Consider the following 63,811-nt stretch of genomic DNA (forward strand, 5'->3'; position numbering starts at 1 on the left):
TGTTAGAAATCTATACTTGTCACACGGTTTGCAAGATGTAGCCCAAGTTACATGGAGGCACCCATGGAATTTGGTAGAAGGCTCAAACTCAAGTTTGAGCAAAGATGCATATTCAAGTGTTAGAAATCTACGAGCAAAAAGAGGTGTGAGAAAAAACCCAAGCTATGTTGAAGTAGCCTTGAATTTGGAAGGAGACTCAAATTGAAGTTTGAGCTACATTTTACATTTAAAGAGTTGTAAGGTGGAGCCAAGGTAATGATGAGATTTACATCAAACCTAAGTTTCCTTGAATGACCTATCAAAAGAGTCTGAGCTTACAAGAAGGTGAGGCTTCAAAGTAGTTGCATGAGTGGCTCAAACTTAAGTTCGAGCCTAGTTAGTCATATAGTTTTCTTTTAGGATAGGACATTAGTTCGAGTATAGGTGGCCTTGGAGATTATGCTATGACAATTGAGCCTTGATGGACATTCAAAATACAATGAGTTTTTTTCCTCAGTTGTTTATGTGTAAATCGATTCTTGGTGATTATTATAGTCCTGGTGTTTTACGTGTTGTAGCAGGACAATTTTACATGCAAAAAGGTGCAATGAAATCGGTTAAGCAAGAGGGTTGGTGGAGGCGGGTCCCTCACTCATTGATCCTAAGAGGTTTTAGCCAAGGGAAGTCAAAACTATGTCCAACTTGTGAGTATTATTTTCCCAAAACTCTCAAAAAACTAGTTCTAGACACCTTTAACTTCGTCGAATTTTTTGACCCCTTAAACGTCGTTTTTTTTTTTAAATTGTTCAGAAAACAAGTTTTCTCAACAGGGTTTGTTCAGAAAAGCGTAGAGCCGCTCTCAAGCTACAGGCTCATAAAAAAAGTTTTGCAATCGGACTCTGTATGTGAAAGTTATGCTGATTTTCGTGAAAAGTTTTTTTTCCGCTTCCTTTAACCATCATGAAAACCGTTAGTTTTGGTCCACGCATGTGAGTTTGTTAATCTAACCTTGGTAGGCTTGGTAGGAAAAGCTATTAAAGACTTTCTAATGCTTTTAAAACCTTCTATATTATAATAGGTATGGATTTTTCTATAGATTGTGACAAATTCGACGACGGCGCGACAGGTGAGATTCTTTACTCCCGCATCTCCTTGCCCTCTGCGAATCTGCTCGCGGCCCCACAAGGCTCTTTTTCACAACTCTATATTAATTCTCTATCTATCTCTCTCCCTCTCTCTCTCTCTTTTACATTAAAACAGGGTTTGGATTTTTGTGCAGACTGTGAAAAAACCGACGACGAAGTGACAGGTATGGTTCTTTACTTTCCCATCTCTCTCCTCTATGAATCTATTTGCAGTCCCAAAACGCTCTACATTAACTCTCTCTCTCTCTCTCTCTCTCTCTCTCTCTCTCTCTCTCTCTCTCTCTCTCTCTCTCTCTCTCTCTCTCTCTCTCTCTCTCTCTCTCTCTGTGTGTGTGTGTGTGTGTGTGTGTGTGTGCGCATGTCTTTCTCTTTTTGATTGCAAGTGAAGATCTGATGTAGCAGTGGAGTCTAGATTTGAAATTTGAATTTCAAATTCAAAAGGCTTATCCACGTGCACTTCTTTGTGTCTCTCTCTCTCTCTCTCTCGTGTGTGTGTGTGTGTGTGTGATATCTTCTTCTAATCTTTCTGTGTAATTACCCTCAGCTCCTCTTAATCACTCCCTAATCTCTCTATGTAATCTTCCTTGCCTCCTCTTAATCACTCCCTAATCTCTTCTAATCTCTCTGTGTAATCTCCCTTGCCTCCTCTTAATCACTCCCTCCCTTCCTCTTAATCTCTCCTAAACCTGCATCTCAGAATTCAGTCTCCAATATCATTCTATTAGTTTCTTATCTCTATTTAATCTACTTCTAATGACTACATATACTCATTATTGTTTGCTACCGTTTCCTTGATACACCTTTTAAATTCTATCATTAAGTTAATCAAACTACAACTACGTCTAAAATCACACTCTATAAATTGAAAGTAAGTGGCTATTCTCTAATTAGAGTACTTAATCAATAAGTACTTTAATTAATTTTAAAAAAAACTATAATTAAGTAATTAATCTACTTAAAGAAAAAGATAGATAACAACACTTATGTGGTTGCGTACTGAGTGTGACATTTCCACTTGACGTAGATTCTTTGCTTTTGACATTTAGCTCGATATTGGTGCCTTGTTTCCTTGTTGAGAAACTAGAACAATGAATTGATGTAGCTTAAACCTCACCTTCTAATGCTCTCAAAGCACTAGCATATTCCACTCTAGTGTGGCTTCATGAGCTTATTGTGGATATTTTAGCATGATAGCGTTGCCTCATGCAAGTGCTTGAGACTTAACCAGGGCCAAAGCATAATAGCTCTAGGGAAAGCGGCTCAAATTTAAGTTCGAACCTCACCTACATATGCTATTGTAGCAAGTCTGGCTTAATGGCATCCTTGTGGCTACTTAGGGAAAGAGGCTCGAGCTTAAGTTCGAACCTTGCCTACATATGCTAATATAGCAAGTCTGCCTTGAACTTAAGTTTGAGCCTCAACTGTATATGTTACTTTAGCACTAGGGTGTACGGTTAGCCTCATGACATCTGTGTGGCTACCAATGCCAGTAGTCTCAAACTTAAGTTTGATCCTCACTTGCATATAGTAGAGTAGCACCATCATGTAGGTCTTGTTGCTACCAAGGGCATAGAAGAACACCTTTAGGCTCGATCTTAAGTTCGAGCCTCAAGTGCATATTCTTTAGAACTAGGATGCAAGGCTTGCCTCCTAACATCCTTGTAGCTACCAATTGAAAGATCCTTGCTTGCAGTGTAGCCCTACTATGCAAGGGCACAGCCTCATAACATCCTTGTGGCTATCAAGGACATGGAAAAATATCTTTACACTCAAGCTAAAGTTTGAGTATTTCATACTGTAGCGCTAGGGGGAAAGGTTAGCCTTGTGAAATCCTTATAGCTACTAAGGTCATAGAATAGCATCCTTGTGGCAAACAATGGGAAAAATCTTGCACTTAAGTGTAGACCTTGCCTACAAATGTCAATGTAGCACTACGGTGCAAGTATAGCTTCATGACATCCATGTGGATACCAAAGGAAAAGAAAAACACTTTGAGGCTCGAGCTTAAGTTCGAACCTCACCTACATATGCTAGTATAGCAAGTCTAACCTAATGACATCCTTGTGGATACTTAGGAAAAGCGGCTCAAATTTAAGTTCGAACCTTGCCTACATATGCTATTGTAGGCTACCTTAATGACATCCTTGTGGCTACTTAGGGAAAGAGTCTCAAACTTAAGTTTCAACCTTGCCTACTTATGCTAGTATAGCAAGTCTAACTTAATGACATCCTTGTGTCTACTTAGGGAAAGCGGCTCAAATTTAAGTTCGAACCTTGCCTACATATGCTATTGTAGCAAGTCTGGCTTGATGACATCCTTGTGGCTACTTAGGGAAAGAGGCTCGAGCTTAAATTTGAACCTTGCCTACATATGCTAATATAGCAAGTCTGTCTTGAACTTAAGTTTGAGCATCAACTGTATATGTTACTTTAGCACTAGGATGTAAGGTTAGCCTCATGACATCTGTGTGGCTACCAATGCCAGTAGGCTCAAACTTAAGTTCGATCCTCACTTGCATATACTAGAGTAGCACCAGCATGTAGGGCTTGTTGCTACCAAGGGCATAGAAGAACACCTTTAGGCTCGATATTAAGTTCAAGCCTCAAGTGCATATTCTTTAGCACTAGGATGGAAGGCTTGCCTCATGACATCCTTGTGGCTAGCCTTATTTGCATATGCTATTGTAGCACTAGGGTGTAAGGCTAGCCGAGGGACATCCTTGTGGCTACCAGAGGCAAGAGGCTCGAGCTTAAGTTCGAGCCTCACCTAGATATGTTAGTATAGCACTATCATGAAAATCTAGATTCACTAAGTCCTTTTAGAATTCATGCAAGAATAGAAAAACACTTAGTATTGAACTTAAGTCTAGCCTCATGGCATCCTTCTGGTTACCAATGACAAGAGGCTCAAACCTAAGTTTGATCCCCACTTGCATATTCGAGTGTAGAACTAGCATGGAAGGCTAGCTTGATGACATATTTGTGGCTATCAAGGGCATAGAATAGCACCTTTATGCTCGTTCTTAAGTTCGAGCCTCAAGTGCATCAGGGAATAAAAAATCACTTTTAGGCTCAAACTTAAGTTTGAGCTTCCTCTCCATATGCTAATGTATCACTAGGGTGCATGCCTAGCCTCATGACATCCTTCTAGCTAGAAAAATCATAGAGCTTCACTTTTAGGCTCAAATTTAATGTAGCACTAACTTGCAAGACTACTCTCATGACATCCCTGTGGCTAGCAAGGGTACAAAACAACATCATTTGGCTAAAACTTAAGTTCGAGCCTCGCGTACACATGCTAGTGTTTTTTTTTAAATGTACTATCTAACTTAAACGTATGCTCCTTGTTTAGGTTCTAATATTGTTCTTTTTGGTTGTTTCAGGAATGGAGGCTTCCAATGTACCAAGTATACTAGAGCAAGTTGCACGAGTCTTCACACTCGATGTTCTTGGAATGTCCACTCACGCCAAAACTACTGCTCTAAGAATAAAGTTTGACAAGACCTTTGAGTTAACAAAAGAAGAAGGAGTGAAGTGGTTTGTGGATACCTACGATGCAGATGCAAACTACAAAGGTGACATCCATCTATATTTGTCACAAGGTGATATGAAATATGGAGACACAGGGATTGTTGTGGGTGTCAAAGATGATGTGGATGCAACAGCAATGCCATGCTTTGCATGTAATGTGCTACCTATTGGAGAGACCACAAAGGCAAACCAATTTTGCTTATCATTGGGTACTTTTCATGTAGCAGACATGAATGGTAGCAAATTAGGAAAAGAAAATTATATTGTAAAATTAGGATTGAAGATCTCCAGCTTTACTAATCAAGAAGACTCAAGTGTGGACTGTGTGGAAGACCTAGTGAAGGCAGTGAAACATGCAAAGCGAGTCTTGAGCTTACCAAAGAAGATTGTACCTGCAAAGAAACCAATAGGGGCACTATCTAAGAAAGTTCTGGAGAAGATAGAGAAAGCCATAGTTAGGAGTGCACTTGCAGCATCAAGAGGTGCCCGTGCAAGCGCTTCAACACATGTAGAGAAGATCACTGCCACCATTAATTTAGAGGAGCAAGAAGGTTTACAAGGGCAAGATGCACAAGGACTCAGAAGAAAAAGAAAGGCAAAGGATGATTCTACTCTTGAGGAGGATCGACAAAAACTAGCAAAGAGAAAGATGAAAAAGAGTGCAGAAGAAAAAGAGGTTTCTGAAGAGGAGTTGATGGATATGGAAAATCCATCCGAAGATAACAAGGCACTGACCTCTTTAGAAATCAAGAAGGGATTCTATCCTTTTGGGATTAATGAAGTCTTTAGCATTGACGTGACAAGGTGTTTTCCTGCTCCATTAAACTATGTGTACAGAAGATTAAATCTAGATTGGGTCAGGATTTTGACTTTAGACTTCATTCAAGAACCAAAGCAAGAGAAGATACTAGCAATTTCGATGCCTTGTGATCCTTCCAAAAAACATCCTCTTGACAAACTTGACAAAGAGGATGTTCACAATTTTGATTACTGGATCATCTTTGGACAACACTCCATTAGTGCTGCAAAACGTTTGCAGGGTGCAAACTTTGCAAAGGTTACCCCTCAATTGCGTCAACAATTCAAATATAGACAATCAAAGATTATTCTCAATTGCCCACCAAAGATCTCTCGTGAAATCTCCAAAGATGTGAATCTATCTATTGCAATGTCAATGCAAAAGGAGCCATTTCTTGACCAACTTATGCAAGCACGAGCACAATGGCATACAAATGGTTGTTCTTCTAAGCCACCATCTGGTGTCAACCAAACCAAGAAGGACTTTGAGGCTTGGAAGGTACTTGTTTGATTCTTTGAAAACATGGATGTGAGTCTTTTTAATCAATATCTATTTGTAAACTAGAGTCTATCATAGGCTCAAGCAAGACCTCCATGTGCTCATTTAGAACTTAAATTGAGGTTTTAACTTAAGATTTAGTGTCACTTGCATATGAGGCTATAGCACAAACAAGCGAGGCTCGAACTTAAGTTTGAGTCCCACTTACATATACCCATGTATTTTGGACTTTGCATAGATGTATGTGAGCATATAAAGAAACAATTCAATCTAGCTAGGCTTGAACTTATTAAGTATGCGTCTCAATCCCACAAGTTAGAGCCTTGTCAATATTGATGTTGGAATTTTCAATTTTGCAGACCTTTGTTGAGACAACAAAGCACACACTTCAAAAGGGATTTGTCAAGACCGACTTGCATTTGCTTCTATGTGATGAGAAGATATGGAAGAATTGGGTCAAGATCATGAGACAATATGATCGAGGCTTGCTACCAAATACAAAGGGAGAAACAATTGATGAAGGTTCCAACGAAAATTCTAAATTTCTAACTATGAAGGGTGGTCAGATTCGACAAGCACCTGGCACAGCAACACTGGCACCTACATTGTTTAGGTGCATTTTAGGCCTCTAGAATAAAGAAGTTCTTGAACTACAAAATGCAATCCTGGACAAGACCATCTTGCTAAAGAAGAGCAAGCATACCCCTCATAGAATGGACATGGATGAGATGGCTTGGAAGCTAAAAACAGATCGAGTGTTGAAAGAAGCAATAATATCATTCTTCTTTTATTTGACAAGGGAAAATTTAACTTGGGAGCAAGTTTGTGAGAAGTACAAGCTAGGAGAGCATGAGTACAATCAAATGAGGAGCTATAGCCAGTACTATGTCAAGGACTCCCTCAACAGAGCAAAGAAGACTCCACCCTCACTTTCCAAAAGTGTAATAACTCTCCTCGATCATCTTTATAGAGCTAATATGGGCATAATATCTCAAGAATAGTCTATTCCATGGAGAATCAAGGGGGTGGGCTTTGATATGGGGAAGATCAAAGACTTTTGCAATACAGAGCACGTACCATTTCAATTGGTCGTCTTGGATCTTCATGGTACTAAAGAAAAGCTCTCTATAGATTTTTTTGCAAATTTGGCACTCAATCTAAACACATTGAATGCACAATACGAATATGTGCTAGTGTGTCTCATTGATTTCATCAATATCGGAATGCTTGTTGAAGGGGTTTCTAGCCAGTCAACTAAGGTCCATATTGAATATGAAAATATCCAAGCAACAAGAGATGACTCATGGATAGATGGAATTGTGGACTCTGCAATGGTTGCTCTTTTTGTTAGCAAGGTTGATAGATTTGAGGCTATTGACAAAGCTCATACAAAAAGAGTCTTTTTCTCAGGCTCTTGTGGCAAGGATCATGAATTTATTGATAGAAAATTCATTGATGGCCTTATCACAAGGTTTTGTCCTAAGCAAAGCTATGTTTTGGATTTTTTTTGCGGTGGAGTTGTGTTGGAGCAAAGCTTGTCGAAGAAGAGAAGGGCAATTGCTCTATGTAAAGATGATTTTGAAGCAATGGAGTTAGAATCTCAATGCTCTAGTCTTTTGGAGAGCAATCTGTCCTTGCAGGAGTGGTGTGGTGCAAGTCAAGCATCACTTGCGAGACAAACAGTAGAGCTGGATGATAAAGAAAAAAAAGACCTTAACAATCTTGACATCGATGAGCAACAAAGCAGTGGAGAGGATGTTGATGGAAATGAAGACAACGATAACGTAGACAACACGGATGATAGTGAAGTTCAAGAATCTACGAATTCTGATCATCAAGGGGGGGGGAGACAATGTTGGAGAAATGAGTCCAGTTGTGGATGTTGAGTGTGCAAAAGAAAATGATGAAGATAATGAGGATGATGATGCAGGCAATGAGGATGCACAAGAGGATGATAAAGCCCCTCAAGACATTGTAGTAGCTGATGAAAAAGGTGTGAATGCTTCTTAGAGTATTTTTGATACTAGGTTTAATGATGCATGCCATTATCATGTACCAACCGACTCCTAAAGTATAAAAAGGCAAGATAGTGTATTGAATTGATCAATTGTGATACTTTAGGTCCTTCAAACACTGTTTTCTTAATACTATCTTGTGTCTTTATCTAAAAGTATGTCATTTTAATTAGATTTAATTGTTGTTCTTTTAAAAAATGATGGGGGGGATCAAACTTGAGTTTGAGCCACCACAAAGCACATGTCTTTATTTAAAGTGTCAATTCACAAAGCGTAGCTAACATACAGATGTGTATTAAGAGTAAGAAATTTTGGTTTTGGTGAGACAATAATGAAGCATTACCAAACACTAATGAGGCTCAAACTTAAGTTCAAGCCTGACAAGGAGAGGTAGTGAAGCACTTGTGTATGAACTTCAATCAAAAAAGTCATGGCTGAGTTGTTCTAAGTGAGACTTGAACTTCCATATCCTAGTGTAGCACTTGCATATGTTACGTAAAACTCATAATGTCTTTGTACCTAACAAGGCATTGAAATTTAGTTTGTAGGCTCGAACTTAAGTTTGAACCTTGCCTCCACATGTTAGTGTAGCACTACCATGTGAGGCCGAGCTCATGAGCACTACCATATTAGGCCAATCTCAAGAGCATTGTAGTAATATAATCTTCCAAATAGCAATACTTACTGATCATGAAGTAAAAAGGATCACTTGAAACATAAGCTTAAGGTTAAGACTTAAGCCTTAGGCATGAACTTAAGTTTGAGCCTCACCTCCAAATGTGAAATAGGTAGCATGTTAGGTGAGAATCACGTGATCATGTGTATGAGTTTCAACGACAAAAGTCCTTGTCATAGAATCCTACCTCAGTACTTCCAAGTGAAGCTCACAATTTCATATCCTATTGTAGCGATTACATATGTTAAGAAAGAGTCGTAATCTATAACAAGAAATTGAAATTTATTTTGTAGGATTGAACTTAAGTTCGAGCTTTGCCTTTGTATGTTAGTGTAGCACTACCATATGAGTCCAATCTCATGAGCATTGTAGCAAAAAAATGTTACAAATAACAAAATACTTATAGATTATGAAGAAAATTGAATGATACCTTGAAAAATTCATAGATAATGGGTTTTATAAATAGGTCTTCACTGCACATAGTATAAAAGGTTTTCACATAGTGAATGATGAAGACTAAAAAGGGCTTAGGACTTACATTTTAAACTTCAAACATAAGCATAAATTTTGAGACTTAAGTTTTAGGCTTGAAACAAAAGCCTAAACTTTGAGACTTAAGCCTTAGGCTCGAGCTTAAGATTAAGCCTCACTTTCAAATGTGCTTTGGGTATCATTCTAGGTTAGCATTTTTGTGTTAATGTGCTAAATGGAGCCTTTCTAGTATAAAACGTCTGAGTTAGATGATGGAAATGAAATGGATTCTATGGTTATTGAAAATCCACTAGACTATTTTCTAAATAGGTAAAAATTTGGCTTTTTTCATCTTTCAGATGAAGACAACAAAATAGAAAACAGAGATAACATATCTCAAGCAGCACAAGTGCTACCCACCATTGTTGGAGAGACCCAGTTTCGTAAAGGTGATCTTGTAGAGCACAAAAGTGATCTTGTAGAACAAACCTCTCAAAAAACTTCAAATGACATGACTAAAGAGAGCGAGAACATGCTACCTACAATTGGAGAGACCCAAATTCATGAAAGTGACATTAGGAATAGTGAAGAGGAGATAGTGGTGGTAGAGCATCAAAGTGATTTTGTTGTGGAAAATTCTCCAAAACCTTCACACGATACTAACAACATGCCTCAAAGAGATGAGGATGCAGAGGGTAGTGAGAATAAGGGTGAAGCAAATGAAGAGCTCCAAGCGACTCTTGCAACCAAGGACATACAAGAAAAAACTGACAAAGGGACAGGAAAAGCGACACCAAATACAAACAAAGTCCAAAGCATTCAAGAAAGGGAGCAAGGGATTGAAGTTAGTGAGAAAAACAAAGGTACTTATTTGTCCAATGTGATTAGTATAGATATAGCCCTTTTTGGAAGATAATACAAAATTCTATTATGTTGTCTTTGCAGGTGAAATTGACATTCAAAATCAAGGATCCAGTATGCCACAAGTAGACATCAACGTTGAGGAGCTACGTTCTGATGCACTAAAACGTAGGCTACTTGGAAGCTTATATTCTTTTGAGAGAGATGGAGATAAACTAATCTTTCAATCTTCCCACATCAATAGAGAAATGCAATCACTTTTAGGAGACATCATTATAGATGAGTATGGGAGTATGAGACATAAATAAATGTGTGCAATTTACAATTGTGTGTTGCAAATATATGGTCCCTTGTTTTGAGATTTATAAGTGCAAAAACATAAATTGTTATCATTCTTTTGTATCATATGCAGAAAATATTGCTCATGCAATCAGCATGAAGAAACATGCACTCATTCTTGATCTTAATGGAGTTTTACTAAGCAAAGAAGACAAAGCATACATATCAAAGCTACAAAAAGCCTACTTAAGCTTATGGGTGGGACTCACTTTAGATTTATCAAAAAATATTTTTAAAAAAATCAGATTTTTATCTAATCTAGCATATTTGTTATTGCAGGTGGGAGAAAACAACCAGTAAGGGCTTGGCGTGTGCGTTGACTCAATCACCTGGAATGTTCACATACATCTAGAGTGGTGGAAATGTGTTAAGAAGATTTTGACCAAAACAATGTGTTGGGCTCTAGTATTTCGGCCAAAACAATGTGTTGGGTCCAATTATTTGAACATGAACCAAATATGTACAACTAGATGTTATTCAACCTTGGAAAAGAAGTCTCTCTTTTATCTTTGTGGTTGGAGCTCTTTGTACAAGATTTCTTCTGTGTAATGAAGAAAAATATTTTCTTTTGTTGTCTTCTCAAGGTTTAAGTCTATATATATCATGGATAAAATAAATAATGTTGGTGCATAGTGTGTTAATTGAAAATAATATCTCTTCCATTGACCATTATGCCCGGAGATTCTGAAGCATATAAATTTGATTTCAATGTACAAAGCATTTACAATTGAGGTGGCAAATGTCATTGAGGACTCATAGGCCTAGAAGGAAATTGATTCCACCACCCTCAGATACTATACAGAAACAAAGAAGAGTATTGATCCTTGAACTCAATGGTGTTTTACTTAAAACCATTGAAATGCAACATGGTGATGTATGCCCAAATTGGGGAAAGCATATGCATCTCGTTGAAGAGAGTACAAATGTGTGGCATTTTATTCGCAAAGATGCATTCACTTTCCTTGATTTTTGCATGCAATGGTTTGAGGTGTGGATTTGGAGCACTAATAGATTGCAAAGGACTCGCCGTATTTTTGAGTTATGCTTTCCACAACACCATCAAAAATTTAATGTCATAGCAGGACAGGCAGCATGCCAAAAGATAGATCTTCTAATTGGGTATCGAATTGTATACCACAAGAACTTGGATGTAGCATGGAGAATTTTTCATGATTTGGATGGAAATAATACCTTAATTTTTTACGAGGCCCTTTACAGTGTAACGTGGAAGATGCCCGGAACCTAGTTGATTTTTCCAGAAATGTGGAATCAATCAAAAGAAGAGCTTGAAAGTTTTTTGGAGAGAACAATCACTACATGGTTACTTGGTTGGATCTATGCAAGGGACAAACGAGAGTATACTTGCAATATGTTGGTAAATGAAGCAGCTTGTGATAGAGAAACCTTGTACGTATTAGAGCAATACATGAGAAAATGCACAAAGGGGCCTTATAAGGAGTTTGACTTCCTCTCTCATGTCAAAAACGAGCGTGCGGTAAATTTTTGCAAATCAACTCTAAATTTGGCGGAGATTTGACAAATAAAATCTACTCTTCAAGCTCTTTCTATTGATATATGTCACGCCATGAGATTCCTCATATTTTGAAAGATTTTATTTTTGATTCTCTTGTGATGTGACAACTCCATTTAAAATCTAGAGAATAGAAAATAGAATCTTTCAAATTATGAGGAATCTTGTGACGTACTATATATCAGTAGAAAGAGCTTGAAAAGTAGATTCTAACTGTCACATCTCCGTCAAGTTTAGAGTATATTTGCAAAAAAAAAAATTACCGCATGACCGTTTTGGACGTGAGAGAGGAAGTCAAACTCCTTATAAGGCCCCTTTGTGAGTCCAATTTTTCCCTAATGTCTCTCTCTCTCTCTCTCTCTCTCTCTCAAACACAATGTGTGTGTGTGTGAGAGAGAGAGAGGGAGAGAGAAAGAGGGGAAGGGAACATGAGAGTGAGGAGAGGGAAGGAGCATACCTGGCTCTCCTTCCTCTCCTCGTGTGTGTGTGTGTGTGTGTGTGTGTGTGTGTGTGGAGAAGAAAGAGAGAGAGAGAGGGAGAGCGCGCGTTACCTTTGCTTGCTCAAGCGCGTGCCGAAAACTCAGATCTGAGATCTGACTTTTCGGACGCTCTCGGTTATTTTTTTACCCCGGACGGCGTCGCTATGAGCGTCGCTAAGTTACTTATAACTTAGCGACGTGCATAGCAACGCCGTGGGTTTTCACATTTGAGCATCGCATTGCGAGTGTCGCTAATATTAAGTACCTCTTGTAGTGAAAAACTTTGTTCATTTTAACATTTGTACATTTGCTTACTCTAGGGAAGCATTGTAAGCATTGACAAGGTTTAGGTTATCCTTTAATTGTATACCTTGTATCCATAGCATCTTCAAAAGCATAATTCTTAAACTTAATAAGATATCATCGGATAGTCTTACCGCCTCTTAGTACTATGTCTTCATGTCGGAGAAGGGACTCGGGCTGCAGCACTTCTTCTTGGTCCTCAATCTCCGGTGGGTCTTCAATAGTAGGTTCTTGAGGTGGCTCTCCTTTGTAAGCCTTTAATAGGCTCACATCAAAAGCATTGTGTATGAGCCAATAGCTGGGAAACTTGAGTTGATAGGCCATTTAATTGATTGGCCTAAGAATCTGGAAGGGACCATAGTACCTTTTTGCTAACTTAGCATAGTACTTTTGGTGTCCCGTAGGATTCTTGCCCGTCGTGTGCCTTAATCAAGCCTTGGTAAATTTGAGTAAGACCCAATCATTTTCTTTAAAGGCTTGGACTCTTTTGTGCTTGTCAGCAGCAACCTTTTGCCTTTGCTGTGAGATAGAGATAGCATCCTTAATCTTTTGGAAATATTCTTGTAGGTCTCAACTATATTCATGCAGCGAAGATCTTCCCATGTACCTTAAGTAGTAGGGGGCTTTTTTATCTTCCCTCAATTACCTCAAAAGGTGCTTTTCCCGTGGAAGTATGTACAGTGTTATTGTAGGCATACTCCACTGAGCGTAAGTACTTCTCCCATTGAGATCTTTGATCTACTTCCGTTACATAAGAATTGTTAAGTTAGCTATTTCACTTTGGCCATCCGTTTGCGGGTGATAGGCCGAAGAGAAATTTAGTCTTGTTACTAAATTCTCAAAGAGACCCTTCCAGAAAGTACTGGTCATTCTAGGATCTCTATCCGACACTATGGACATTGGCAAGCCATGGTACTTGAAGATTTGTGAAATGAAGAGGGTTGCCATTTGATGGGCTTTGATAGTCTTTTTGATAGGTATAAAATGAGCTTGTTTACTAAACCTGTTCACTATCGTCCATATTCCCGTATTCCCATGGATAGACTTAGGCAATCCAAAGATAAAATCCATGGATATGCTCTCCCATGGTGAATTAGGGATTGGCAAAGGTTGAAGCAATCCAGGTTGCTTCCCTCTATCAAACCATACTCTTGTATGTTTGCTTTCATGGTAGGCCAATAGAAATATGTTTCAATCCCCTAAAAAGTAGATGAATCCCTCTATGCCCCGCATAAGGAGGAGCATGAGATTCATACATTACTTTCTCACGGAGTGAGTTAGTAACGCATAGTCTATTGCCATAGAGAAGATAACCATCTTGTAAAGTAAATGGTTCCTCTTTCTTACCTAGTGCAAGGGCTGAAATCACATCTCTAAAATAGGGATCAATAAAATACTCATCTATCATAGAAGATAGCTCATCGTGAGTTGCTATGGAAACCGCATTCACTCTCGGCCGTCTTGAGAGTGCAGCGGCTACTTGACTATGCTTGCCAGCAATGTGAGAAATATGAAAATGAAATTGAGAAAGGAAATTTTCCCACCTCATTTGTTTGTCGGAGAGCTTGGTCTGCGTAATGAAGTACTTAAGACTTTGGTGATCTGTTTGCAGAATGAAAGGAGTCCCCAATAAATAGTGCTTCCATGAGTCTAAGGCATGTAGAACTGAGAGGAGTTACTTTTCATATATGCCTAGAGCTTGCTCAACATGGTCGAGCCTTCGACTTTCATAGCCTATGGCATGTCCTTCTTGGAGCAAAACAGTTCCAAGGCAATCACCACAAGCATCACATTGGACCTCAAATGGCTTTGAGAGATCCGGTAGTGTAAGCACAGGTTGAGAGATAAGCTTTTCTTTAAGCTTTTTGAAAGCATTGTTCTCCTTGGGAGACCATGTATACCTAACGTTTTTCTTTGTTAGGTCATGTAATGGTCCTGCTATTAGTAAGAACTTTTCTATGAAGCGTCTATAGTATGCACACATACCTCTAAAGCTTCTTAGTTCATGAAGATTCCTTGGTTTAGGCCATCCTTTTATTACCTCTAATTTTGATGGATCCATTTGCATGCCATCTTGAGAGATAATGTGACCTAAATACTGAATCTCTTGTAAGAAAATTTCACTTTTCTTTTGATTAACATAAAGTTTATTCTCTCTTAGAACTTGAAATATTACCGGGAGGTGTTTCTTGTGTTCGTCTAATGAATTAGAGTAGATGAAGATATCATCAAAGAACACTCCATTAAAGGTTCGGTGAGGCCTGAATAGCTTCTCCATCAAGCGGCTGAATGTGGTTGGTGCATTGGTCAAGCCAAAAGGCATGACAGTGTATTTGTAAAGACCAAACGTAGTGCAAAATGCGGTCTTTACAATGTCTTGATCAACTATCCTGATTTGATGATAGCCACTTTTTAGGTCAATCCTATTGAAGTAGGTGGACCCTTATAGCTTATCAAATAGGTCTTCTACCCGTGGAACGGGAAACCTATTCTTGATAGTGATCCTATTTAGTGCTCTATAGTCGACACACATGCGATATGTGTCGTTTTTGTTTTGCACTAATAGCATAGGAGAACAAAATGGAGATGATCTAGGCCTAACCATGCCCTTCTCAACTAACTCATGCACTTGCCGCATAATCTCCTCTTATTGACCTTGAGAAACTCTATAAGGAGGTTTGTTAGGCGGTGAAGTTCCTGGAAGAAGTTCAATTGCATGGTCATCATTGCCTCATTTAGGAGGTAGCTCACAAGGGATGTCATCAATAAAGACATCTTGAAATCCCTTGAGAAAATTGGATAACTCTAATTCCTTTTGATTGTGTATATTTTCTTTTGCTAAAACATTAGGTTCATTTTGAGAGTCTTTAACAAAAATCATGTACACGGAAATAGAGCTCTTCATTGACTTATTAAAAGCTTGTGTGTGTACAATGGGTATGGTGTTACCCATTTGCTTGGCATCTATGTACATATCTTTTTCCCTGAACTTAAAAGGAGATTCTCCTTTCAGGAAATTTTACATTGGCAGCCATGCGATCAAACCGTGGTGCCCCTAGGATTACATCCTCATGCTTGAGAGGAGAGATAAAGAAGTCCTCTTTGTCCACATAGCTTTGGACACGGAGCCTCAATTTCCCGATTAAGGGAGTGACTGAAGCTTCTTGCCCCTTGAAGCACCATCTGCGGGTAGGACATCTCCCATCTCGTAAGCTTGTATGCCTAGCTTGGTGGCCAACTCTGTGGACATGACATTGTGAGTAGAACCAAGGTCAAAGAGAATAAAAGCATCATGTTCTCTTACCTTTCCCCAAGCATGGCATAGAGGAGATCCTTTGTGGTGAATTTCCTCCTCTTGGATTTTGACCAAGGTAGCTCTAGGAGGTTCATGGTGGGTGTTCTTTTGGGGACAAGCACGGTACGCATGCCCTTGCTCACCGCACTTGAAACAACGGTTATCCTTGCGATAATGCTCAAGCTCTTCAAGAGAGAGTTTATTTTTGACTTTGTAAACTCCCTTCTCTTTAGCTTTGTTGGAATTGCCCTTAGGAGACTTTTGGACATTGTCCTTCCCCTTAGGCTCATTGGAACCCTTGTTTCCCGTGGGCTTAAAATTTCTTTTAGCCCCCATTTGGAAATTGATTCGAGAAGCCACCATAGTATGATGTATAACCGCCGATATGGTGCGTGGCCTTTGGGAGTTGACATACTCCACCATTTCTTCAACTAAGCCCGCACAAAATTGTTGCTTTTGCTCTCCAAAATCCAACTTCTTGAAGACAGTGGCTTTGAGTTGTAAGTCCCAAAAATTGTCTACATATTTGTGAATGGATTTGTAGGGAGAGAGCTTCAAGCTTCGCCATTTGGTGAGTACTTTGTCTTTGGCATCGGTGGCCAAAAACTGCTTCATAATGGAAGCTCTTAAAGCTTTCCATGTTCGTGGAGCTTCACCGTTGGCCCGTAGGCTATACCACCATTGCCTGGCGGACTTTTGAAAGTGCATAGCTACATGGCATAGCGTAGAGGACTCCGTGAACCCCTCATCTCCAAATGCCGCATCAAACTGTTGGATGAAGGTCAAGACTTTGTCCGTAGCACCAAAGGTGCCATCATAGGTAAGGAAGGAGATGCTCTTCCTTCCCTCCCTCTATGAACTTTTTGAGTTTGGACGACCTCTTCCATGCGGCATAGGATTTCCTATGGCCTCTTCTTTTTTATGGTTCAAAGGTTGCACCATCACTTTCTTCAGAAGGTGAAGAATTTGAGGAATATGGAGAAGAGGGTGGCCTCTTTCTCGCCTTTTTCTTGCCTTGATCTTCTTTGTCTTCACCATCACTTTCATAAGAGGAAGAGGATGAAGAAGATGGAGAAGAGGGTGTCCTCTTTCTCGCCTTTTTCTTCTCTTGCTTTTTGTCATCCCTCTTTGAAGTAGGGTGTGGAGAAGTATGCGATGGTCTTCTCCGTTTTGGAGGTGATGGAGAGCGTTTAGCCCGCCGTCTTCGTGGAGCCATCTCCGCCAAGGTGGCAGGAGACTCACTTCTTTCTCGTTCCTTCGGTGGGGGCTCTTGAATTCTCGTTTGAGAAGGAGAAGCGTCATCAAGGAGCAAATTTTTGAGCCCTTCATATGGATCCTCTTCTTCTTCCCACAACTAGTGCTCGCCCCTCCTATGTAGGGATGCATAAAGACTTTTGGGACACACACAAAGCATCCAATTTCCCTAATAATTGACCTTTGGACACAACCTTTGAATTTTGGAACCTTAGCATTTTGGAAGTCTTAATGGACTGAACCTTAGGGTCTTTTAAGCCCATTGTTGCACATTGCTCTTTTACAGATGGCCCCCCCTTTGGATCCCTATTTTCCCTTCTTTGGATCCCTATTGTGGCCGGTCTGCCAGCTTAACCAATACTCTAGCTTTTTCTCCCCTGCCACTTCCCCATATTAAATGATCAGTTTAACATGAGAAAAGCATTTAGGAGAATTAGATATTAATTTTATGACAAATATCATGTTAGAGAAAGAGAAAGGGAGAGAAAATGGATAATAGAGAGAGTGTACTGCCATTTGTCTATAAATATAGGATAGGGGGTAGGCTAAAATATAGCTTGATATGTAGCTACCTCGATTGGATTTTTGAGCAATGGCTTCATCTTCAACGTGCACATTGAGTTTGTTCTTGAATATTACTAGTGGTGTCCCTATGATGCTTGATTGCACAACAAGATTTGCCATGGTGAACCCTAGGGATTACGGAGGTTGTGGGGGCAACGAGATGTTTGCCATCATTTCCACTCCGGATGGGGATATCCAGACAGAATTTAAAGACGGTGTGACAATAAGTCATCAGTTTCAATTACTTTTGGATTCAACCTTGTCTACAAGGTTTCTGTTGGTCACAGACAATCGAGTGGATAAGTCAAAAAGGCTGAATGTGACAATAGTTGAGTTATCGGATAGCTCCATTGAGGAACAAGAAGGGATTGCGGTTAAAAATTGAACCAACAAAAAAAAGGATCTTTTTCTGTTTTTCATCAAGCAGAGCTAGATGGTTCAGTAGAGGAAGAAAAGGAACACATAAAAAAGTCTATGCATGTGGACCAAATGGAAAAAACTGAGAGTGAGTGCACTAGAGTACATTGCTATAAATAGCCACAAGTATCCCAAGTTGAGTCAGATGATTTCTAGATGTTCAATTAAGAAGCGCATTGATGATGTTCCACAAGTGTATAATTCAGATTGCATCTATGAACTAGAGGTCGTGCCAGATGATGTCCCAAAAATGTTAGGAATGGAACAAAAGTATGATGGTCATTGCTGGGTAAAGCCTGTTTGTTCTAGAATGAGGTATCCAACATTGATCAAAAGAAGTAAACGTGGGGGACACATCATCTGCAAAAATAGCTCATGTTCAATCAACACAATGAATGGGCAACCAAATGAGACTTCTTGTACAAGGAAGTTGCTAACATCAATAACATCGGTTGGCATGTTGAGCTCCAAAAATGGAACCCTTCGTTCCTTCCATTGTGGTAATAGTCCAGGTCTGCTGCAAGAGTGTCCCTTCATTGCGTACTATGTGCTCATTGAATTCAATCGGACGCGTTTAATGTTCATCCACATCGGAAGGCATAATCACCCCGTCGCAAAGGGAGTTCTGCGCTCGGCAATACATGGAACGAGGGAGCTCGTGTCTCTTGTGGTGTCTGAACACCAGTCCACTAGACCTAGGCATTTATGGTTGAATCTAGCAAAGCAGATGGTAATGGGGGTAGTGGTTCAAGAAAATGAGGAGGAGCTAAATAGCAAAGAGCTACTATCTGTGCTAGACGAGATGCAACCATTGATTCATATACAACTGTATTGATTTATGTTTACGGCTGCTTATTAATAAACGTCCTCCTAGAGACTGTTCTTTAAATATGTTTTATTAAATTCAGATTCAAACACTGGATGAGAGAAGCAGCTACCACAAGGATTGGTATTGGTGCCGAGTCTCAATTTTTGCGGCTAAAAAATAGTTGTGGCTATAGGTTCTTTCACACTGCACAGTATGCTTTTTCTGGGTCAATCCATAGATCTTAACAAAAGATGTCATGTGTTCAAAATGTCGATCAATGGCCCGAGTTCTGGTGTGGAGCTTGTGAATAGGATGCGACAAGATGGAAGTGGAGACTTGCAAAAAAGCTGGGTTTGTTTCAATCACGTTCGTAGGGTTGTGGGATGGACAACAATGGCAGCACATGTCTACGATTCTACGTAAGTCCTACTTACATGGTGTGTTTGTTTTTTGCCGTTCCATTATGGTATACAATAATCTTCAAACTTTGCCGAATTCAAGAAATGCAAAACAATAGCAATCTGCAAGATGAAGGAAGAGGACACACAGACGTAGGTCATGTTTTGGGAAATGTTGAATTTGGTGCTATTGGAAAGCGGGCACCGACCAACTGATTTTAGAGGATTCATGGCAGATGAAGCTGGTGCAAATTGGAAAGTTGTCCGAACTGTGTTCAATGGAGGACATGACAATGTTATGGAAGGGACAGAACGGTCATGCTTGTTTCATTGGGAGCAAAGATTGCACATTCATACCATGCAATATGTGCAAGAAAACTTTCAGGACGAGCACAAGCATATGTGTGAATTGTGGCGATGTGCAAGAAGCGAGGAGGAGGCAACCAGATTGTACATGACTATTCGAGCTTGGTGGGCTTCAGAAAAAGTGTCCAACTGTAACTTGTCACAAATGGATTGCTGGCTAAGTTGGTGGCATGTACGCTACCCTCGCTAGAGAAAGAACTTTTTTGGGGTAAAACAATGAAGACTTTATTTTAATGGAGATTAGTATAATATTGCTTCAGTACAATACCTTGATAGCAATATGTTGCAGGAGGTGGATGATCTATCATACATTCCTACTACAAACCTTGTCGAAACAAAACACGCAAGCTGGCTAGCTGGCAAGGGAAACAAAGAAATGTTGAGCTTGTACGATGCATGCATTTCTGACCTTTCAAACGCTCTGCTACAAAGTGTAAAGATGCTTGCTTTTGTCGAAGGTAGATATCATGGAGCTGGACCTTCTGCTAAAGAACTTGGTCGTCGGGCTCACCAAAGTCGGGCATCGAGTCCAACTGTTATAGCTAGAGAGATCGAGGATGAGCTAGCAGGTACAAACTCTATCGTACACCAGTAATGGAGGCAGATAATATTATAGTTTCCAACAAGCGGAAACATACTACAACAGTAAGCTGCGAGGAAGAGAATGTGTCACATAGACCAGAATATCTCACACAAAACATCCCACGAAGTCGTGGGGGACCCCAAAAAACATCCTTCGAGCAAATAACGTGGTCGAAGAACAAGAAGGTGGTATGATGGTTGAGGAGACATATATTCACAAGACAATGTGGGCAATCCATTGTATTATGCCAAAGGGGAGCCAGTGTACAATGCCAAGATGGTTGTGGGATGGTTAGGTTCTAGATTTGGCAAATGCAAAAAAATATATAAAGAACACGGGTGCGGGTGCAGTTGCACCATCCTTCTGGGGGATTCGCCTTTGGGTGAGAGGAGATGGCACTGGTCAAGGAATCGGTACAGAGGCACAATTCATGTGGTTTTGCATTAATAATGAGGATCACACATGCAGGATTTGTAACACAATTACAAATGCCCTGTAAGAGTCCCCAACACTTGGCTAGTGGAAAGGGGAACAAACTTGAATGCTTTAGAGCTATTGGAATTGGAGATGGGAGGCTTCATATTTAGGAAAATTGCGGCAAAGGAAACCATCAACGTGCATTATCGGACCAGAGTCACAATTCAAGCCTCAAAAAGAATTGAATTGGCTGCAACCATGGAGGCACAAATTGTTTAGCACATTGTAGTGAAGGAAGGCATGCATGAAAAATTCATGGTGAAGACATCTTCTTCCCAAGTCCTGGGACAGAGGTACGAAGTACATGTTGCCAGTAGCCCAATGTGTACATCTGGAGACTTTGCCAAACGAGTGGCGCAAAGCAAACCATATATGGCCTGCAAGTATATTTACTACATCTTCCTTCGCTATTTTGGCTTGGATTTGAACCACAATATGTTTATCCATCAGAGCAAGCTAACTAGTGAGGATCTGCTGCATGTATTCGGTTGTCGATGAACAACATGGAAAATAATTTTGATTTGTTTATTTTGATTAAATTTTAGGATGTGCATACAAATCTGTATGGCACAAGCTATAATTGATGACTTAATATTGTAATTCTTATTGTGAAAATTCATGGTTGGAGGAGATGACTTCTGTCTTTCTCTTGGTCCAATTTGTGATTGGTGTGCTCTATGGATTGCGGATGATATAAGCTGACACCCAATTGTTATGTTTGGTGAATGCCATGGTTTGGTAGACAGGCTTGAAACCATGGTGTGCATATGAAATTGATAAACTTCTTATCATCCCACTATGTAGGGATCCCACTTTAATCCAAAGAACAAGTTGTTTAAAATTCCTAATAACAAAAAAGCTCTCTCTTGAAGGCACGAACTCCAACCGCGTAGAGAGGCATAGAGAGCTTTTGCAGTGCATACACTACACTAGTAGATGTATTAGAAAAAGATTCCTGCAAAAGCTCTCTCCATTCCCACCCCCCAGGCCTTCGTGCCTCTTCACCTTGTTTACAAATTGAAACCCGTATAAGTGTAAAAAGGGGGGTCATATCTACCTTATACAAGTCGTAAATATGGGTCTTTCCAACTGTTTTTGGTTGCAGGTGGCATTCCTTTTTTCAAACAAGTGAGTACCTCGGGTGCAACCAGTCTCTCTGGGATGAGTTGAAGAGGTCTACTTCAAATTGTTGAATACTTTTGCAAGATGTTTTTGGAGTTCTTCCCCAAGAACCTTGAGTTCTTGTAGAGCTACCAAGTCACACTTGTTCAGGCTTAACTAAGCATTGACTTTTCTTGCTTCGAGGGGGTCAATAAACCCCTGTATATTCCATGAGATAAACTTCATCTATGCAACTTTTTGTCTTTTTTGCTCATGTTACCTTGCATGGGGAGGTTTGGGCAACATTGGAATGGCTCTGTTTGTCATCCTTCAAGACTTCCTTTAGGGAAGATTTGTGCAGAGTACAATCTATCTGGCTAGCAGGAATGTTTCAGCTTTGGTTTTCCTTGTTCAAGACCCTAGATTGTTAGTTTAGCCAGCTGACTTGCATCTCCAATATGGTAGAGCTTTTAATGTTGTTTACTTGCAGGAGGGGTTGAATGGGATGGATGGAGTCACTAGTCTCTGATTCATTGCCTTTTGAAAGAGAGATGAGAAGGGTGAATCTATTGATCGATTTGTGCATCCTTTGGTATCGCTCCTTTGATGCTCTCTCTCTCTCTCTCTCTCTCTCTCTCTCTCTCTCTCTCTCTCTCTCTCTCTCTCTCTCTCTCTCTCTCTCTCTATTGGGGGGATGGGACCAAGATTTCCGGGGGGGGGGGCTTGTGGAGATGAGATTGGGGTAGAATTGGCAAGAGCTGCTGAGGGAGGAGTGGGGGAATTTTTATCTGAGCAGTCCTCGACCATGTCCATGTCACTCCATAGAGAAAGCAAACTCATGGAAGGTACTTGTACTCTATGGCCTATTCAAAGGCTTCACCATCATCCATGAGGATGTCTATGGCCTTTGGCATGGGTTTAACACGACCATCTCTACTACTTCTTTATGGAGCTAAAAAATTTCAAGCAAGGAGAGAAGCTCCAAGTATCACACAATGGTCACTTCAAATAAAAACTTAAAAATTATTTAATTTAATAAAAAGTAAAGGGCCTTCTAATCTAATCAAAAGTGAAAGGTAAGAAGAGTGTGTGACATATGTGTGTGGGAGGGGTGGGGCCGGACCGATCGGTAGGCTGGTCTAGGACCAGAGCTTTCCTCAAGGGCCGGATCAAAGTACAATATAAACAAATGATAAAATCACGAGGCCTGCTTGCATTAACGAAAGAGATAAAAGGAAAAACATAAAAGCTTTGAGCATAGAAATGTTGATCATGTTAGCTCATTCACATTTTCACTCGTTAGGCTATATACATCGAGACATTGAAGGTTTCAAGTATCTATAGGTAATCGTGGGTGCCATCAACAAATAGAACTATTCTCGTAAAGAAAAGTGGAGTTACGAAAAAAGATGATATACATTTTTGGGCATGTCAAGATAGCAATGGAACAATGCCATCAATATTGGCTCAAGATGGTCTCGAGCACTCAAGCAACAAAACATTAACAACAAGAAACATATGTAAAACGAGTAGTAAACAAACTCCCGTATAAAAAGTATCTTTGCAAGATCATAGTGCCTTACTAAACAAGTAAAAGAAAGCCAAATTATGCTTCAACTGTGTAAGCGCCATAGAATGACATGCTGGAAACAACTATAACCAAAAAGTGATTGAACATTTGGAAAATGAAAGGCTCCCTTGTCAAAATCCATGCTTCTTGAGTCGAGGATTCACTACCACAATATACCCAAATCAAGTGCTACACCAAAATCAAATGAAAACACAACTGTTTGGAGATGCAAAAATACAAGTGTTCTCCTTGAATGTCTTGAAAAGTTTCCATAAGGTATAATTTGTATTGCATATTTGGATTGCAATTCATATCCATTATTCAATATCCATATGGTATTTTTAATTCTCATCAAACCCCATGAACATAAAAGAGGCTCATGAGCTCATCACTTCGAAATGAAAAGCTGATACGTCAAAACCATTCCACAATGTAAAAAGCCTTAAAATTAAATAGCTTCGATAAGTAAAAATTTGTGAAGATCATTTCAAATTTCCATTGAAGTACCTTATCAAACCTAAATCAAAATGGAGTATTGTCCTACATATGTGATTATGAAGGAAGGTGCGATGAAGACGAGGAGGAGAAGGGGAGAGAGAGAGAGAGAGAGAGAGAGAGAGAGAGAGAGAGAGAGAGAGAGAGAGAGAGAGAGAGAGAGAGAGAGAGAGGGCCTATAGGAGGATGAGAACTTACTAGAGGCTTTTTCTTATGTTGTCAGAGGCGTACTTGCAAAATTGGAGTAGTGTTAGAGAGAAAAATGATAATGATTAGGGGGTGGTATTAAAGGAGGCCGAGGTATAGACTCTAAGATTCCAGTTATGACTCAGAAGTGTAAGGGCATAGGCAACACCATAGTTAATCTAGGGTCCAAGAAAGAGAGTGTTTGTCAGAATAGGGGGCGGCAAACTGAAAGTAGGGCAAGCTCTGATGATGAAGATGATGATGGATTGTATTCGCATTTCCACGCTTCCACTTACCCCTAGCGGAGACAATGAGAGAGAGAGAGAGAGAGAGAGAGAGAGAGAGAGAGAGAGAGAGAGAGAGAGAGAGAGAGAGAGAGTTACCCTCCATGGCTCGGTTGGAGCATGGAGTTGTTGTCATCTTCATTGGTTTTTATATAATATCCCCACTCCCTCATTTGAGGGAATACTGCACAAAAGGGCAACAAAAGTGGACATTGAACCTGATCAAATCTTCTTGGATTCGTCTATAGCGAGCATGTTGTTCGTCAGGTAGCCTACGAGGCCCCGAAGTTGGAAGACTTAAGAGGGGTGCTACACCAGGGCATGCTGATGGAATGTCTTTGCTAGAGGGCGTGTTTCTAAGAGGTGGTGGACAATGGCTACTCTTGTGCAAGGGGCTGGGTAGGTCTGCTCTCCTCACTAGCGACCTTCTCAAGCCTCGATTCCCATTTTTGACCACAAGGTGCCATCGCCTCTCCCACCTCAGGACTAGCCGCTATAGCCTGCAAGTAATGGTGATGCATGGAGAAGATGAATGTTTATGGCATGAAGGAGCCAAGGATAGGATCTGAGAGGGGAGAATGGGAGGAGTGGGAGGTCTTGCCAGAAGAGGATGAGCAATAGGGTAACCATATTGGATTTCAGGAAGACCAAGGTCTACTCGGTTTGCTTCAAAGGAAATGTATTCATTAGACCCAAGATTCCTTTGACGTCTCTTCCCACATATGCACCATCCGTTGCTCTCTCTCCTCTCCTCCATATTTCCAACCTTTGCCCCGCCCTCTCTAGCTTCACATCTCCTCAAATCTTGTGGCCTCTGCTGTTTAGCTCTTTCTCGCTTCCCTTATCATTTGGTGATAATAAGGCATCCCCCTCACACCCACTTGATACATTGGCGTTGTAAGAAGGCCTCATTAACTTGGGAGTCAATCGATGCATCCTTGACCAAGTGACATGCATCCCATCTTCCAAACCCATTCTTGATGTCAAGCATCCACCCCGAACTTAGTATTTTGCTCTTGCATGTCTTTTGGACCTTTTGACTTGCTTCATATGCGATTCTAGGAAGTCGATACAAAGGGCTACGTTGTGTCTTAAGCATATACTCCACAACCCTTTGCATTCCCAAGACCTCAATGGGAAGCGATCCGGACTCAAGAAGTAATATCATGTAGGGTGTTTGTGTCTTGACTTGGGATAAAGTTGGTGAGAAAACGCTTTTGGACATTCTCAAACTCTTTCCAAGTAGACTTTCCGATGCTACCACCCCACACCTCCACTCCATAAAGAAGCACCGGTGTCACCAACGTGTCAAAGAGGTACTTTTTGAGAGCCCAACACTTGATCTCTTCAGCATTGCTTATGTTCTCAAATGCATAATAAGCCCTCTTTCTGGCTTCCAAACGAGACATTGCACAATCCTTCCATTTATGATTGGATGGAACCTCAAGGCCAAAGTACTTGAAGCTATCTACCACTTCAAGTTGCTCATTGTTGTATACAATGCATGGATTCTCGTCATTGAGGGTCTTTACAAGCATAACCATGGTTTTGGATCCATTCACGATCAGCTTGCTATGTAGGCAAAAGCATCCCAAGACACTCATAAGCTTTTGTGCATCTTCTAAAGTATGTGCCAAGAGCACTATATCATCGGCATAAAGCAAAAGCATGATCATCGCATTTCCGATCTTAACCTCTTCTATGCCTTCTTGCTGCATAAAATCAAGAACCATGCATTCCAATTCATCAATGAGTAGACCAAAGAGGGTTGGAAGAAGTGGGTATCCTTGTTTGACAACAATAGTGCTTGCAATTTTTTTTGAAATTCCACCTCCCATAAGTAGTAGACATATCACTTTTTGGTATATGCAAAAGACTGCATGCATAAATTCTCTCAACACTTGAAGGCTTTGCATACTTCTCCAAAGATTTCCTCGCGGTACCATGTCAAAAGCTTTCTTGAAATCCACAAAGCAACAATACAACTTTTTTCCTTTCAATAGAGAGAGAGAGAGAGAGAGAGAGAGAGAGAGAGAGAGAGAGAGAGAGAGAGAGAGAGAGAGAGATACAAACCACCACAGTTACCACAGTTGGAAGCTTCGGTGGTGATGATGAGAGTTACAAACCACCACATGGCGATATTGATGAGAGTCACAAACCATCACAGTTGGAAGCTCCGGTGGTGAAGATGACAGTAAATGAGCAGTGCACGAAGGAGATGCATTTACTAGTTGTGACCAAAGTGCCGGTGGACGTGATGGAAGAGCCAACCAGAAAAAAGCGGCTCTTTGGTGATGCATGACGAAAGAGCCAGTTGAAAAACACTGTTCCATTCTTGAGGCATCAGACGTGTCTAGAGAAAGAATGGAAGAAGGCTGGTGGCGTACGTGAGACTCGAGAAACGCTAGAGAGAGACTGAATCATTAAAATCTACGAAGCTCATTAAAAAACCCATCATCACGAGGACGAAGCTGGCCACTCCAACCTTCCACTACTAACACAATGTTCATTTCATCATTTCCCTTCCATCAAATAAACATGCACTTTCCTCATCCACCAATTGGAAATTTGTCGATTTCAAAAAAACAAAAACTCCACAATGGCCACTATCACCTACGTGAACCAATAAAAATTTTTAGAAACCATTTGTCTTTTAATGAGTGTCTATAAAGCTCTATCTTTATAAATCTTTATAATGAGTGTCTGCTTGGCATCCAACCAATAAAAAGAAATGTATATGTTTTTAAAACAACACATCACTATGGTCTTAGCCCTTTGGGCAATGGTAGGCCAAAAACTAGTAGGCCCCACGATGAGACCAACAAGAGCTTTCTCGTCTAAATCTTTTGAGAAAATTACCAAAACACCCCTCTAATTTGTGAAAATTCCTAAAATACCCTTCAAATTTAAAAAATTCCCAATATACCCCTCATATTTTGTCAAAAATTCCCAAAATGCCCTTCAAATGTTCCAAAATTCCCAAAATACCCCTTGTTGTGAGAGTCAATTTATCCAAAAATTAAAAAAATTGTAGCTTTTCACAAGAAGACTAATTGTTTATGATACAAGATACTAAAACTAGAATTTGAGCTGGTTATGTAGGCTTTGGAGATGAATTACTTCATTATTTTTAGACATAATTGTCTTTTTTTGGGAGGAAATTTGTGACAAATTACATGCTAAGCACTAAAAAACGGATATACATTGTCAAAAAAGAATAAAGATTAGGAAATCATGAACAATTTTGCTAACATAGATACAAGGGTATTTTGGGAATTTTTGAAATTTGAGGGGTATTTTGGGAATTTCCACAAATTAGAGGGGTATTTTGGTAATTTTCCCAAATCTTTCTAGGCCTCGGAAACATGGAGACTCGAGAGATGGAAAATGAAAATGTAATCGAAAAGAAACGCAGTTGCCGCATTCATATATCATATAGGCCTAGACTGGGCGCATCGCGATCTTTCTTCTGAAAGCTGCGGGAAGCGCAGGATTACGCGAGAGAGAGAGAGAGAGAGAGAGAGAGAGAGACGCACGCAGGCCAGAGTTCGAGCTAGAACCAATGGCGGTGAATCCGCCCCTGATGGGGGCCATGCCGGTGCCCTTCCAGGGCGAGATATTCCTGCTTAGACGGGACAACGTAATTTTTGAAGTCGATAAGATCCCCAGGTAGTACATCGTTTCTCACCGTTAATACATATCCAAACATGCTTCGGAGAGTCCATCTGCGAACAGAAACGCTCGTGCTCTCTCGCTCTCTCTCTCTCTCTCTCTCTCTCTCTCTCACACACACACACACACACACACACACACACACACACACACACACACACACACATTAGGTTTTAGCTTGCTAACTCTTGGTAATGATTTGCAGTGTGCGTGGAGGACAGGTCTCTGCCAAAGGCACTGTGTTCGTTTCAAATGTTCGTGTCGTCTATGTCACATACAAGCCCGTTGACGGTTTCTATGCGTTTGACATGCCTCTTGTACGTTTCTTTATATTCGTTTTCTCCAATCTAGTAAAGTGGTTTAGGTACAATTTTTGAATGCTAAAGAGCACCAGTGACCTGTTTGCATTTCTACATTTCAATTTTTGAATGCTAAAGAGCACCAGTGACCTGTTTGCATTTATTGTCTATACTTGTTCAATGTCCAGGCTACTACCACAGCTTGTCTTTTTCAAGCAGTGCCATTGATTGTAGTAGAGTAGGAGGGGGAGCAATTCACAATGGGTCTCTTGCTGTCACGATGGTTGTGGCTATCAATCAAATGGAACGACGAACTTAGTGCTGTTCCCCCTTGTTTGCCGTCCCTTGCAATTACGGAGAGCCTTTAGCAAAAGGTTAAAGCCCCTACATATATGACCATCTCAGCCTGCTTAGTTTACCGTGTGATTGACGGTGTGGGATATTCTTCAGAGTGTCATGCGCACTTAGTCACTCAGACAATCACCTCTTACATTGATCACATATAGCCCTTTGAAATCAAAGTAGGCATCTTATATAGACTCTAGGCTCAAAGCAGTGGTGGATCTTGTTGTTCCATTGGACTACTATCATGCCTTCAGATTGATCACAAAAGAGAGCTCTTCAAACACTATGATTATGGTTGCAAAATCAGTATGGTACCGATTCCAAGTCCCACATGGTTCCCTAGTATACTAGCAAGGAAACCATGTCTTGTGCTTTTAGTTTGACAAATTATCATGTCACATGTCTCATGTCTCATGTGCACACTGGTTTGGCGTGTTGTATGGACATGCTAAACCTACTCTGAGCCCAGGTAAGTGTAGGAAAGCCTAGGGCGTTATGATTTGGCAGTTTGTGAGCATATCCGTAGGTTAGATTTTGGAAATGTATAACCCTATTTGCATAATTGGTTGTACGAGGTGTAGGTGGGTGTTTCACATTTTTGGGCTAATGGTGGTGTGAGCATATAACATTATGGCTTAGAAATCAGGATAGGTAGGTATAATAGTAAAATCTACACTAACTAAAAACTTTTACATGAGGGAGGTTACCTTTCTGTATGGTTGAAACGGATGGTCACTAAAGGGCTCTGACGAAAGTCTAGAAGATTAAGGGCGAATAAAAGAGCATGTTGGGATTAAATTCACTGTGTAAGTGTCACAAATTGGAGATGTACCATGCCTGTCAAAGGTGAAGCGGATGACGATCGAGTTTAGATCTGCGAGCAAACCTACTCTCAAACACAGGCAACCATTGGATCTTCAATTTGTTGCGATAGAACTCCCCCAAACAAGCCTTTGATCAAGGGCCAGTCAAGTGCACGGGCCTTAGGCAGCTTTTGATCTGCAAGCATGGAGAGAGAGAGAGAGAGAGAGAGAGAGAGAGAGAGAGAGAGAGAGAGAGAGAGAGAGAGAGAGAGAACGCGAGAGAGGTGTATAGTTTCTAAAATGCTGGCAATTTGCACTGAATTAAATATAGCATACAGAGAAACCCTAGGAACAGGGGTCCCACCTCATGCTAGCCTATCGGGTGGGCAAGACCGTGGAGTGCATTGTTGCGAAAATAAGAAAAGAAAATATATGAGGGCACCCAAACAAGGTGGGCGGCCGGCCTACGAGCGGGCGGCCGGACAGTTTAGTCTAAATATATATGCAAAGGGTGGCCAACCCGGAGGCACACTAGCCGTACATGTATGCCCTAGACATGTGAAGCAACAGTGTGGTGTAAGTCTAGCGCCCCCTCTCAGCACTTGATGTTGAACAAACTGTATGGATTCGTAAGTGTCTTACCCAACAGGATCTGAGGTGTGTGTAGTCAAACCGTCTGGAGAAAATGGGGAAGCCCAAGAATCGTCATGAGCATGATCGAAAGCTTGTCAGTGCATGAACCTGGACCAGTGTGGCCAGGTTGCTAAGCTACGAAAAAATCCAGGAAGGCGAGATATAGCAATACGTCCTTCGAAACAAGGAAAGCCAGACTAAATAGTCTGCAATGTAGAAGCTACCGTAAGTTGCAACAGTCACCGTTAGACCGCACAGACCACCACCGCACTACGTCCTGTAAGTAGGTAGGGTAATCCAAGATGAGGGGAAAGCCAAACTCAACAATCCGCGTTGTGAAGGGCCTCTGAGAAGAGGTGTGGCCAGACCAAGCTGTCTGCACCGTGATTATCCTGTAGAAGTAGAGAAGCCAGACTGAGACGTCTGCGCTGTGAAGATCCTCTGAGAAGAGGAAAGGCCAGACCAATCTGTCTGCGCCGTCTTGCCTGTATCTCCTGACTCCAATCCTCCGGTGTCAACCAAAACAGAATCCTCGCCAACAATGCCACCAAACTGCAACTCGGTGTGGCTCTCAATGTGAATGAGCTGGGAGTGTCATACTGCCCAGGTTGGGGGATAAGTCTGTTGTAAGGTTACCGAGGGTGAACAACTGTGAAGGTAGCAATCCAAATGATCAGGAGTGTAAAAGAGCAATTGCAGTATGATCCAAGCCAAGCTCCGGGTGACTATGGGTGTAGTCGCGGGATGCCTGATCTCCGGCATCTTGTGGGTAAACTCTCCAAGAGAGTCCAAAGAACTGAAGTCCCACTCCAGTCTCTAGATCCAATCAATGAACCTGTCCAAGAAGAGATCCAAGATCCTCTTTCTAAAGTCCATGTAGATGCTCTTGTGTAAGCAAGTGATATGATGTGTCGAGGTCAAGTGGTAAGTGTGTGTCCACCAAAGATGGTGGTGTCTTTTCTGGGAATGTCGGAATCCCATATGCCATGAGCATGGCCATATCTCGTGTGAACTCCTCTGATGGGTGCATAGGTGTGTTCGTAGCAAACCACAAGTCAACACCCCCTTTGGAGTGCGCAACCGCCGAATGATGGCTGGAATGAATGGATCTCCCAAGGATCGTACGCTTGTAGATGATCAAGCCGATGCCGAAGATACCATGTACTACAACAGTCACTGAGAGACCGCATGGACCACCACTGGATGGTGTCCTGGCAGGAGGTAACTTCATCCTCTGTGAAAAACACAAGCCAAGAGGCTGCTGTCCACCCAAAAACGCAACTGCGAGGTGATGAGAACGTTGCTGTCCAGCGATTTTCAGCGTGCTCGTACGCTCCCGGCAGGGTCCGCAGCGGTGCAGAGGGTTTGAGGAGGGTGGGGAATCAATGTCACAACCCTAGGTGGACTGAAAACAGAGAAAACAGCAGGTATGTATGGCTGAAATCTGTAGCAGATGAAGAGGATTATTGGCGGCAATTGAGAGATAAGAGAGAGAAGAGAATACGACACCAGATAAGTTGTCAAACTCTCCTCCGAAGGCCCCACCCACTCTCTATGGCGTACTTATGATTGCACAAATCTCTACAATGCTTGGACTTGCCGACGATGTCGACGACAACGAGACGGGCTGAAATCTGAAAACTCTGAGGGCTGAAATCTGCAAATCTTTATCTGCTGAATTTTGACTCTATGTCGATGTTGATGACGACGGTACGACAACGACGCGTTGGAAATGCAGATGTGAAATCTGCGTTTTCCGGGCTGAAACTGTAAACCTTGCGGAAACTGACCGTGCGGCGAGGAACTCCTGCGGGAAGGTGAGATCTGCGAGGTTCGGGACTTGATCTGTGGTGTCTAAGGGCTGAAAACTGAAAACTGAAAACGCTGAGGTTTCTTGATGTTCCGTCGCGGTGAATCTGTAAAACGCTGGGTTATGATGCAGATGCAAAAACGTTAGGGCTGAAAATCTGCAAATCTGTCGCCGGCTGTTTTGCAAATGCAAAACTCTAGGCTAATCTGCTGTGTCGTGATGGCGCTGTGGCTGATCTGTTGTGCACCAAAACGCCAGGGCTGATCTGATCCAAAAATGCCAGCTTTATGCTGTGAAGCAAAAACGCTAGGGCTTGGGGTTCTGCTGAGATGTTGCCTGTTGAGCGAGTGCTCCTGCTGCCTCTTCTGCCAGAAAGTGCTAGCTCTGGTTTGCTTATATACAAACTCAACAAAATTGCCCTACCTACTTTCCAACAAAAGTCACTTAAAAATAATAAGTGAAAAATGTCAAAAATAGGGAAAATAGGCCTATGCACTGTAAAAATGCTACTGATGGGATCTGACTGGAATCTGATGGTCATGTTGTGTGCAACCAGAGGATATGCATCTAATCTAAGTGTCTGGACATGCACGGTCTGCGAACAGGCTCACAAAAGTGCCAGATCACTTTCTATTCTAGACAGACTTGACTGAACTGAACCCTTGTCGTGCTGTAGCTTGTCCACAGACACATAGGGTTGGATGTGTCACGTGACATCCCCTCCTTTTCAAAGTGAGGTACTGGTACGGAACTGTATGGCGTCAAGGGAGATCGCCTATAGCATCCGGAATCTTGGAAGGGACTCTTCGTCGACCCACTCTGATGTGTGGGTCGTGCGGTACTTGAACTTCAAAAAGGTCTGCAACGCTTGCTTCTTTGGGCCGCGCTGAAAGCGATACAAAGTCTTCTGAGTCTCCGTCAATGCTTTAACTTCGTTGAGAGTCATGCTTCTTTCTTCGTCAAGAATCTCCATGGCTGAAAATTCCTGAAACCACTTCCAACACAAAAACACGAACATACCCATTCCATGTAAAGTGAGTGGACAAAATCTTGTCTTCTTCAAAGACTGTGCATGCAATGTAGATGAACAGATAGACGGAGTGCTAACCCGTTCACCACACACACGCAAACAATGAGATCGAATCTTGTCATTCTGATCCAAATCAATCAACTCTGGCAATTCACAACGGAAATGCCCATGCTTGGTGCTCATACTTTCATGTGCTCTTTCTACAACTGTGTCGTGCCAAGAAAGAGACATGGAATGTGACTTCCTTGAATGCATACTGTCACGTGACACATCCAACCCTATGTGCCCGTGGACAAGCTACACCATAGCAGGGTTCCCGTCAGTCAAGTCAGTTTAGATTAGAAGTGATCTGGCACTTTTGTGAGTTTATTCGTAGACCGTGCATGCCCAGTCACTCAGTATAGATGCATATCCTCTGGTTGCACACCGCATAAGCATAAGCATTTCCATCAGATTTCATCAAAGTCAGTTTGGGGATTTTTCAAGTGACTTTATCCTATTTTTTCCTATTTTAACATTTTTCACTTATTTATTGACTTTTGTTGGGTACTCAGTAGGGCAAATTGGGTAAGTTAATATATAAGCAAACCCAAGTTAGCACAATTGGGCAGATGAGCAAGGAGCACAACATGCCCCCAAGCAGCAGGTGTTTCCCCTCTCTCAACAAGAACCTCTCCAAGCCTCCCTTGGTGAGACCCACCCCCTTCAGCCCATCAGCGTTTGGATCGCCATCAAGCATCACTCCCCCTTGGCGTTTCTCTTACCTGCAGCCATCAAGCCTCTATGCTTGGCGTTTTCCCCCGACCATAGGCAGTCAATTCAGCAATTTACTAACGCTAGCCAACCTACCATTTCCAGCGTTTTTTAGCATTGGAAAACCTGCCATTTCCAGCGTTTTTCAGCATTGGAATACCTGCAAATTCCAGCGTTTTCAGCATGCGACAGTAGCCCTAAAAACGCAGCCAGATAGTGTAAGCACATCAGCGTTTTTCATCATCATACGAGCCTCGACAAGCGGGTCATTTTCAGCCATAAAAACAGCAGCAAACCAGTCATTTTCAGCCCCCCAAAGTGGTCCAGATTCTCAGCCTTTACCCCTTTGTGGACAGCAGATAGAAGAGCATCGAATTCAGCCCTAAAGTCTTCATCGTCGTCATCGACATAGTCCCTGTGTGCATCAGTTCATGCATCATCATTGTACACCTTTGTGCAATCAAAAGTAGACCACTCTCACCGACGAGAGTGGGGGCCTTCGGAGGAGGGTTTTACAACCTCTCGGGTGTCGTATCTCTTTTCTCTCCTTCTCTCAGTCTCATACACTTGCACGCACAATATCCACTCACTTTGTTCGTGATCATAGCACTCTCCATAAAGACGGAAGGCTCTCTCCTTCCCTAAGAATTAAAAGGAACCTTGAGCAATATAGATCACTAATCTTGAGAAAATGCAACATTCATTCCGCTGCACCTACATTGGTATCAGAGCTTTGGAAGTGTTCTGTACTACTCAAGGGAAGAACCACAAAGAACCACAATAATTTTTTTTGCTTGTTGCGGTCGCACGAACCCAAGTTTACTTGGGCGTGTCGATTCCTAATCGTGTTTTGTTGAAGAGTGACAGGAATCCCAAGAAAGAAGGACTTGTCCAGCCTCCCCTTGTGTCTCTTTTTACTCATTGAGAGCGGACCGTGCACTTAGCGGCCGGCCAATCCGTGAGGTGGGAAGAAGCAACCTTGGTGTGAGCGCAAGGCCGCCAAGGGGTGCGCCCGCGGAAAAGAGTAGAACTCGGGTGAAGAGAAGATCCTTCTCCAACGCGATTTGCAAGCAAAAGAAAACCTCAAGAATCTCAAGAACCAAGTTCCTCGTGAACTTAAGAACCAAAGATCCTAGTGCATGGTCGTTACCCGAAGCGGAATGGATACTTCGCATTCAGGTGATGAGCATGAGAGAGGCGACGAAGGATTTCCCCCACCAGGAGATTTTTCCAACCCTCCCCCTTCGCCATCTACGCGAGTTGTCCTAACTCCTATGGAGATGATGGTCAAGTCGATGTTGGACATGATGACACAACAACAAGAAACGAATTGAGTTGCATTGGCACAACTCGCAAGCAAAGCAGAACAACAAGAAGCTAGGGGCCGTGAGCGTGACGATAGAATTGCAAGAATTGCCGCAGAACAAGCAGCTAAGGACCGTGAACAAGAAGCTAAGGACCGTGAGCAAGCAGCCAAGGACCGCGAGCGCGACGAAAGAAACGCCAAACTTGCCGCACAACAAGAAGACAAGCGCCTTGCTTTCGAACGCGAGCACGATGCAAGAAAAGAAAGAAAAGAAGCACTAGGTTGGTAATGGGACATTTTTATGTCCTGGGACACTTTTATGTCCTGTTAAGTGACCATTTTCCTTGAATTATGTCAGGAGTTTCAAAATGGATTTTGAGGTGTGATCTATCTAGAAAGTTCTCTCATGAGCTGAAAAAAACTTGACATTTTTTTGAAGTATCAATTCCATCTTTAACCTTGTCCTTGCACAACATTTCACAACCTAAACTGTGTGAAAAAACGGGTCCTGTTTTTGGCTTTTTTCAACTTTTTGCAGTTATACCACTCTAGAATTCATGTTTGTAAGGTCTATAATGCTAGAAAACTATCTTTAGTAGTTCTCAACATGTCCTGGTGCTTCTAGGGAGAAATAAATGTTAAAATTGTAAGTTATGACCAAATTACAAAAATTATCAAATCCTGTTTTTTAGCCAATTTTAGCTCTTCTATGATTTTTTTGGTGGCTTTCATGATATCCAAATGTAGTTTTGATTTTGTATGTTGCATAATGTAACATAAAACTAATATTCCTTGAGTTTTGGGGCACCTAATACCCTATTTTTCATAGTACACAACGATGGTTGATTTTTTCAATTATAAAAAAAAACGAAACATTCTAGTATATCAAGTATAGCTTTTTTAATATTACTAGTTTCTTGTGAGAACTATATGCATTTTGTAGGTAGTAACCATATCTAGTCATAAGCATCAAATTTGGCTAGATATTGAATGATCTCTATGGGATTCTACAACTCATAATGTTGAACCCAGTTTTTTCGTGTTTGTTGTATTTAGCACTTCATCTTTGTCCCCAAGATTCCCCTTGGTAAGAGATATATTATTCTTTTGACATGCTCCATGGCTCCTTATGAACCTAAATGACAATAGGGAACTAAGAAAACATGCATATATTATTTGTATTGAGCGTGGCTATAGAAACTTTGATGATAGGTTTGCAGAATGGAAAACATTCAACTTTTTTGTACCTATTTCTTTTGGCAAAACAAAAAATAGTGAGTGAGAAGCAATCATATTTTCTGATCACCAACCACTGAAGTTAACCAGGGAATTTATCTCAAGTCCTACAAAAATCCCTATTCTTATTTTATGCAACAAAACGTAAGAAATGACTGTTTTGATGAAAATGTACTGGTCCATTAACTTTGGAGACTTGGTGTGACCAAAAGATGAGAAATTTTACAAGTTTCTTATTTTTTCCATGCGTAGTAGGCCTTGAACTATAATCTCATGAAAGGATTTTACAAAATGAGTGGATCTACTATGGTTTTGGAGGTTTTTTTCAAAACCCCGAAAGGATACTTTTATGTCCGGTTAGGTTACCAACTTAGTGCTAAGAAAGGAGGAAGCGGCAGCACGCAGCGCGGCCTTGAAGGCCGAGCGTGAAGCTCAAAGGGAGCTACGCACTCAAGAATTGCTTGCCCAAGTACTAGCCTCGAAGACCGAACCACCCAAAGATCGTGGGAGTTCCTCAAGTGGTACAAGCCACGATGCAGATTTCAACAACCCAGTCACCGAAAAGTTGACTTTCAGTAAGTATGATAGTAAGATGGATGCTACGGTTATTCGTTCTTGGTTGCATCAATTTAATGCTTATTTTGCGACAACTAAGAAAACAGAAAATAGCAAAGTTTTGACGGTAGGTATGTACCTTGCCGGTGATGCCATCAATTGGTTGCATCAATTTAATGCTTATTTTGCGACAACTAAGAAAACAAGAAATAGCAAAGTTTTGACGGCAGCTATGTACCTTGCCGGTGATGCCATCAATTGGTACCACGCATGGCAAGAGGCACAGCTAGCCGCGCACCTAGAGGCAATCGCCGATTTCACGCCCCTCTTTTAGTTGGGCTGATTTCCAAGACAAGCTCAAGGCGTGGTTTATGCCACCTCAGTACCTCGCACGATTGAAAGAAGATTGGCGCAATCTCAAGCAACATGGTATGCCAGTCATGTCTTTTTCTAACCGTGTGTTGCAGCTAGGCACTCAATTACGCAAATCGGATGATGAGCGCAAAGAGGCTTTTCTCTTTGGGTTAGACGAATACATCAAGTTTGATGTCGAAGTCTTTGACCCCGCGGATCTCAACAAGGCGGTAGCAATCGCTCTCGCCCAAGAGATGAAGCACAACAAGGGAAAGCCTAAGGAGAACAAGTCTTCTCAAGGGACCTCTTAGAATTCTTAGAATACAGAGAATGGTAAGAATGGTAATTCTTCTAGCCCTTCTTCCTCTAATTCCTCGGAAAAGAACAACAATGAATCTAAGGGTAAAGCTAAATCACCTTCCAAACCTAAGCTAACCCTTGATGAAAAAGCTTCACAAGGAATTATTGGAGGATACATCACGGCTGAAGAACAAGTGATTTATGCTAAAGAAGGTAGATGTTTTCAATGTCACGTCAAGGGTCACATTAAGAAGGCCTGTCCTAAGACAGTCCCACCTAAAGAACCAAAGGCACCCACAACTACCACAAGCACTGTCACAACACAACCTGCATCTTCTCCTGACTCTGACACACACATTGATGAATCTCTATTGAAGTGTTATGGTCATGTAAAGGGGAAGTGTTTTATCATATTGTTTGATCCAGGCAGTATGCATGATGTGATTAGTCCCCTTCTCGTTGAGCGAGCCTGCCTAGAGGTTAGTCAGAAAGCTCCTCTCGAGGTTTCTTGCTTCGCTCCTAGTATGGACTCTCTCATCACGAAGGAGTGCCTTGATGTGATGTTTACCGTTCAACAAGCTTCTTTTCATAGGAAATTTCTTGTATCTCCTCTCTCAGGATGTGATATGATTTTGGACATTACATGGTTTCGTGAACTTGACGCTCACATTAAATCTGGTGCTAACACGATTACTTTACATTTCGACACTGATTTCCCCCCATCATTCGTTCTGAGGAGGACTTGCATTCTTTGCCTCTCATCTCGCATGTACAGGTAAAGCGTGAATTACGTGAGGAGCACAAGCGGCATTCATCTATGCTGCCCCAGTTTCTGAGAGCATTCAGGCTCCAGGTAAGTATTCGGAGTTGTTTACGAAGTTTAAACATCTCTTTTTGCAGGATGATCTTCCACCTCGTCCCCCACCCGAGCGGCCGGAGGACCATCGCATCGAGCTTATGGAGGGAGCACAGCCTGTCAGTAAGGCTCCCTACCGTTTGAACAAGTCACAAGAGGAAGAGTTAGAGCGACAACTCATGGGGTTGGTGGCTAGAGGATTCTTACGTCCTAGTGTAAATCCTTTTGCTACCCCTATTTTGTTTGTTCGCAAGAAGGATGGTTCGTCTCGTTTGTATGTTGATTAAACAAGATAACCGTCAAGAACAAGTTTCCGATGCCTCGCATTGAGTATATCCTCGATAGGTTCAATGGGGCAAAGGTTTTCAACAAGGTCGATCTCAAAAGTGGATACCATCAGGTACGGGTATTCAAAGGCGACATTTTCAAGACCGCCTTTCGCACCGAGCGAGGGCAATGGGAGTATATTGTTATGCCTTTTGGATTAACAGGAGCCGTGGGTACGTTCAATCGTCTCATGGTAGGCCGTTTCGGCGATATGGTCGGTGTATGTGTGTTCATCTTTTTAGATGATATTCTCATTTTTTCTGCATCGTGGGAATAACATGAAAGAGATGTTGAAAGGGTACTAACTCGTTTGGATGAGTGTCAGTTGTACATTGCAGCTCAGAAGTCTGAATTTTTTCTTACTGAAGTCACTTATCTGGGTTATATCATTTCTGCAAAAGGCGTCAAGCTAGACCCCGCGAAGGTGGAACAGGTTCGTAATTGGGATTTGCCCAAAACTGCATATGATGTGCGTTCTTTTCTTGGTCTATGTCAAGCATATAGTTCGCACGTAGAGATTTTTGCACGCATTGCTGCACCTATGACTGATGTTTTGAAAGGGGTAAAGACTCGTCGTCAGCGCGTAGACTTTTGCCCGAAGCAACCATTGAGGCTTTCGCAGCTCTCAAGGTTGCGGTGACAGAAGCACTGTGTCTTATCCTTGCCTCTTGGGATGATCCCTTTGAGGTATGGACGGATACGAGCAATGTCGCCATAGGCGCTATGCTCCAGCAGCATGGTCGTCCTGTAAATAGTGCGGAAAAGAATTATTCAGTTTATGATAAAGAACTTTTGTCTGTTATTCACTCTCTTAAGCATTGGAAGCATTTTTTGTATGGTAGAGAGTTTACAGTTTGCACAGATCCTCAAGCCCTCAAGTGGCTCCAGTCTATGCCTAGTGCACATTGGAGTGATCGCCAAGTGTGGTGGTCACAATTTTTTGAGCAATTTGGAGGTTTGATTGAGTATGTGCCTGGAAAAGCTAACCCTGTTGCAGATGCGTTGAGTCGCAAAGGACAGATTTTGGCTCTTGAGTCAAGAACCACATTTTCTATACAGGGTGAGTCTTTTGATAGCATGAAGAATCAGTATGCAGATTCGGAGTTTGGTAAGTATTGGTTGCAGGCTTGGCTTCCCAAGGGCCCAACAACTATCTCATTTGTGATGGATTGTTATTTTTTCGTCAGCGTCCGTGTGTATTGCCCTCTCTCAGGCCAACCATATTGCATGATGCACATAATTCTCTCACGGGTGGACACAGGGAAATGAACACCACATTGGAAAAGATTGAACGTTTTTTTTATTGGCCTAAAATACAAAAAGATGTGTTTCGTTATGTCACACAGTGCACTATATGTTAAAAAGTAAAAGCTCCTCGGGGTATTGAAAAGAAGTCTCGCTCATATATTTTGCAAATTTTGGGTCCTTCGCAAAATTGAGCATCCTCTTCGTTGCATCGCCAATCAATTGACGACGCTCCATCTCTCACTGCTACGCCTGAGTAGGCCTAGGCGGGCCATACTCCGTGTCGGAATCTTCGTTGTGATCCCTGCCCGCATCTCCATATGCAGAGGGAGTCAACTGAACATTGCTTGAAGCCATAGGTGCCGCGGAAAAATTTTTTTGGGGATCGGATTTCTTGTAGAAGAGAAATCGTCCGTGCTTTGATACCACTGTAACAGACTTGGACACTCCAAGTTAAGAATCAATCGCGACAGCACCAAATAACCACTTCAAAACAATTCACAGATCACAATAGATTTGCACTGGCCTGACGGAGTTCCGTGCCTAGAGATATTGGCCCCAAAGACTGGCGCCCCTTTTGGTATTTCTTTTATATTAATAAGATCAAAGTACAAGAGAGTGGCTAGGGTTTCACTCTCAGACTATGCCTCCAGATGCTCTGAGAAGTGAGGCCCTCACCACTAATTTAAAGATTAAAAGGGATGCCCAAAAGCAGAGCCCCAAAAGCTACAAAATCAAAAGCCCTGAAAGCAAAAGCTCTTTTCCCTCTCTCACAGAGAGTTTCTGAAAGCAAAAGCAAATTCTCTCTCTCTCTCTCTCTCTCTCTCTCTCTCTCTCTCTCTCTCTCTCTCTCTCTCAATGAGAGCAATAAAAAGCAATTATGCTTTTTTGGCCAAAAGCTGAGATTTGCGTCGCTCATAAATATCCCCCCCAAAAAAAAAAGACCTCTGCGATTTTCAAAAATTAGGGTTTGTGGCAGAAATTAGGGTTTGCAGGTTTTTTAAGGGTTTCTGGCAGAAATTAGGGTTTCTGCTGGTCGCCATGTCATCACTTTGTGATAGATGGACATGATTTTTTGAGAGTATAGACTATTTGTTGGCACTTTCTTTGACGACATCATTGTTTTCTCCAAGGATGAGGCAGAACATAGAGATCATCTGCTTCAAGTCTTTCAGGCATTACGAGATCACAAGTTAGTGATTAATGCAAAGAAAAGTGTTTTTTCCTACCAGAGATACACTTTTCGGAACATATTGTGTGAGCAGCAGGAGTGCAAATGGATCCGGCCAAGATAGAGACTATTCGTGATTGGCCCGATATGAAGAATGTCTAGGAAGTTAGAAGCTTCTTGGGACTGTGTTCATACTACAGGCGGTTCATTCGGAAGTTTGCAGAGGTTGCTTCCCCTTTGCATATCTTGACACAGAAAGGAGTCCCTTTCTCGTGCAGACCCACAGAGGTGATTGCCTTTCAGACTTTGAAAGAGAAATTGACTACGGGACCAGTTTTGACTTTGCCGGACTTGTAGAAGTCGTTTGAAGTATATTGTGATACTTGTGGTCGTAGTCTGGATGCGGTCTTAATGCAAGAAGGCCAATGTCATTGCCTACGAGAGCCGATTGTTCTCTAGGCCGGAATTGATAGCACAGATTTGTGAGAAAGAGCTTTTGGCGGCTATCCATGCTCTTATTCAATGGCGACATTACCTACTTGGAGCCGATTTTACGGTTTTCACAGATGATGGACGTTTACACTACTTCTTGTCACGGAAGCAGCTATCGGAAAAAGTAGATGCGGTGGGCAAACATCTTGTCACTGTTTACTTCCGGATTGTCCATGTGCAGGGACAGAAGAAATTGGTGGCAAATAGTTTGTCCCGAAAGTCGTTGGTTCTGGCTATTTCCGCGATACATCATAGGAACTCTGAGGATATGGTCGGTTAGTACGCCACATAACAGATTTTGCAGATGTATTCAATTGAATACAGAAAGGGGAGATAGTAGCGGACTATTCCCTTTGGGATGGCTACTTGATGAAGAAAACCATGTTGTGCGTTACACAGCCGTTGAGGGAAATGGTTCTAACCGAATGCCACTGTCCGCCTTTTACGGGTCACCGATGCATTGCTACCACCTTGAAAGGGGTAGAGAGATACTTCTTTTCGCCGAGACTCAAGAAGGATAAGGACGAGATTGTGCGCAGTTGCTTGGTATGCTAGAAGGTCAAGTTTGATAGGCATAAAGCACAGGGATTGTTACAGCCTTTTACCGATACCCACCCGCCCCAAGGAAAGTATTGCAATGGATTTCATGTCCCAAGAACACCGCGTGGGCACGACTGTTTATTGCCCGGGTCTTCAGATTACATGGCATGCTTGTAGACGACTGTCTCCTACAGGACCCCAGGTTCACGAGTTTGTTTTGGGACGGCTATTTGGGAGAACATAGGCACGTGGTTGCAGTTCTCGTTCCACTCGCAGACTGGTGGGCAATCAGAGATAGCTAATTCAGTGGTGCTGGATTTGTTGAAGTCTTCTTTGTTGGATCAGAAGACTACTTGGGAAAGGTTTTTACCTTTGGTGGAATATGCCTACAGAAACACGATTAACTCTTTCATGGGGAAGGTGCCATTTGAGATTCTTGAATTTGCTACGAAGGTTTCACCCTTCCTTAGCACGAAAGATAAGATTTTTCTTTGAAGCCGACCGGTTCACGAGGGACTTGGTCCGGAAGGCTTTGCAAAAATTTCAGGAAAGACAGAAAAAGGCAGCAGATCGCCATGGTCGTGATTTGAAATTGAAGAATGATTGGGTGCTCTTACATTATGGGAAGGCACATCCGAGAAAGGAAAAAAAGAGAAAGGAGCGGCTTCTTTGAAAGCTTAGCATGAGATACTGTGGACCTTTCCAGATTTTGCGAAAAGATAAATGATATCTCCTTTAGACTGAAGCTGCCAGAATACTTGGAGGATTCACAATGTTTTTCATGTGAGTGCCCGATGATGGGAAGCTAGATGCCCGAATTGGACGAAAACGAGGAGATACTCGTTCCAGAACAAAAATTGGCACGGAAAGAAAGAAAGAAGGTAAAGCGAACTGACGGTTCTTGGTTAAATTCAAGACCTACTTTGCAATGGATGCGAAGCGAATGGAGGAGGAAGACCTAGCAGATATTCCTCGGAATGTGAATCTTTACCTTGAAACTTTTAGTTTCGCATGGTCTACTCCAAATGGAACCCAGAATTCAGCTTGGCCGGAGATCTGGTGCAATGAGTTTGCACAAGAGGGGAGTTACTCCTTTGTCAACAAATGCCTCGATTTTTGAATACTAGAGTCACTGATGTCTCTTTGAGCTTCAGGGATAGTGAGAGCTGACAGTAGTTTGCTGGATGACTTTATGAAATGGAATTCCGGAAAAATATGAAATTGACTTGTTCTTGACTTGTTTAAGTGCAGGAACCGATAGACGAAATGATTGCAACATTTCGGTTTGAATGATCTCGAATGGACATGGTTACAATAGGGGTAGTCAATTGGGCATTCGTAAGGACCTAAGTGGATCTAGATGCGATTGCTAACTGCATTGACGATAAATCATGGTCTAAGAACCGAATGAATGTTGAATGTGATTTGTCATGTGATGTCCTGTGATGTCTTGTGATGTCGTGTGATGTGACTGTCGATTGGTACATGTGCTATATGTGTGTTTAGCTGTTGTATCTCCCAATCTCGATCCGCAGCTGGTGTGAAGATGTGCGCATCTGGCCAATAGCACATCGTATCCCATGAGACAAGTGGGTGTCCATGTATCTAGGTCTCGTCACAAAACCGTCCTCCGTAAGCTGGAGAAGATGCTCTCTGTAGAAAGCCATCTTTGTGCCCAGCTCCTGTGCTGGCTGTATCCATGTCCTCCTGATGTCTGGCTGAGTCAGGTCCTGGCGGATGAGCCTGGTAATCTCGGACTGTGTGAGAGTCAGAGAGGGTGCATCCAGTGAGTACTGGAGGGTGGCAGTCTGTCTATGCTGAACCCATGCGCTTGAAACCATGATGTCATCTCCCCATACCAGCATGCTGTATCTCCCTGCATGGCTAACTGTCGCGAAGACTCAAGAGCAAGGCGGGCATATCTGTTTCTGGGAAGTTCCCAGATGCGGTGTATGAAGGAGACGGATCTGGTGAGCGCCTCAACCACTAGTGGGGGGGCAGCTAGCTTTGCTTGTATAATGGCACGTGGTACTGAAGCCTTGGCTCTAATGAGCCGTGAGATCATAGAGACTAGTGTCTTCTCCATGTCCCCCCATCCATCAGTGCGACCTGTCCTCCCATGATGGTCCAATGAAGGTCCCCAAATCTCAGCTCCATAAGAGCAATGCAGAAGCCACCAGGGTGTCAAAGAGCGAGAGCTTCGTCCGAGGCTCCTGAAACTGAACATGTGAACACATCCTCTCCAATCTACCCAATGCTGCATGGGCTCTGGTCAATCTAGTCTCTGCTGCTCTTCTCAATGAAAACGCTGGTCCACTAAAAACCACTCCAAGGTAGGTGTAAGCATCTGTATACTCCACCGTCTCCTGGCCGTATGTGAATGCGGGCGCTGACCTCCTGATTCACTGTGGGGTCGTATTAAATACCATGACCTTGGTTTTACCAAGGTTGACAGACAAACCACTCTCATGGGCAAAGCTATGCAAAGCATCCAAGTGACGTTGCATCCCCTCTGGAGAGTCGGAGATCAACACAATATCATCAGCATATAACAATAGTGGGATCCATGTTCCTGCCAGTTGTGCACCTCTATCACCATCACTCTCAATGTAGTCAGAAACCTCATCCACATATATACCAAACAGAGTAGGAGAGAGCGGGCAACCCTGCTTCACCCCAATAGTGGAGTGAACCGCTGTAGAAAGACCCTCTGAGGTGCGTACATGCCCCACTACTGACCTGTACAGTGCCATGACTCCCCAAATGAGCTCTGTGGGTACTCCCATCTCCTGTAATCTGCGCATCAATTGAGCTCTGGGTACGGTGTCAAATGCTTTGCGGAAGTCCACAAAGCTGCAATAGATCCGTCTCCCATGTGATTTGCCCTCCTCAATGATGGCTCAGAGTGTCAAGATATGGTCAAGAGTAGAAAAACCTCTCCTAAATCCTGCGTGCCCGGCTGTGCGTATCTCTTCCCTCTCTGCCCGTCTACTCAGCTGCTGCTCAAGAATGGATGCGTACAACCGTGCCAATGTGTGTCCGATCATGATAGTGCGATAATTCCCAGCCTCCATAGGGTCTCCTGACTTGAAGATAGGTACAATAGTAGATAGGTTGTAAGTATCAGGCAAGCCCTCACACATGGCACGGTTAAACATAACTGCTAGGAGCTCTGCTAGTAGATCTCTGGCATGCATGAAGTGCTCAGCCACTAAACCATCATGATCATATGCTCTCCCAGTCCTCATCCTGTCAATGGCCTTCCTCACCATCTCAGCGGTGAAAAAAGCACATGTGGGGGGGGCATGGATCGGGGGGGTCGGGAAGGGGTGGCTGCCCAGGAACTGTGTACAGAGATGACGCGTACTGGCCCCAAGCCTTTGTGGAGGTGATGGCAGGGAGGGGGGGAGTGCTCATGAAAGAGCCGCCATGCCTCACGTGAGTCCTTACTCAAGAATAGCTGGTATAGATCCTGCTCTAGGCGAGCCAAAAATGCCCTCTTCTTCCGTCGCACTAGTCGTCGGAAGTCAATCTGTGATTGTCTGTGAGTGATGTCCCCCAAAAGCACCTCCCTCTGAAGTCTAGCTCTGGTCTCTCTGCATTCCTCATCATACCAGCTGTTCTGGGGCATGCTCCCAGAACGACGTCTCTGTTCAGGTTGTGTGTGTGGGTATGCCTCTACTGTTGCATCATGTAACGTCTGCGTCAATATAGTATCAAGCTCCTCCAAAGGTCGCCCTGGCTCTTCTGTACACAAGCGTATGTAGATCCCATCTATGTATACAGAGTGCGTCTCCCGTGTGAACGTGTAGCGAGTAGGAGCTGCCACTTGTGGCCTGTGTACTACACTAAACTCGAAAGATATGGTCAGCGACACAAGAGCATGGTCCACTGCCACACCAATAGGTCTAGGTCCAACTGTGAGGTCCTGGATACTAGAGATGAGACTCGGCTGCGCCATGACATAGTCCACTGTGCTAGCTCCATGTCTGTGTGGAAAGCATGTAAAACCCCCTGCAGCGGGAAATCTCTGTAGGCCATTCAAGATGACCAATCCATGTGCAGTATGTAACAGACTTGGATACTCCAAGTCAAGAATCAACCGCGACAGCACCAAATAACCACTTCAAAACAAGTCACAGATCACAATAGATGTACACTGGCCCAGCGGAGTTCCGTGCCTAGAGATATTGGCCCCAAAGACTGGCGTCCCTTTCGGTATTTCTTTTTATATTAATTAGATCAAAGTACAAAAGAGTGGCTAGGGTTTCACTCTCAGACTCTGCGTCTAGATGCTCTCAGAAGTGAGGCCCTCACCACTAATTTAAAGGTTACAAGGGATGCCCAAAAGCTGAGCCCCAAAAGCTTCAATTCAAAAGCAATTGCTCTCTCTCTCTCTCTCTCTCTCTCTCTCTCTCTCTCTCTCTCTCTCTCATAGAGAGTCAAAACTTGAAAGCAAAAGCATTCTCTCTCTTTCTCATATTGTAGAGAAAAAAGCAAAATTTGCGTCGCTCATCATTTTCAAAAAAAAAATTTATAAAAAATTTTAAAATAGCCTCCACGATTTCCAGAAATTAGGGTTTTTGGCAAAAATTAGGGTTTGCAGGAATTTTAGGGTTTTTGGCAGAAATTAGGGTTTCTGTTGTCCATAGCCACGTCATCACTTTGTGACATACCCCCCTCTTGAAAGCATTGTAATCGACCGTGATTACGCCTGCAAAACCGACAAAAGCCATAAACCGTCTTAGCAGACACTGACTGTTAGTACCTACATACTAGGAACACACATCTAGCACATGTACAAAATTGACAGTCACATCAAACGACATCACAGGACATCACCAGACATCACAGGACATCACATGACATTCAACATTCATTCGGATCTTAGACCATGATTTATCGGCAATGTAGCTAGCAATCACATCTAGGTCCAATCGGGACCTCAACGATGTCCGATTGACCAACCCCTACTGCAACCATGTCTATTCGAGATCAATCAGACCAAAATGCTGCAGTCATTTAGTCTATCAGTTCCTGCACTCACAAGAAGTCAAGAACAAATCAATATCATTATCAAGAATTCCATTTCATAAAGTCATCTAGCAGAATACTGTCAGCTCTCAATATCCCTGAAGCTCAAAGAGACATCAGTGACTTTAGTATCAAAATCGAGGCATCTGTTGACAAGGGAGCGGAGTGACTCCTCTCTTGTGCATCCCACTGCACCTGATCTCCGGCCAAGCTGAATTCTGGGTTCCATTTGGAGTAGACTATGCTAAACCAAAACATCGAGGTAAAGTTTCACAATCCGAGGAGTATCTGCTAGGTCCTCCTCCTCCATCCACTTCGCATCAAATGCAGGAAAGTTTTTGAACTTAACCAAGAACCGCCTTCGGACTTTACCTTTCTTCGTATCGTTATGTGCCAAAATCTGTTCATGAACAAGGATCTCCTTGTTTTCTTCCACTTCGGGTTGCTCATCAGGCTCCCCATCATCAGGCACATCACCCTTAACAGGTTTCAAGAGACTCACATGCAATGCATTGTGAATCCTCCAAGTATCTGGCAGTTTCAATCGGAAGGAGACATCATTTATCTTTTCAGTAATCTGGAAAGGTCCGTAGTATCGCATACTACGAGCTTTGGAAAAAGCCTCTCCTTTCCCTTTTTCTTTCGTAGGCGTGCCTTCTCAAAACGTAAGAGCACCCAATCATCCTCCTTCAATTTCAAGTCGCGACAATGGCGAACCGCTGCCTTTTTTTGTCGTTCTTGAGTCTCCTACAAAGTCTCACGAACCTTGGCAAAAGCTGTATCCAAATCTCGCGAATATTCATCCGCTTCAAATATCTAATCTTTCGTGCTCAGGAAGGATGGAACCTTCGCAGCACTTTCAACAATCTCTCATGGCGTCTTCCTCGTCGAAGAGTGTATCGTGTTATTGTAGGCAAATTCCACCAAAGGTAAGTTCTTTTTCCATTGAGTCTTCTGATCCGAGATACAAGACTTCAATAAATCTAAAATCACGGAATTGGCAATCTCAAATTGCCCGTCAGTTTACAAGTGGAACGATGACGAGAACTGCAACTGCGTGCCAATGTTCTCCCAAATTGCCTTCCGAAACAAACTCATAAATCTGGGGTCTCTGTTGGAGACAATCATCTCAGACGTGCCATGTAATCGGAAAATCGTCGTGATCATTCTGTGTTCTCGGGAGATCAAAAATGAAATCCATTTCAATACTTTTCCAGGGGCGGGTGGGTATGGGTAAAGGCTTTAACAATCCCTATGCCTTATGCCTGTCAAAATTGACCTTCTGGCATACTGTGCACAACTCAACTCTTCCACGTCCTTTTTGAGTCACGGCCAAAAGAAGTATCTCTCTACCCCTTTCATGGTGGTAGCAATGCCGCGGTGACCCGTAAAAGGTGGACAGTGGCATTCAGTCATAACCTTTTCCCTCAACGGTTGTGTAACGCACAACATAGTCTTTTTCATCAAGTAGCCTTCCCGAAGGGAGTATCCAGCTACTGTCTCCCCATCCCGTATCCGTGTGAAAATATCTGCAAAATCTGTATCTGTGGCATACTGATCGACCATATCCTCGAAGCTCTTATGATGTATCGGGGAAATAGCCAGAACCAACGGTTTCTGAGACAAAGCATCTACCACCACATTCTTCTATCCGTGCACATGGACAATCTGGAAGTGGAATTGTGACAAGATGTTCGCACACCGCATCTGCTTTTCCGAAAGCTGCTTCTATGACAAGAAGTAGCGCAAACTCTGATGGTCTGTAAAGACAGTAAAATTCGCTCCGAGTAGGTAATGCCGCCACTGAGTAAGAGCATGGATAACCGCCAAAAGCTCTTTCTCATAAATCTGTGCTGTCATCTCCGGCCTAGAGAACAATTGGCTCTCGTAAGCAATGACATGGCCTTCTTGCATCAAGACCGCACCCAGACTACGACCACAAGCATCACAAAATACTTCAAATGACTTCTGCAAGTGTGGCAAAGTCAAATCTGGTCCTGTAGTCAATTTCTCTTTCAATGTCTGAAAGGCAGTCACCTCTGTGGGTCCCCACGAGAAAGGTACTCCTTTCTGTGTCAAGATATGCAAAGGGGAAGCAACCTCTGCAAAGTTTCGTATGAACCGTCTCTAGTACGAACATAATCCCAAGAAGCTTCTAACTTCATGGACATTCCTCAAATCGGGCCAATCACGGATAGTCTCTATCTTGGCCGGGTCCATTTGCACTCCTGTTGCTGACACACTGTGTCCCAAAAAGTGTATCTCTGGTAGGAAAAATTCACTTTTCTTTGCATTAATCACTAACGTGTGATCTCGTAATGCCTGAAAGACTTGAAGCAGATGATCTCTGTGTTCTGCCTCATTCTTGGAGAAAACAATGATGTCATCAAAGAAAGTGCCAACAAATAGCCTGTACTGTCGAAAAAATCTTGTCCATCATCCGGTTAAATGTCGTAGGAGCATTGGTTAAGCCAAAAGGCATCACCAAAAACTGAAAAGCTGTCTTGTAGACATCTCTTGGCGCTATCCTGATCTGATGATATCCACTCTTCAAGTCAATCCTGCTAAAGCACAAGGATCCCTGTAACCTGTCGAGTATATCATCGATCCTAGGAATCGGAAATCTGTTCTTGATGGTGATTTCGTTGAGAGTGCTTTAATCGATGCACATTCTCCAAGATCCGTCTTTCTTCAAAACCAACAACACTGGAGAGCAATACGGTGAAGTACTAGGCTGGACAAGACCCTTTTCCAAGAGGTCTTTCATTGGGTTCATAATCTTTTCATTCTGTACTCAGCTCACACGGTAAGGTGGCCGATTCGGTGGCGTGCTTCCAGGTATCAGATCAATGGTTTGATCTTCAGGCCCTCTGAAAAGCAATCGGCATGAGTGTGGAGAAAAATCCTGGCGTTCTTTTGATCAGGTCAAAACATATTCAACCTTTATCCATCGTTCAGTTCTCTCCCAAAAGAATGAGTAAGAAACTGAAGTTCATCAAGTACAATCTCTAAGCCCTTCATTTATCAAAGTCGCTTTCTCGGCCCGGTAGTTAACCACGGCGTAGTTCTTGCGGTACCAAGGGATCCTGAGTATAACGTCACTCACATGCCCTGAACACCCCTGTCATTGCAAACGAAGTTTGCCAATGCTCTGTGTAATGGCAACATCCCATCCGGGTGCCAATCGAACTACCTCCGCCTGTGGCGTCAGTCTGTCGGGCGTAATTCCAAATCGAGCTGCCAATTCCAAGTGAAAAGAAGTTGGCCTTGGCTCCTTCAAAAGAGCTTCCTGATCCTTCACTTTGCCCCAAAAGCGGCAAAGTTTGTACTTTCATTCATTAGATTCGGTGGAGGTCCCACGCCATGTGGTACCAGTTCTGCTTTTCTATCTGCCTTTTCTGCCACATTCCTCAACTGCTCTCGAACTCTCAGGCCCGTCGTCGTCTTTATCATTCTGTTCTTTTTGTGCCTTTTTAGGGCCCTTCACGGAGATATGTCCATGTTCCCCGCATCCAAAGCACTTCCCCTCTCGGATGAAGCGAGCTCTCTCCTCAAGAGTAAGCTTGGGTCGTGCATCCTTTTTCTCTGGGTTGCTCTTTTTCTTTCTACTTTCATTCCCAGAAGTCTGTTCGGCTCGTTGTGTCATGGCCTTATCTGTGGGGTAGGTCAAACTGCTAGAATGAAGCAAAGCCCCGCTTCGCATGACTCATCAACTCATAAATAGAAGCTGACTTCTATTCCAAGCAGTGATCTCGGATCTCTGTAGGTAGACCCAAGATAAACCACTCAATCTGTTCTCTGAACGAGATCTTCTTGAATGAAGAGGCGGGTAGAAAAGAGCTCCAGAATCTTTCACAGTAAGCATTGATTGTATCCTTCTTGGTCATCCGAAGATGGTTCCAAGCAGCTCGCATATCTCGTTCATATTCTTGCGTCAACCAAAAAGAAATAAAAAGCTTCTTAAAATTCAGCCATTTAACTGGCGCAGTCTTGTTTAAAAGAAGCGTGGACCACCAAGTACGAGCATTCCTCTTAAAGTAAGAGGCAGCTCTCCGAATCTTGGAGTGCTCTGAATAGCGTCCTCCCGCGAAAGCGATGTCAAACTGCTGTATAAAAGACAAAGCCTTCGAAGCATCTGAGTATCCTGAAAAAGTATCAAACTTGATCGAGTGGCCACCTTGCTTAAACTCTCGGACTTTCTTGCTTTTATCTTCGAGAAAGTCATACTGGTTGGCTTTGTAAAAATTCTTCTTGTTCGCATAAAAGTTTCCGTTGTCAGAGTCTAAACTGTCCGTAGACGAGTCCTCTGTAGAAGTGTCACTCACTGGGCGAGACTTAGACTTCCTTGCCTTTTTCTTGCCCTTTCCGAAGCGTTGTTTCTTGCTTCGCTTTTTGCTTTTCCTGTCTTCTTCGCTCGAGTCTGAAGAGCTAGAAGAACTGTCAGAAGAAGAAGAAGAAGAACTGGGTAGGTCTTCAAACTTGACGCGCTTCTTCAATTTCTTTGCCTTGTCAAATGTCGACCGACGACCCAAATATTCCGGGAAGTCAGTCCCTTTCTTCTACTTTTTGCCTTGCTTTTTGCCTTTCTTTTGCACGTCGAAAAGCTGAGCAATCCATGCATCAACCACGTTCTCTAGTTCCTTCTCCGTATATTTCTTGGAGGCAAAAGGTTTCTTGAGAGCGGGTTTCGGGAGTGGTGTTGTGGTTCTTTGCCACTCCATCTGTACCTCTTCCAAAGAGGTATGGTTTATATATTTTTGCCATCTTCGGGTCCTTGGCAAAACTGAGCATCATCTTTGTTGCATCATCAATCAATTTTCGACGCTCCATCTCTTGCTGCTCCGCCTGAGTAGGCCAAGGCGGGCCATACTCTCTCTCTGAATCTTCGTTGTGATCCGAGCCCGCATCTGCAGATGCAGAGGGAGTCGACTGATCATTGCCTGAAGCCATAGGTGCCGCGGGAAAAAAAAATTCGGGGATCGGATTTCCCGTAGAAGAGAAATCGGCCGTGCTTTGATACCACTGTAACAGACTTGGACACTCCAAGTCAAGAATCAACCGCGACAGCACCAAATAACCACTTCAAAACAAGTCACAGATCACAATAGATGTACATTGGCCCGGTGGAGTTCCGTGCCTAGAGATATTGGCCCCAAAGACTGGCGCCCCTTTCGGTATTTCTTTTTATATTAATCAGATCAAAGTACAAGAGAGTGGCTAGGGTTTCACTCTCAGACTCTGCGTCCAGATGCTCTCAGAAGTGAGGCCCTCACCACTAATTTAAAGGTTACAAGGGATGCCCAAAAGCAGAGCCCCAAAAGCTTCAAATCAAAAGCAATTGCTCTCTCTCTCATAGAGAGTCAAAACTTGAAAGCAAAAGCGTTCTCTCTCTCTTTCTCATATTGTAGAGAAAAAGCAAAATTTGCGTCGCTCATCATTTTCAAAAAAAAAATTTATAAAAAATTTTAAAATAGCCTCCGCGATTTCCGGAAATTATGGTTTTGGCAAAATTAGGGTTTGCAAGAATTTTAGGGTTTCTGGCAGAAATTAGGGTTTCTGCTGTCCGTAGCCAGGTCATCACTTTGTGACACAGTCCCCATGTCTATCAAGTGTCGTCCATACTCAGTATGCTCCCCATCATGCGATAATCTGGATAGGCCTGTCTTTGCAACATTCAACTCTCTCAGCATCTCTTCTGAATATCATAAAAAACTGTCTGATGATGAGCAGTCCTAGCATTGAAATCCCCTAGAATGATGATGTTACCATCTCTAGAGAACTCCCAGATGTCATCATCCAAAATAGAAAAGGGGGACTGTCCTGTGGGTGGTGCATATACTCACGTACTCGCGGGAAAGTAGCAAATAGCGATGTAAAGGTGTCTGCCTGTCTCTGCTCTCAATCTCACCCACATGTACCTAGCTTGCTCATCCCTGCGAGCTATGTCTATCAATGGCTGCAACTCCTCCCTGAATAACACTGCCACTCCACCGGAGCCCCGCCCTCTGTGCTCTGATCGCGTCTCCTGTCTACATGCGGTCTCCCATCTGTACCCATTAATGTGAGGCATAGACTGCCTAGGGGCTTGATGTGTCTCAGAGTAGAAGATGATATCTCTCCCACTAAAACTTTCCTCAAAAGCAGAAAAAGTCATCCCCGAGTAATCTTACCAATCTTACCTTTTTCCCTTCCCGCTCTAATCTCTGGCATTACCTCTTGCATATGAGCTATTTGTGAGAGGGTAAGGTCATCCCCGAGGAAGATGCCCGTTTTCTTAAGAGTTGGTCTCTTCTTCAAAAAGTCCTTCTTCGCTTCCATGGAGGGAAAACGAAGGATGAGTGCTCTTTCTTTCGAGGTTTCCCCCTTGCTCCCATTTTTCTTGTTGCCCACTCTCCAAGCTCTTGAGTGCATCGGCTCATGAATCCCCATCAAAGCCATGAGTTCTTTTACCTCTTCGTCCACATTATCTCTGTCTTTAAAACCGCAAATCCTCACATGTAGAGAGCGCACACGCCTTCTTTGCTCCTCTTCAAGTGTCAAGTTAATGATGGTGGGTGTGGACGTAGTTGTTTCCTTGCTTTTCCCTTTCTTGGCAACCTCAATCCACTTCTCAGCCTCATCTGCCTTTTGCTGGGTCTTTGTAATAACGTCCACCCAAGAGGTCGTCATTTCTTTGTGTTGCTCTTCCCCTCTTTGATGGCTCGCACTTGCTCTTTGATCGTGTTAGCTCTTGTATTACTGAAGGTTGCAATTCTCCCTCTTCAAGTGTATTTCGTGATCGTGCCTCTGCGAGCTCCCTCTTGAGTGACGCAATCTCTTCGTCTTGGGCCGTCACCCGATCTCCCAGTGTAGCTATCTTGCTTTCTTGGGCCAACACGCGTTCGTCGAGCATTTTTATTGTGCCCAGTAAATTGCGATTGATCTTGTTAATTGTTTCGATCATTTTTCTTTGCATTTTTGAACTGCATCCTCTAAAGGGTCAAGCTTGTTATTTTGTTTCCGCATGCTTGGTCGCCGCAAAAAACGAGAAGGGGATTTGCGATGGTAGTAGGAGACTGCCCTACATGCCCCGCACTATGCATACATGTTCTCCCCGCTTTAAGCATACATGGCATACGTTTTTTCCTTTACTGCAATTTCTACCAATTCCCGCTTTCTGCAAACTGTCAATTCTGCAATTTCTGTAAGCTCTGTAAATTCTTGAGATTTTGAGAATTCTGTAAATTTCTGTATTTGCGTGCCGTCACTGTTTTCTTGCAGGGCTTAGAGGACTGTTTGGAAAAAAGTCGCGTGGCGTGGGAACCTGCACCTGTGGAGGAGGGGGGGGGGGGTGGACGCTGGAAATTGCTGGGCTGTGGGACGGGCGCGGAAAATGCAGAGAACGTGAAAATGTGAAAATGGGGCGGGGGGGGGGGGGGTACGCTGGGTAAAACGCGAGCGTGGGATGCAGGGCAGGTCGAGCAGGGGGAGGGGATGTGCAGCGCGTGCAGGGCAGGGGGGAGGGGGGGGGGGCAGCGCGAGCAGGGCAGGTGGGGTGTGCAGCACGCGGAGAGAGAGAGAGAGAGAGAGGGGGGGGGGGGGGGGGCAGCGTGAGCAGGGCAGGTGGGGGTGTGCAGCGCGTGTAGAGAGAGAGAGAGAGAGAGAGAGAGAGAGAGAGAGAGAGTGAAAAGCAGAAGGCTTTTGCTTTATTTTAAAAGCTTTTGACTTTCAGCTTTTGGGCTCTGCTTTTAGCATCCCTTGTAATCTATAAATAAGCAGGTAGGCCTCTCACAACTCAGAGCATTTGGATGCAGAGTCTGAGTGTGAGCGCTTGCCCGCACTCTTGTACTTTGAACTCAGATTAATACAAAAAGAAATACCGAAAGGGGCGCCAGTCTTTGGGGCCAATATCCCTAGGCACGGAACTCCGCCGGGCCAGTGTCGAATCAATTGTGAACTGCGAACTGTTTTAAGTATTTATTTGTGTTGTCGCGGTAGATTCTTGACTTGGAGTGTCCAAGTCTGTTACATTTGGCCTTCGTCTATTTTACAGGTGTAATCAAGGGTGATTACTCTTCTTTCTTTCAAGGGGGGTAATGTCACAAGAACTGACGCGGCATGCCCCTAGGGGACCTAACAAGGCTGGAAAATAACCCAAAAGGATGGCTCAAAAAACGACCGCCAAAAGCAGAGTCCAAATTCCAAATTGAGCGTAATTTGCCCCGCGAATCATGTTGATGACGTGTAGTCTGTATGGCCAGCTTGGGGAACAGCTTTTGGGCGACAACTTTTGGAGCCATGCTTTTGGGAACCTGCAGCTTTCGGTGCGCCCAGTTTTATGGCCCCCTTGTAACCTTTATAAGAGAGACCAGGGCTCCTACAGATTAGCTTGGAAGCCATTGCGGAGGAGACCCACTGCAATTGTACTGTTTATGATCAATCAAGAAAGAAATATCGAAAGGGGCGCCAGTTTTTGGGGCCAGTGCATCTCGAAGCGGAACTTTGTAGCTTTTGTTCGTGTGTCGTTATTGATTTCTCGCTTCGCTGTCCAAGCCTGTTACTGCGCACGTGTTGTGTGCGTGAGTGGAGCCTGGTTTTGTGTGCATTGTATCTTTTTGTGCTCCTAAGACTTACTTTTTTTGGGGGGGTAGGGGTGGGTGTGTTTGCAGGTGTGAGTGAAGTTTGTTTTTTGAGTATGTTTTCCCCGCTTTCTGGTTTTTCTGCTTTGTTTTGTTGTTGTTTTTTGTTTTGGTTGGTGCTTGCTCTTTTTGCCAGGTTTTCTACAACAGATTTCATACGGTGGTCCCCAAAGTTCCTTTACTATGGGTAGAGAATATTATCTTCATATGAGTTTCGGGGACATAAGGTTGCCTTATTAAGTTATTAGGCTATCGCCTCAAAATCTTTGGGATCTAGAAGTCTTACTTTTTAGGGTTGTTCCCTCCCCAACTTTGGATTTCAGGAGCCACCTTCAGCAAGTGGACTGTCCTCTATACTGGCTGACATCTCCTTCGCTCCAGTTATATAGTGCTCTGCTGACCCATGATTTAAGTTCGAGAAGTTGTGTGTTTGTTGGCACGCACATGTATTCCTGCACTGTAGTACAAGCTGGTTACATTAGTCTTGCTGGTTTGTTCTTTCTCCACTCATTCTGCCATGATTCTCTTTTCTTCTGGAGCTTTATGCATCACGTGTGGGCTCACTGTGCAAAAAACAGCAAGTGAACTCTCTCTCTCTTCTACAGCATTTATCCTCTTTGGTCAGTGTAACACAGTTCAACCCAAAGGGGCAAGGGACCTGCGACCTATAAGGAACCCCCTCCACAACTTGTTCGTCTGTTTATTTTCTTGTTTATTCATTAGATTGCGTATAGGCTGGATGAGAAAGATGTTGGATCGTTGGCTATGGATTGTTCGGGGTTAGGTCTATAATTCTCAAGTTTGTAGACCTCACTTTCATGGTACAAGTTGGCCTTCGATTCCTAGCTAGGATAGTAGGATGGAACTGGGGATCCCTGTGTTCTTTCCTTCGATATTCAGATTTTTTTGAGTATGACTAGGGTTAATTGTCTGACGTAAAGACAGGCCTGCACTGATAGTAAGTGTTTGTTGTTTGGTCACCTCCCAGTATGCAGTGTGAAATAAATAGAAGTCGTTTTTGTGTAGCTATACATACATGAAGAGAAGTTCAACCAGCCGATCTTCGGTGCGAATAATATCACCGGAAAAGTCTATCCGGTAAGATGGGATCCACATGGGTCACAAAATTTCTCTTATTTTGCCTCTTATCCATGTATAAGGTAGTACCTCTTCATGTGTTTGTGCAGGTAATTCCAGATGGTGAGCATAGCGCTCTGTATTCCCCACATTCCTTCAAGATCATTTTTAAGGAAGGTGGCTGTGGCACATTTGTGCCTTTGTTTTTTAATCTGCTGAAGTTTCTAAGGCAATTTCCACCTCAGACAAATGAGTCCCAATCACACATCAGTGTCCAGCAATCAAACTCATATGTTTACAATGACCCATTTCCGACAGCATCTCCCCCAACTGATGAGATCATGCGGCAAGCGTGAGTAACAGTCTCTGTAGTCTAATTCCAAAACTGGAAAATTTTGTTGTACTTAATTTGCAGTTTCTGAATTTCAGGTATGTTGATCCAAATGATCCAACCAAGATTTATTTGCAGCAACCATATGATCCTAATCAATCTCAGCTGCGCAGGAGGACATATGTCTCACCACGGCCAGAAGAAGGCCAGCTGTAACAATGCACATAACTGTTGGCACCTTACTGCTACTTAGTGGACCTAGTGAATGAATGTGGGAGTTATTAGAGAGGTTCAGTATCTGCTCATACGTTTTAATATCAGATATTCACTGTAAATAATGTTCATAGTATAGTTTGTAGCCCTTGTTAGGTGAGTTGAACCAAAATAAACTTGTTCAAAGCTCGTCATTTTGTCAAATTTCGGAGTTCTGATAAGTTTTCAATCATGAGGTCTTTAAACCAGTCCTTGAAAAAAAAAAACCATGAGTGCAGGTGCACATATTAGACAAGCAGTTGCACCCGAGTACCTTGGCATGGGTAGTAGATACGGGGAGGTGTATAAAAACATTGGGGGTGGATCACGCGCTTAAACGTCAGCAAACATAAAAAAGGGTTTTTTGTCTAAAGTTTAAGCTGAATTGGATCGGAAAGAAACTGAGGAAGTTTACCAACTTTTGGAATTTATCCGAGTGGTCCAAAGAAAGGGAATTTAAGCTAATAAGTTGTACCGACCTATATTGCCTCGGCCAAGGGGCCTAAAACCTTATTAATAAAAAGCAAGGACCCACTTTGCGTAAACTCATGATGATGCGGCAGGCTGTATGGACCATCGCAAATCGTGCTCCGTTGACACCTGCTGATGTGGCACACTGTACGGACAGCCCATGGGGCACTAGCATTTGGCTACTAGATGCTTTTAGAACCTGCTTAATGTACTGCTTTTGGCCAAGGGCCTTCATAAGAATTTAGAGGGCCTCTCTTTCGGTAGATTTGCTTGGGAGCATTGTGGAGAGAGTGGACCCTCAAACACTACTTGTTGAAGCATTATCATAAAAAAATACCGAGAAGGGGCGCTAGTCTTTGGTTGGGGCTAGTACTTTTGGGTGCAAAACTCCGTCATACCGTGTCGTGTCTCTAAGAAATACCAAGAAGGGGCGTCAGTCGTTGGGGCCAATACTTGTTGAAGCATTATAATAAAGAAATATTGAGAAGGGGTGCCAATCTTTGGGGCCAGTACTTTTGGGTGCAAAACTTCGTTGTGTTGTGTCGTGTCTCTAAGTTTTGTTCAGTTCTTTCAATTTCTCTCATCCTTGGCTTAGAGTGGCCGAGTCTATTAGAGTACAATTCTTCTTCTATGGAGGATCCAATCCCTTTACTTGCATCACACATGGATTCAGTTGACGAATCAGGTAACTGTGGTACCTGACCACTCAGGTACAAAACAAAACAACAAAGATTTGATTGGACATTGACTACCTTTCGATGATTTGGGAGAAGAGTATGGTCTGAGTCCACCCACAAAGTAGGAAAGAATGGATATGCAATTGCAACATGTCGATACTTGTGCTCGACATATGCTTTAGTACGCTAAGGATCTCCTATTTGTGAAAGTTTTTTCGAAGCATCCACTTGATGAGGTGCACTCCCAATGGCGAGATGCTATCCGTTCGCCTCTCACGTCGGCTTTGAAGAAGAAATCTACACCAGTGGTGCCAAGTCAAAGAGTGTACTCAGAAGATGAATTTGATGAAGTTGTAGAGCGACGAGTCAATAGACTCATGAAGACGAAGAGGCAGTTGTGGAAGAAGAGTCGAGCAGTAGACTATCCTGGCTACTGGGGTCGAAAATCTACCTTTGAGGCGGCTAGTAAGCCAAAGAAACGTGTTCGATTTGAGGGTATTTCTAGTTCGTCCTCGTCCTTTTCCAACAGCTCGGAGAGTTCTTCCTCTAAATCCAACGCTGAGGATAGAAAGAACAAGAAGAGGAGAAAGACCCAGGGACATACAAAGGCAAGAAGAGTAGATCACACAAAAGATATTGGAAGCAATTTGCTAGTTCGGATGAGGACTCCTCGTCCTTCCAGAGCTCGGATTTCGATGAGCCGATGTACACAACAAAGAGGAAGTACATATACCGAGCCAATCGATATGATTACCTTGAGGACAAGGGCAAGAAGCCCAAGGATTTCAAGGTGGATGGGTAGGCTTCAAAGTTTGATACATTTTCTAGCTTCAAGGATACCCATAGAGCCTTGGATCTTTCGGGAGGGTGCTACTTAAAGCACTCCAAGGTACGAAGGGCGGCGTCCTATCTCAAAGAGAATGCCCAAACTTGGTGATTCACCCTACTACTACGCGGGGAAGCGCCAATGAAGTGGCTACGGTTCAAGCGAGTTTTCACTTCTCCATGGCTCACTTAAGAATACGAACAAGATGTAATCACCGCTTGGAATCATCTAAGAAGGGCCAAGGAAGACACACTAGATGTCTATTGTCAGAGATTTTGGGATACTTTTTTACTTGCCTCCTCTTTTAAGAAAATCACCTTTAAGCAACAAGGTGAGCGTTTCTGCAACGGATTTTCCAAGAGATATGGAGCTATTGTTTGTCGAAGAAGTCCAAGTTCACGTAGCGGCTCATGAGACATGCCAAGCAAGGGTGTGCAGTGCATGCAAGCACTCTTACTTACCCTGTAGACAAGCTTGTGGTAGTCCCTACCGGACAAGAATCGAACAACAGTAACATGAAGATCATAAGCAACGGAAAAAGAAACCTTTGGGCCCTCGGTTGTCTGTAGAGAAGCATGCCAAGTACTACAAAGAGGACAAGTGTTATGGATGTAGGAAATAAGGGCATGTACTTGCCAAGTGCCCCAGAAAGCCTCTATTAATCAAGCAGGGGACAAGCCAAAGAGTTCCAAAGCAGCAGAGGAGCGAGGAAAAAAGAGCAAGACAAAAGCAGGACTTGTAGTGGATTTTGTGGGGGCCGACCCAACACAAATGATGAAAGTACGGAGCTCTACAAAGCGGAGGGCAAAGTATGAGATCAAGAAGCCCTCATCTTCTTTGACGAAGGAGCCAAGGCCAACTTCATTTCGATTGAATTGGTGGCTCAACTTGGAACTACACCAGATGCAATGGGACCACCGACCGAGACAATTCTAAATTCACCAGGAGGGGATGTTGCCGTTACACCCGTCATAGGCAACTTCGGTTGCCGTGTCAGGTGTATTTAGGGCCTGCAGACTTTTACATCATGCCGTTGAAAGGATGTGACGTCCTTTTGGGAATCTCCTCGTTCCACAAGAACGACACAGTGATCGACTATAGGGCGAGAAAAGCAACATTGAAGAATGAGCAAGGTAGAGATATAGTGCTTGATGTAAAATTGAATGGCGAGTCCGTTCCACTTGTATCGATGTCGGCCATTTCAAAATTAATGAAAGTCAATTTGTTTGTTTACTCAATCTACTCGCATGAGTTAAATGAAAATAAAACATCAAATTTGTCCGACCTTGAGAAGGAACAACAAATTTTCTGCAAGCTCAGGACGATTGCTTCTCTGAATGCTTACTGGGAGAGTTTCCTCCTTAGCGACCTGAAGATCACACCATTGATTTGATTCGCGGTAGCACATCACCAAACTGGCCACCTTACCGAGTTAGCAAAGCCCAAAAGGAGGAAATTATGAAGCAAGTGAAAGAGCTTCTAGAGAAGGGTCTAATAAGCCCCAATACATCACCGTACTACTTGCCAGTGTTGTTGGTATTACGAAAAATGGATCTTGGAGAATGTGCATCGACTATAGAGCTTTCAACAAAATCACCATCAAGAACAAGTCTCCAATACCTAGGATTGATGATATATTGGACATGCTACAGGGTTTTACTGGTTTTAGCAGAATCGACTCGAAAAGTGGCTATCGTCAAATCAGGATGCTCCTGAAGATGTAAACAAGACCACTCAGGATGTCCTTTGGTGGGTATTTGGTGATGCCTTTCGGTCTTATGAATGCGTTGGCATGTTTAATAGGATGATGGATAGGATTTTTAGAGAGTATAGGTAATTTGTGGGCACCTTTTTTGACGACATCATCGTATGCTCCAACAGTGGGACATAGCACACACACCATCTGTTACAGATTTTCAAGGAATTGCGGCAACATTGACCGGTGGTTAATGGGAAAAAGATCGAGTTTTTTCTTGCCAGAAATACACTTTTTGGGACAAATTTTCTTTGCAGAGGGTGTAAAAATGGACACGGCCAATGTTGAAACCATTCGAGATTGGTCAGATTTGAAGAATGTACATGGAAGTTCGAAGCTTTTTGGGTTTGTGCTCGTATTACTGGTGGTTCATTCAAAAGTTTGCGGAGATTGCTTCTCTGTTACACATATTGACACAGAAAGGGGTTTCTGTTTCTTGGGGACGATCTGAGATTGCAACATTTAAGACTCTAAAAGAGAAGTTGACAACTGGTCCAATGTTGATAGTAGGTACTACCAGATTTGCAAAAGCCATTTGAGGTTTACTGTGATGTGTGGTCGTAGTTTTGGTGTTGTGTTAATGCAGGAGGGCCATGTTGTAGCTTATTGCTGAATGTTCTCGCGACTAGAGCCAGTTGCACAAATTTATGAGAAAGAGCTATTGGTAGTCATCCATGCTCTTACTCAGTGGCGCCATTTTCTACTCGTAGCCCATTTTTTAGTGTTCATCGATCACCAGAGTTTATGATACTTGTCCTAGAAACAACTTTCGGACAAATAATTGAGATGGGCAAATATTTTGTCGCAGTTTGACTTTCAGATTGTCTATGTCGAAGGAAAGAAGAACTTGGTGGTTGACACATTGTCTTGCAAGCCACATATTTTCGCTATTTCCATGATTCGTTATCAGAGATTCAAGGATATGGTTGATCAGTATGCCACTGAGAGAAACACTTTGTAGAACCTCCGATTATTCTCCTCTAGGCTCTTGCAAGTAGTCGTAGTGAGTTGGTGCCAATTCGTCATGACATTGCCATGCAGATGCAAACATTTGCTTGAGGCAAACCCATGTGGCCGATGCTTGTCCTTGCATCAACAGTGTCGGCCATTAGCATTTTGGTTCCCTGGTGCAATATTTGCGTGTTGGTCGGAAAAACCAACCATATTAAAAGCTGCATGCAGTAGCCCAAATTGGCCATGATTGCACTGAAACCGTTGTCGGAGGCCAATATTACCATACATGGGGTTTGGCATCATGCCTTGCATACCCCCAAAGATTGTTCCTGGCACGTAACCAACCATTCTCTGAAACACAAATCCACCTCTAAAATACCTAGCATGTACTGCACATCCTAACCACTTGTTCATGGACAGAAGTAAGTTGTCTTGGAGCCCCATATGACTCTATAACATGAGAGTGCTCCCTGCCTTGATGAGACGCACAAGGGACCTAGGCTTCAATAGGCTCTACTTCATGAGACAGTTGCCTTGTCTGCTGTGACACATGGTGCTTGCAGAAATTCCATAAACCTAGGATTCTGCACCAATCAAGAAAACACATTCACAACGGCAACCAACTCTGTCCAGAACGCCTCCTCGTCTAGTTTCCCAGTCATATACTGTTGAGCATTCAAATCAACAAAAGGTACAAACAGGGGTGGCCGTGAACTCTCGCCATGCTTGAACACTGGAGGAGGAATAACTTGTTTGTCATGTGAAGAGGAGCCCTTATCCCTGGCGTCGTTTGTCCTGTCAACTATAGTGTAATTCCCAGTTCCTATGGTCTGTGTCTTCGCCGCAAACCAACCAAGGCTCACTCTTTAAGGAAAAAGTGATTCTGTCTCGGCGAACCATGAAACTGGCTTGTAGGGCAGTAGACTTTAGCTTTTACCCGAATCTTTACTTGATAAACTTTACTTTTACGACACAGAGAAAGTTCACGAATAAACGTGTGACTGGAAATTACACTTCAAACAAAAACACGGCTTGAAAGCTATAGTGCTTCCAAGCAGACAACGACACCCTGCTGGCCCCAAAGATTGGCGCCCCTTTTGGTATTTGTTTATTCTTATTACACTTGACAAAAACCTGTAAGCTTCTACAATCTGTCCACTTTTATCAGACTGAAATTTCCTGCTTTAACCCGAATTCAGCAGCATAACCATAATAGAAGTCTCCATAGACAAAATCCCAAGTAAACAGTGACTTTCCAAGCACTTTACAAAACCTGTCGAGAAATTATAGCACACGGAAAGATCTATTTTTGGCCTCCAAAATGCACCAAAACACCTATTTGATGATTCCCTAGCTTCTCCGAAGCTCTTTGGACTCGTAGGCATCAAAACTAGCCAGAACCCTAAACCTACAAAAAATTCTAGCAAGCTGAAATTCTTTGTTTTATGCTCCAATTCGCGTGCTGATTACTTTTGTGGGTAGCTTTCGAGCTCCTGTACCTATAGGGTCACTTTCCCTTTGAATTAGACGAGATTTCTCGGGGGAAATCTCTCTAAATTATCTTAGACAAGGACCCAAGGCTCCTCTCGCATTACCTTGTAGTTTAGGTGCGAAATCCTAAACCTGCAAAAAAACACAGCAGGCTATAATTCCTTGTTTCGCA

General features: G+C 42.8%; 2 protein-coding genes across 2 annotated transcripts; both read left to right on the top strand.

The window, feature by feature from the left end:
- The first annotated feature begins 9,625 nt into the window (after positions 1-9,625).
- LOC147463124 (uncharacterized) lies at positions 9,626-10,030 on the top strand. The gene has a single exon (XM_086528068.1). It carries the CDS (start codon positions 9,626-9,628, stop codon positions 10,028-10,030), a length of 405 nt encoding a protein of 134 aa, XP_086384194.1.
- Positions 10,031-27,855: 17,825 nt separating this feature from the next.
- On the top strand, positions 27,856-57,614 carry LOC147463125 (classical AGP protein). The gene is made up of 5 exons (XM_086487409.1): positions 27,856-28,094; positions 28,303-28,414; positions 56,831-56,902; positions 56,992-57,233; positions 57,311-57,614. Exons 1-5 carry the CDS (start codon positions 27,988-27,990, stop codon positions 57,426-57,428), a joined length of 651 nt encoding a protein of 216 aa, XP_086343535.1. The 5' UTR covers positions 27,856-27,987; the 3' UTR covers positions 57,429-57,614.
- Positions 57,615-63,811: the final 6,197 nt, after the last annotated feature.

The sequence above is a fragment of the Adiantum capillus-veneris genome, chromosome 2 (genome assembly GCF_014529385.1).
Source record: "Adiantum capillus-veneris isolate H3 chromosome 2, ASM1452938v2, whole genome shotgun sequence".
NCBI lineage: Eukaryota > Viridiplantae > Streptophyta > Polypodiopsida > Polypodiales > Pteridaceae > Adiantum > Adiantum capillus-veneris.

What these genes read in the sequence shown, in the direction of transcription:
- LOC147463124 (XM_086528068.1), top strand. Translation starts at nt 9,626, where the DNA reads ATGACTAAAGAGAGCGAGAACATGCTACCTACAATTGGAGAGACCCAA.
- LOC147463125 (XM_086487409.1), top strand. Translation starts at nt 27,988, where the DNA reads ATGGCGGTGAATCCGCCCCTGATGGGGGCCATGCCGGTGCCCTTCCAG. An exon ending in ATGCGTTTGACATGCCTCTT is followed by an intron (nt 28,415 to 56,830) that starts GTACGTTTCTTT and finishes GTTTTTGTGTAG; the next exon opens with CTATACATACATGAAGAGAA. An exon ending in GATGAGATCATGCGGCAAGC is followed by an intron (nt 57,234 to 57,310) that starts GTGAGTAACAGT and finishes TCTGAATTTCAG; the next exon opens with GTATGTTGATCCAAATGATC.